The sequence below is a fragment of the Schistocerca gregaria genome, chromosome 7 (genome assembly GCF_023897955.1).
Source record: "Schistocerca gregaria isolate iqSchGreg1 chromosome 7, iqSchGreg1.2, whole genome shotgun sequence".
NCBI classification, from domain to species: Eukaryota; Metazoa; Arthropoda; class Insecta; order Orthoptera; family Acrididae; genus Schistocerca; species Schistocerca gregaria.
Window position 1 is genome coordinate 2,704,170 of NC_064926.1, and position 72,089 is coordinate 2,776,258.

Sequence of the window (72,089 nt, forward strand, 5' to 3'; positions counted from 1 at the left end):
GATCCCAAACGGTCTACGCTTTGATCGGTCCCTGGAAGACCAGAAGTAGTTTCCGATGCACATATGGAGGCATTCTGTAACCTGTGGACTATCAGAGTGTTGATGAAACACAGAAATTGCTTCGGGATTGAATACAAGTGTCACAATGCGCAATTTCCTCCATGTTAGTAATGTCTCAAACAGTCTACGCTTTGATCGTTCCCTGGAAGACCAGTGGTAGTTTCCAATGCACATCTGGGGGCATTCTGTAATTTGTGGACTAACTGAGTGTTGATGGAACACAGAAATTGCATCGGGATTGAATACAACTGTAACCATGCGCACATTCATCCACGGGAGTAATGTCTCGAACAGTCAATGATTTGATCGTTCCCTGGAAGACCAGTAGTAGTTTCCGATGTACATCTGGTGGCATTCTGAAATTTGTGGACAATCAGAGAGTTGATGAAACACAGAAATTGCATCGGGATTGAATACAGCAGTCACAATGCGCACTTTCCTCCATGGGAGTAATGTCTCAAACAGTCTACGCTTTGATCGTTCCCTGGAAGACCAGAAGTAGTTTCCGATGCACATCTGGTGGCATTCTGTAATCTGTGGAGTATCAGAGTGTGGATGAAACACAGATATTGCATCGGGATTGAATACAACAGTCACCATGCGCACCTTCCTCAAAGGGAGTAATGTCTCAAAGAGTTTACGGTTTGATCGTTCCCTGGAAGACCAGTAGTAGTTTCCGATGCACATATGGAGGCATTCTGTAACCTGTGGACTATCAGAGTGTTGATGAAACACAGAAAATGCATCGGGATTGAATACAAGTGTCACCATGCGCAATTTCCTTCATGTTAGTAACGTCTCAAACAGTCTACGCTTTGATCCTTCCCTGGATGACCAGAAGTAGTTTCCGTTGCACATCTGGAGGCATTCTGTAATCTGTGGACTATCAGAGTGTTGATGGAACACAGAAATTGCATCAGTATTGAATACAACAGTCACCATGCGCACTCTTCTCCACGGGAGTAATGTCTCAAACAGTCTACGGTTTGATTGGTCCCTGGAAGACCAGTAGTAGTTTGAGATGCACATCTGGTGGCATTCTGCAATCTGTGGGCTATCAGAGTGTTGATGGAATACAGAAATTGCATCGGGATTGAAAACAACAGTCACCATGCGCACTTTCCTCCACGGGAGTAAGATCCCAAACGGTATACGCTATGATCGTTCCCTGGAAGACCAGTAGTAGTTTCCGATGTACATCTGGTGGCATTCTGCAATCTGTGGGCTATCAGAGTGTTGATGAAACACAGAAATTGCATCGGGATTGAATACAACATTCACCATGCGCACTTTCCTCCATGGGGGTAACGTATCAAACAGTCTACGCTTTGATCGTTCCCTGGAAGACCAGTAGTAGTTTCCGATGCACATCTGGAGGCATTCTGTAATCTGTGGACTATCAGAGTGTTGATGAAACACAGAAATTGCATTGGGATTGAATACAACAGTCACCATGCGCACTTTCCTCCGTAGGAGTAATGTCACAAACAGTATACACTTTGATCGTTCCCAGAAAGACCAATGGCAGTTTCCAATGCACATCTGGAGGCATTCTGTAATCTGTGGACTAAGTGATTGTTAATGAAACGCAGAAATTGCATCCGGATTGAATACAACATTCACCATGCGCACTTTCCTCCATGGGGGTAATGTATCAAACAGTCTACGCTTTGATCGTTCCCTGGAAGACCAGTAGTAGTTTCCGATGCACATCTGGAGGCATTCTGTAATCTGTGGACTATCAGAGTGTTGATGAAACACAGAAATTGCATTGGGATTGAATACAACAGTCACCATGCGCACTTTCCTCCGTAGGAGTAATGTCACAAACAGCATACGCTTTGATCGTTCCCAGAAAGACCAGTAGCAGTTTCCAATGCACATCTGGAGGCATTCTGTAATCTGTGGACTAAGTGATTGTTGATGAAACACAGAAATTGCATCGGGATTGTATACAACAGACACCATGCGCACTTTCCTCCACGGGAGTAATGTCTCAAACAGTGTACACTTTGATCGTTCCCAGGATGACCAGTAGTACATTCCGATGCACATCAGGTGGCATTCTGTAATCTGTGAACAATCAGAGTGTTGATGAAACACAGAAATTGCATCGGGATTGAATACAACAGTCACCATGCGCACTTTCCTCCACGGGAGTAATGTCTCAAACAGTCTACGCTGTGATCGTTCCCTGGAAGACCAGTAGTAGTTTCCGATGCACATCTGGAGGCATTCTGAAATTTGTGAACTAACTGAGTCTTCATGAATCATAGAAATTGCATTTGGACTGTATACAACAGTCACCATGCGCACTTTCCTCCACGGGAGTAATGTCTCAAACAGTCTACACTTTGATCGTTCCCTGGAAGACCAGTAGTAGTTTCCGATGCACGTCTGGTGGTATTCTGTAATCTGTGGACTATCAGAGTGTTGATGAAACACAGATATTGCATCGGGAATGAATACAACAAGTCACCATGCGCACTTTCCTCTATGGGAGTAATGCATCAAACAGTTTACGCTTTGATCGTTCCCTGAAAGAGCAGTAGTAGTTTCCGATGTACATCTGGTGGCATTCTGTAATTTGTGGACAATCAGAGAGTTGATGAAACACAGAAATTGCATCGTGATTGAATACAACAGTCACAATGCGCACTTTCCTCCATGGAAATAATCTCTCAAATAGACTACGCTTTGATCATTCCCAGGGAGACCAGTAGTACTTTCCGATGCACATCTGGTGGCATTCTGCAATCTGTGGGCTATCAGAGTGTTGATGGAACACAGAAATTGCATCGGGATTGAATACAACAGTCACCATGCGCACTTTCCTCTACGGGAGTAAGATCCCAAACGATCTACGCTTTGATCGTCCCCTGGAAGACCAGTAGTAGTTTCCGATGCACATATGGAGGCAACATGTAACCTGTGGACTATCAGAGTGTTGACGAAACACAGAAATTGCATCGGGATTGAATGCAAGTGTCACAATGCGCAATTTCCTCCTTGTTAGTAATGTCTCAAACAGTTTACGCTTTGATCGTTCCCTGGAAGACCAGTGGTAGTTTCCAATGCACATCTGGTGGCATTCTGTTATCTGTGGACTATCATAGTGATGATGAAACACAGAAATTGCATCGGGATTGAATACAACAGTAACCATGCGCACATACCTCCACGGGAGTAATGTCTCGAACAGTCAATGATTTGATCGTTCCCTGGAAGACCAGTAGTAGTTTCCGATGCACATCTGGTGGCATTCTGCAATCTGTGGGCTATCTGAGTTTTGGTGGAACACAGAATTTGCATCGGGATTGAATACAACAGTCACCACGCGCACTATACTCCATGGGAGTAAGATCCCAAACGGTCTACGCATTGATCGTTCCCTGGAAGACCAGTAGTAGTTTCCGATGCACGTATGGAGGCATTCTGTAACCTGTGGACTATCAGAGTGTTGATGAAACACAGAAATTGCATCCGGATTGAATGCAAGTGTCACAATGCGCAATTTCCTCCATGTTAGTAATGTCTCAAACAGTCTACGCTTTGATCGTTCCCTGAGGCACCAGTGGTAGTTTCCAATGCACATCTGGAGGCATTCTCTAATCTGTGGACTAACTGAGTGTTGATGGAACACAGAAATTGCATCGGGATTGAATACAACAGTAACCATGCGCACATTCCTCCACGGGAGTAATGTCTCGAACAGTCAATGATTTGATCGTTCCCTGGAAGACCAGTAGTAGTTTCCGATGTACATCTGGTGGCATTCTGTAATTTGTGGACAATCAGAGAGTTGATGAAACACAGAAATTGCATCGGGATTGAATACAACAGTCACCATGCGCACTTTCCTCCATGGGAGTAATGTCTCAAACAGTCTACGCTTTGATCGTTCCCTGGAAGATCAGAAGTAGTTTCCGTTGCACATCTGGAGGCATTCTGTAATCTGTGGACTAACTGAGTGTTGATGGAACTCAGAAATTGCATCGGGATTGAATACAACAGTCACCATGCCCACCTTCCTCAAAGGGAGTAATGTCTCAAAGAGTTTACGGTTTTATCGTTCCCTGGAAGACCAGTAGTAGTTTCCGATGCACATATGGAGGCATTCTGTAACCTGTGGACTATCAGAGTGTTGATGAAACACAGAAATTGCATCGGGATTGAATACAAGTGTCACCATGCGCAATTTCCTTCATGTTAGTAACGTCTTAAACAGTCTACGCTTTGATAGTTCCCTAAAAAGACCAGAAGTAGTTTCCGTTGCACATCTGGAGGCATTCTGTAATCTGTGGACTAACTGAGTGTTGATGGAACACAGAAATTGCGTCGGGATTGACTGCAACAGTAACCATGCGCACATTCCTCCACGATAGTAATGTCTCGAACAGTCAATGATTTGATCGTTCCCTGGAAGACCAGTAGTAGTTTCCGATGCACATCTGGTGGCATTCTGCAATCTGTGGGCTATCTGAGTTTTGGTGGAACACAGATATTGCATCGGGATTGAATACAACAGTAACCATGCGCACATTCCTCCACGGGAGTAATGTCTCGAACAGTCAATGATTTGATCGTTCCCTGGAAGACCAGTAGTAGTTTCCGATGCACATCTGGTGGCATTCTGCAATCTGTGGGCTATCAGAGTGTTGATGGGACACAGAAATTGCATCGGGATTGAATACAACAGTCACCATGCGCACTTTCCTCCACGGGAGTTAATCCCAAACGGTCTACGCTATGATCGTTCCCTGGAAGACCAGTAGTAGTGTCCGATGTATATCTGGTGGCATTCTGTAATTTGTGGACAATCAGAGTGTTGATGAAACACAGAAATTGCATCGGGATTGAATACAACAGTCACAATGCGCACTTTCCTCCATGGGAGTAATGTCTCAAACAGTCTAAGCTTTGATAGTTCCCTAAAAAGACCAGAAGTAGTTTCCGTTGCACATCTGGAGGCATTCTGTAATCTGTGGACTAACTGAGTGTTGATGGAACACAGAAATTGCGTCGGGATTGACTGCAACAGTAACCATGCGCACATTCCTCCACGATAGTAATGTCTCGAACAGTCAATGATTTGATCGTTCCCTGGAAGACCAGTAATAGATTCCGATGCACATCTGGTGGCATTCTGCAATCTGTGGGCTATCAGAGTGTTGATGGAACACAGAAATTGCATCGGGATTGAATACAACAGTCACCATGCGCACTTTCCTCCACGGGAGTAAGATCGCAAACGGTCAACGCTTTGATCGTTCCCTGGAAGACCAGTAGTAGTTTCCGATGCACGTCTGGTGGTATTCTGTAATCTGTGGACTATCAGAGTGTTGATGAAACACAGATATTGCATCGGGATTGAATACAACAGTCACCATACGCACTTTCCTCCACGGGGCTAATGTCTCAAACAGTCTACGGTTTGATTGTTTCCTGGAAGACCAGTAGTAGTTTCCGATGCACATTTGGTGGCATTCTGTAATCTGTGGAGTATCAGAGTGTGGATGAAACACAGATATTGCATCGGGATTGAATACAACAGTTCCATGCGCACCTTCCTCAAAGGGAGTAATGTCTCAAAGAGTTTACGGTTTGATCGTTCCCTGGAAGACCAGTAGTAGTTTCCGATGCACATCTGGTGGCATTCTGCAATCTGTGGGCTATCAGAGTGTTGATGGGACACAGAAATTGCATTGGGATTGTATACAACAGTCACCATGCGCACTTTCCTCCACGGGAGTATTGTCTCAAACAGTCTACGCTTTGATCGTTCACTGGAAGACCAGAAGTAATTTGCAATGCACATCTGGAGGCATTCTGTAATCTGTGGGCTATCAGAGTGTAGATGAAACACAGAAATTGCATCGGGATTGAATACAACAAGTCACCATGCGCACTTTCCTCTATGGGAGTAATGTCTCAAACAGTTTACGCTTTGATCGTTCCCTGAAAGACCAGTAGTAGTTTCCGATGCACATCTGGAGGCATTCTGTAATCTGTGGACTAACAGGGTGTTGATGAGACACAGAAATTGCATCGGGATTGAGTACAACAGTCACCATGCGCACTTTCCTCCGTAGGAATAATGTCACAAAAAGTCTACGCTTTGATCGTTCCCAGGAAGACCGGTAGTAGTTTCCAACGCACATCTGGAGGCATTCTGTAATCTGTGGACTAACTGAGTGTTGATGAAACACGGAAATTGCATCGGGATTGAATACAACAGTCACCATGCGCACTTTCCTCCATGGAAGTAATGTCTCAAATAGACTACGCTTTGATCATTCCCAGGGAGACCAGTAGTACTTTCCGATGCACATCTGGTGGCATTCTGCAATCTGTGGGCTATCAGAGTGTTGATGGAACACAGAAATTGCATCGGGATTGCATACAACAGTCACCATGCGCACTTTCCTCTACGGGAGTAAGATCCCAAACGGTCTACGCTTTGATCGTTCCCTGGAAGACCAGTAGTAGTTTCCGATGCACATATGGAGGCATTATGTAACCTGTGGACTATCAGAGTGTTGACGAAACACAGAAATTGCATCGGGATTGAATACAAGTGTCACAATGCGCAATTTCCTCCTTGTTAGTAATGTCTCAAACAGTCTACGCTTTGATCGTTCCCTCGAAGACCAGTGGTAGTTTCCAATGCACATCTGGAGGCATTCTGTAATCTGTGGACTAACTGAGTGTTGATGGAACACAGAAATTGCATCGGGATTGAATACAACAGTAACCATGCGCACATTCCTCCACGGGAGTAATGTCTCGAACAGTCAATGATTTGATCGTTCCCTGGAAGACCAGTAGTAGTTTCCGATGTACATCTGGTGGCATTCTGTAATTTGTGGACAATCAGAGAGTTGATGAAACACAGAAATTGCATCAGGATTGAATACAACAGTCACAATGCGCACTTTCCTCCATGGGAGTAATGTCTCAAACAGTCTACGCTTTGATCGTTCCCTGGAAGACCAGAAGTAGTTTCCGTTGCACATCTGGAGGCATTCTGTAATCTGTGGACTAACTGAGTGTTGATGGAACTCAGAAATTGCATCGGGATTGAATACAACAGTAACCATGCACACATTGCTCCACGATAGTAATATCTCGAACAGACAATGATTTGATCGTTCCCTGGAAGACCAGTAGTATTTTCCGATCCACATCTGGTGGCATTCTGCAATCTGTGGGCTATCAGAGTGTTGATGGAACACTGAAATTGCATCGGGATTGAATACAACAGTCACCATGTGCACTTTCCTCCACGGGATTAAGATCCCAAACGGTCTACGCTTTGATCGTTCCCTGGAAGACCAGTAGTAGTTTCCGATGCACGTCTGGTGGGTATTCTGTAATCTGTGGACTATCAGAGTGTTGATGAAACACAGATATTGCATCGGGATTGAATATAACAGTCACCATGCACACTCTCCTTCACGGGAGTAATGTCTCAAACAGTCTACGGTTTGATTGGTCCCTGGAAGTCCAGTAGTAGTTTCCGATGCACATCTGGTGGCATTCTGTAATCTGTGGAGTATCAGAGTGTGGATGAAACACAGATATTGCATCGGGATTGAATACAACAGTCACCATGCGCAATTTCCTTTACGGGAGTAATGTCTGAAACAGTCCAGGCTGTGATCGTTCCCTGGAAGACCAGTAGTAGTTTCCGATGCACTTCTGGAGGCATTCTGAAATTTGTGGACTAACTGAGTCTTCATGAATCACAGAAATTGCATTGGGATTGTATACAACAGTCACCATGCGCACTTTCCTCCATGGGAGTAATGTCTCAAACAGTCTACGCTTTGATCGTTCCCTGGAAGACCAGAAGTAGTTTCCGTTGCACATCTGGAGGCATTCTGTAATCTGTGGACTAACTGAGTGTTGATGGAACACAGAAATTGCATCGGGATTGAGTGCAACAGTAACCATGCGCACATTCCTCCACGATAGTAATGTCTCGAACAGTCAATGATTTGATCGTTCCCTGGAAGACCAGTAGTAGATTCCGATGCACATCTGGTGGCATTCTGCAATCTGTGGGCTATCAGAGTGTTGATTTAACACAGAAATTGCATCGGGATTGAATACAACAGTCACCATGCGCACTTTCCTCCACGGGAGTAAGATCCCAAACGGTCAACGCTTTGATCGTTCCCTGGAAGACCAGTAGTAGTTTCCGATGCACGTCTGGTGGTATTCTGTAATCTGTGGACTATCAGAGTGTTGATGAAACACAGATATTGCATCGGGATTGAATACAACAGTCACCATGCGCAATTTCCTTTACGGGAGTAATGTCTGAAACAGTCCAGGCTGTGATCGTTCCCTGGAAGACCAGTAGTAGTTTCCGATGCACATCTGGAGGCATTCTGAAATTTGTGGACTAACTGAGTCTTCATGAATCACAGAAATTGCATTGGGATTGTATACAACAGTCACCATGTGCACTTTCCTCCACGGGAGTATTGTCTCAAACAGTCTACGCTTTGATCGTTCCCTGGAAGACCAGAAGTAATTTGTGATGCACATCTGGAGGCATTCTGTAATCTGTGGGCTATCAGAGTATAGATGAAACACAGAAATTGCATCGGGTTTGAATACAACAAGTCACCATGCGCACTTTCCTCTATGGGAGTAATGTCTCAAACAGTTTACGCTTTGATCGTTCCCTGAAAGACCAGGAGTAGTTTCCTTTGCACATCTGGAGGCATTCTGTAATCTGTGGACTAACAGGGTGTTGATGAGACACAGAAATTGCATCGGGATTGAGTACAACAGTCATCATGCGCACTTTCCTCCATAGGAATAATGTCACAAAAAGTCTACGCTTTTATCGTTCCCAGGAAGTCCGGTAGTAGTTTCCAATGCACATCTGGTGGCATTCTCCAATCTGTGGGCTATCAGAGTGTTGATGGCACACAGAAATTGCAACGGGATTGAATACAACAGTCACCATGCTCACTTTCCTCCACGGGAGTAAGATCCCAAACGGTCTACGCTATGATCGTTCCCTGGAAGACCAGTAGTAGTTTCCGATGTACATCTGGTATCATTCTGTAATTTGTGGACACTCAGAGTGTTGATGAAACACAGAAATTGCATCGGGATTGAATACAACATTCACAATGCGCACTTTCCTCCATGGGAGTAATGTCTCAAACAGTCTACGCTTTGATCGTTCCCTGGAAGACCAGAAGTAGTTTCCGTTGCCCACCTGGTGGCATTCTGTAATCTGTGGACTATCAGAGTGTTGATGGAACACAGAAATTGCATCGGGATTGAATACAACAGTAACCATGCGCACATAACTCCACGGGAGTAAAGTCTCGAACAGTCAATGATTTGATCGTTCCCTGGAAGACCAGTAGTAGTTTCCGATGCACATCTGGTGGCATTCTGCAATCTGTGGGTTGTCAGAGTTTTGATGGAACACAGAAATTGCATCGGGATTGAATACAACAGTCACCATGCGCACTTTACTCCATGGGAGTAAGATCCCAATCGGTCTACGCTTTGATCGTTCCCTGGAAGACCAGTAGTAATTTCCGTTGCACATATGGAGGCATTCTGTAACCTGTGGACTATCAGAGTGTTGATGAAACACAGAAATTGCATCGGGATTGAATACAAGTGTCACAATGCGCAATTTCCTCCATGTTAGTAATGTCTCAAACAGTCTACGCTTTGATCGTTCCCTGGAAGACCAGTGGTAGTTTCCAATGCACATCTGGAGGCATTCTGTAATCTGTGGACTAACTGAGTGTTGATGGAACACAGAAATTGCATCGGGATTGAATACAACAGTAACCATGCGCACATTCCTCCACGGGAGTAATGTCTCGAACAGTCAATGATTTGATCGTTCCCTGGAAGACCAGTAGTAGTTTCCGATGTACATCTGGTGGCATTCTGTAATTTATGGACAATCAGAGAGTTGATGAAACACAGAAATTGCATCGGGATTGAATACAGCAGTCACATTGCGCACTTTCCTCCATGGGAGTAATATCCCAAAGGGTCTACGCCTTGATCGTTCCCTGGAAGACCAGTAGTAGTTTCCGATGCACATCTGGAGGCATTCTGTAATCTGTGGACTATCAGAGTGTTGATGAAACACTGAAATTGCATCGGGATTGAATACAAGTGTCACCATGCGCAATTTCCTCCATGTTAGTAATGTCTCAAACAGTCTACGCTTTGATCGTTCCCTGGTAGACCAGTGGTAGTTTCCAATGCACATCTGGAGGCATTCTGTAATCCGTGGACCATCAGAGTGATGATGAAACACAGAAATTGCATCGGGATTGAATACAACAGTAACCATGCGCACATTCCTCCACGGGAGTAATGTCTCGAACAGTCAATGATTTGATCGTTCCCTGGAAGACCAGTAGTAGTTTCCGATGCACATCTGGTGGCATTCTGCAATCTGTGGGCTATCAGAGTGTTGATGATACACAGAAATTGCATCGGGATTGAATACAACAGTCAATATGCGCACTTTCCTCCACGGGAGTAAGATCCCAAACGGTCTACGCTATGATCGTTCCCTGGAAGACCAGTAGTAGTTTCCGATGTACATCTGGTGGCATTCTGTAATTTGTGAACAATCAGAGAGTTGATGAAACACAGAAATTGCATCGGGATTGAATACAGCAGTCACAAAGCGCACTTTCCTCCATGGGAGTAATGTCTCAAACAGTCTACGCTTTGATCGTTCCCTGGAAGACCAGAAGTAGTTTCCGATGTACATCTGGTGGCATTCTGTAATTTATGGACAATCAGAGAGTTGATGAAACACAGAAATTGCATCGGGATTGAATACAGCAGTCACATTGCGCACTTTCCTCCATGGGAGTAATATCCCAAAGGGTCTACGCCTTGATCGTTCCCTGGAAGACCAGTAGTAGTTTCCGATGCACATCTGGAGGCATTCTGTAATCTGTGGACTATCAGAGTGTTGATGAAACACAGAAATTGCTTCGGGATGGAATACAAGTGTCACCATGCGCAATTTCCTTCATGTTAGTAACGTCTCAAACAGTCTACGCTTTGATCCTTCCCTGGATGATCAGAAGTAGTTTCCGTTGCACATCTGGAGGCATTCTGTAATCTGTGGACTACCAGAGTGTTGATGGAACACAGAAATAGCATCGGTATTGAATACAACAGTAACCATGCGCACATTCCTCCACGGGAGTAAGGTCTCGAACAGTCAATGACTTGATCGTTCCCTGGAAACCAGTAGTAGTTTCCGATGCACATCTGGTGGCATTCTGCAATCTGTGGGCTATCAGAGTGTTGATGGAATACAGAAATTGCATCGGGATTGAATACAACAGTCACCATGCGCACTTTCCTCCACAGGAGTAAGATCCCAAACGGTCTACGCTTTGATCGGTCCCTGGAAGACCAGTAGTACTTTCCGATGCACATATGGAGGCATTCTGTAACCTGTGGACTATCAGAGTGTTGATGAAACACAGATATTGCATCGGGATTGAATACAACAGTCACCATGCGCACCTTCCTCAAAGGGAGTAATGTCTCAAAGAGTTTACGGTTTGATCGTTCCCTGGAAGACCAGTAGTAGTTTCCGATGCACATCTGGAGGCATTCTGTAATCTGTGGACTATCAGAGTGTTGATGGAACACAGAAATTGCATCGGTATTGAATACAACAGTAACCAGGCGCACATTCCTCCACGGGAGTAATGTCTCGAACAGTCAATGACTTGATCGTTCCCTGGAAACCAGTAGTAGTTTCCGATGCACATCTGGTGGCATTCTGCAATCTGTGGGCTATCAGAGTGTTGATGGAATACAGAAATTGCATCGGGATTGAATACAACAGTCACCATGCGCATTTTCCTCCACAGGAGTAAGATCCCAAACGGTCTACGCTTTGATCGGTCCCTGGAAGGCCAGTAGTACTTTCCGATGCACATATGGAGGCATTCTGTAACCTGTGGACTATCAGAGTGTTGATGAAACACTGAAATTGCATCGGGATTGAATACAAGTGTCACCATGCGCAATTTCCTCCATGTTAGTAATGTCTCAAACAGTCTACGCTTTGATCGTTCCCTGGTAGACCAGTGGTAGTTTCCAATGCACATCTGGAGGCATTCTGTAATCCGTGGACCATCAGAGTGATGATGAAACACAGAAATTGCATCGGGATTGAATACAACAGTAACCATGCGCACATTCCTCCACGGGAGTAATGTCTCGAACAGTCAATGATTTGATCGTTCCCTGGAAGACCAGTAGTAGTTTCCGATGCACATCTGGTGGCATTCTGCAATCTGTGGGCTATCAGAGTGTTGATGGGACACAGAAATTGCATCGGGATTGAATACAACAGTCAATATGCGCACTTTCCTCCACGGGAGTAAGATCCCAAACGGTCTACGCTATGATCGTTCCCTGGAAGACCAGTAGTAGTTTCCGATGTACATCTGGTGGCATTCTGTAATTTGTGAACAATCAGAGAGTTGATGAAACACAGAAATTGCATCGGGATTGAATACAGCAGTCACAATGCGCACTTTCCTCCATGGGAGTAATGTCTCAAACAGTCTACGCTTTGATCGTTCCCTGGAAGACCAGAAGTAGTTTCCGTTGCACATCTGGAGGCATTCTGTAATCTGTGGACTAACTGAGTGTTGATGGAACACAGAAATTGCATCGGGATTGAATACAACAGTAACCATGCGCACATTCCTTTACGGGAGTAATGTCTCGAACAGTCAATGATTTGATCGTTCCCTGGAAGACCAGTAGTAGTTTCCGATGCACATCTGGTGGCATTCTGCAATCTGTGGGCTATCGGAGTGTTGATGGAACACAGAAATTGCATCGGGATTGAATACAACAGTCACCATGCGCACTTTCCTCCACGGGAGTAAGATCCCAAACGGTCTACGCTTTGATCGTTCCCTGGAAGACCAGTAGTAGTTTCCGATGCACGTCTGGTGGTATTCTGTAATCTGTGGACTATCAGAGTGTTGATGAAACACAGATATTGCATCGGGATTGAATACAACAGTCACCATGCGCACCTTCCTCAAAGGGAGTAATGTCTCAAAGAGTTTACGGTTTAGTCGTTCCCTGGAAGACCAGTAGTAGTTTCCGATGCACATATGGAGGCATTCTGTAACCTGTGGACTATCAGAGTGTTGATGAAACACAGAAATTGCTTCGGGATGGAATACAAGTGTCACCATGCGCAATTTCCTTCATGTTAGTAACGTCTCAAACAGTCTACGCTTTGATCCTTCCCTGGATGACCAGAAGTAGTTTCCGTTGCACATCTGGAGGCATTCTGTAATCTGTGGACTACCAGAGTGTTGATGGAACACAGAAATAGCATCGGTATTGAATACAACAGTAACCATGCGCACATTCCTCCACGGGAGTAAGGTCTCGAACAGTCAATGACTTGATCGTTCCCTGGAAACCAGTAGTAGTTTCCGATGCACATCTGGTGGCATTCTGCAATCTGTGGGCTATCAGAGTGTTGATGGAATACAGAAATTGCATCGGGATTGAATACAACAGTCACCATGCGCACTTTCCTCCACGGGAGTAAGATCCCAAACGGTCTACGCTTTGATCGGTCCCTGGAAGACCAGTAGTACTTTCCGATGCACATATGGAGGCATTCTGTAACCTGTGGACTATCAGAGTGTTGATGAAACACTGAAATTGCATCGGGATTGAATACAAGTGTCACCATGCGCAATTTCCTCCATTTTAGTAATGTCTCAAACAGTCTACGCTTTGATCGTTCCCTGGAAGACCAGTGGTAGTTTCCAATGCACATCTGGAGGCATTCTGTAATCTGTGGACCATCAGAGTGTTGATGGAACACAGAAATTGCATCGGGATTGAATACAACAGTAACCATGCGCACATATCTCCACGGGAGTGATGTCTCGATCAGTCAATGATTTGATCGTTCCCTGGAAGACCAGTAGTAGTTTCCGATGCACATCTGGTGGCATTCTGCAATCTGTGGGCTATCAGAGTTTTGGTGGAACACAGAAATTGCATCGGGATTGAATACAAAAGTCACCACGCGCACTCTTCTCCACGGGAGTAATGTCTCAAACAGTCTACGGTTTGATTGTTCCCTGGAAGACCAGTAGTAGTTTCCGATGCACATCTGGTGGCATTCTGTAATCTGTGGAGTATCAGAGTGTGGATGAAACACAGATATTGCATCGGGATTGAATACAACAGTCACCATGAGCACCTTCCTCAAAGGGAGAAATGTCTCAAAGAGTTTACGGTTTGATCGTTCCCTGGAAGACCAGTAGTAGTTTCCGATGCACATATGGAGGCATTCTGTAACCTGTGGACTATCAGAGTGTTGATGAAACACAGAAATTGCATCGGGATTGAATACAACAGTCACAATGCGCACTTTCCTCCATGGGAGTAATGTCTCAAACAGTCTACGGTTTGATCGTTCCCTGGAAGACCAGAAGTAGTTTCCGTTGCACATCTGGAGGCATTCTGTAATCTGTGGACTAACTGAGTGTTGATGGAACTCAGAAATTGCATCGGGATTGAATACAACAGTTACCATGCGCACTTTCCTCCACGGGAGTAAGATCCCAAACGGTCTACGCTTTGATCGGTCCCTGGAAGACCAGTAGTAGTTTCCGATGCACGTCTGGTGGTATTCTGTAATCTGTGGACTATCAGAGTGTTGATGAAACACAGATATTGCATCGGGATTGAATACAACAGTCACCATGCGCACTCTTCTCCACGGGAGTAATGTCTCAAACAGTCTACGGTTTGATTGTTCCCTGGAAGACCAGTAGTAGTTTCCGATGCACATCTGGTGGCATTCTGTAATCTGTGGAGTATCAGAGTGTGGATGAAACACAGATATTGCATCGGGATTGAATACAACAGTCACCATGAGCACCTTCCTCAAAGGGAGAAATGTCTCAAAGAGTTTACGGTTTGATCGTTCCCTGGAAGACCAGTAGTAGTTTCCGATGCACATATGGAGGCATTCTGTAACCTGTGGACTATCAGAGTGTTGATGAAACACTGAAATTGCATCGGGATTGAATACAAGTGTCACCATGCGCAATTTCCTTCATGTTAGTAACGTCTCAAACAGTCTACGCTTTGAACCTTCCCTGGATGACCAGAAGTAGTTTCCGTTGCACATCTGGAGGCATTCTGTAATCTGTGGACTATCAGAGTGTTGATGGAACACAGAAATTGCATCGGTATTGAATACAACAGTAACCATGCGCACATTCCTCCACGGGAGTAATGTCTCGAACAGTCAATGATTTGATCGTTCCCTGGAAGACCAGTAGTAGTTTCCGATGCACATCTGGTGGCATTCTGCAATCTGTGGGCTATCAGAGTGTTGATGGGACACAGAAATTGCATCGGGATTGAATACAACAGTCACCATGCGCACTGTCCTCAACGGGAGTAAGATCCCAAACGGTCTACGCTATGATCGTTCCCTGAAAGACCAGTAGTAGTTTCCGATGTACATCTAGTGGCATTCTGTAATTTGTGGACAATCAGAGTGTTGATGAAACACAGAAATTGCATCGGGATTGAATACAACAGTCACAATGCGCACTTTCCTCCATGGGAGTAATGTCTCAAACAGTCTACGCTTTGATCGTTCCCTGGAAGACCAGAAGTAGTTTCCGTTGCACATCTGGAGGCATTCTGTAATCTGTGGACTAACTGAGTGTTGATGGAACACAGAAATTGCATCGGGATTGAATACAACAGTAACCATGCGCACATTCCTCCACGATAGTAATGTCTCGAACAGTCAATGATTTGATCGTTCCCTGGAAGACCAGTAGTAGATTCCGATGCACATCTGGTGGCATTCTGCAATCTGTGGGCTATCAGAGTGTTGATGGAACACAGAAATTGCATCGGGATTGAATACAACAGTCACCATGCGCACTTTCCTCCACGGGAGTAAGATCCCAAACGGTCTACGCTTTGATCGTTCCCTGGAAGACCAGTAGTAGTTTCCGATGCACGTCTGGTGGTATTCTGTAATCTGTGGACTATCGGAGTGTTGATGAAACACAGATATTGCAGCGGGATTGAATACAACAGTCACCATGCGCACTTTCCTCCACGGGAGTAATGTCTCAAACAGTCTACGGTTTGATTGTTCCCTGGAAGACCAGTAGTAGTTTCCGATGCACATCTGGTGGCATTCTGTAATCTGTGGAGTATCAGAGTGTGGATGAAACACAGATATTGCATCGGGATTGAATACAACAGTCACCATGCGCACCTTCCTCAAAGCGACTAATGTCTCAAAGAGTTTACGCTTTGATCGTTCCCTGGAAACCAGTAGTAGTTTCCGATGCACATCTGGTGGCATTCTGCAATCTGTGGGCTATCAGAGTATTGATGGGACACAGAAATTGCATCGGGATTGAATACAACAGTCACCATGCGCACTTTCCTCCACGGGAGTAAGATCCCAAACGGTCTACGCTATGATCGTTCCCTGGAAGACCAGTAGTAGTTTCCGATGTACATCTGGTGGCATTCTGTAATTTGTGGACAATCAGAGTGTTGATGAAACACAGAAATTGCATCGGGATTGAATACAACAGTCACAATGCGCACTTTCCTCCATGGGAGTAATGTCTCAAACAGTCTACGCTTTGATCGTTCCCTGGAAGACCAGAAGTAGTTTCCGTTGCACTTCTGGTGGCATTCTGTAATCTGTGGACTATCAGAGTGTTGATGGAACACAGAAATTGCATCGGGATTGAATACAACAGTAACCATGCGCACATACCTCCACGGGAGTAATGTCTCGAACAGTCAATGATTTAATCGTTAACTGGAAGACCAGTAGTAGTTTCCGATGCACATCTGGTGGCATTCTGCAATCTGTGGGCTATCCGAGTTTTGGTGGAACACAGAAATTGCATCGGGATTGAATACAACAGTCACCACGCGCACTTTACTCCACGGGAGTAAGATCCCAAACGGTCTACGCTTTGATCGTTCCCTGGAAGACCAGTGGTAGTTTCCAATGCACATCTGGTGGCATTCTGTAATCTGTGGACTATCAGAGTGATGATGAAACACAGAAATTGCATCGGGATTGAATACAACAGTAACCATGCGCACATTCCTCCACGGGAGTAATGTCTCGAAGAGTCAATGATTTGATCGTTCCCTGGAAGACCAGTAGTAGTTTCCGATGCACATCTGGTGGCATTCTGCAATCTGTGGGCTATCAGAGTGTTGATGGGACACAGAAATTGCATCGGGATTGAATACAACAGTCACCATGCGCACTTTCCTCCACGGGAGTAAGATCCCAAACGGTCTACGCTATGATCGTTCCCTGGAAGACCAGTAGTAGTTTCCGATGTACATCTGGTGGCATTCTGTAATTTGTGGACAATCAGAGTGTTGATGAAACACAGAAATTGCATCGGGATTGAATACAACAGTCACAATGCGCACTTTCCTCCCTGGGAGTAATGTCTCAAACAGTCTACGCTTTGATCGTTCCCTGGAAGACCAGAAGTAGTTTCCGTTGCACATCTGGAGGCATTCTGTAATCTGTGGACTAACTGAGTGTTGATGGAACACAGAAATTGCATCGGGATTGAATACAACAGTAACCATGCGCACATTCCTCCACGATAGTAATGTCTCGAACAGTCAATGATTTGATCGTTCCCTGGAAGACCAGTAGTAGATTCCGATGCACATCTGGTGGCATTCTGCAATCTGTGGGCTATCAGAGTGTTGATGGAACACAGAAATTGCATCGGGATTGAATACAACAGTCACCATGCGCACTTTCCTCCACGGGAGTAAGATCCCAAACGGTCTACGCTTTGATCGTTCCCTGGAAGACCAGTAGTAGTTTCCGATGCACGTCTGGTGGTATTCTGTAATCTGTGGACTATCGGAGTGTTGATGAAACACAGATATTGCAGCGGGATTGAATACAACAGTCACCATGCGCACTTTCCTCCACGGGAGTAATGTCTCAAACAGTCTACGGTTTGATTGTTCCCTGGAAGACCAGTAGTAGTTTCCGATGCACATCTGGTGGCATTCTGTAATCTGTGGAGTATCAGAGTGTGGATGAAACACAGATATTGCATCGGGATTGAATACAACAGTCACCATGCGCACCTTCCTCAAAGCGACTAATGTCTCAAAGAGTTTACGCTTTGATCGTTCCCTGGAAACCAGTAGTAGTTTCCGATGCACATCTGGTGGCATTCTGCAATCTGTGGGCTATCAGAGTATTGATGGGACACAGAAATTGCATCGGGATTGAATACAACAGTCACCATGCGCACTTTCCTCCACGGGAGTAAGATCCCAAACGGTCTACGCTATGATCGTTCCCTGGAAGACCAGTAGTAGTTTCCGATGTACATCTGGTGGCATTCTGTAATTTGTGGACAATCAGAGTGTTGATGAAACACAGAAATTGCATCGGGATTGAATACAACAGTCACAATGCGCACTTTCCTCCATGGGAGTAATGTCTCAAACAGTCTACGCTTTGATCGTTCCCTGGAAGACCAGAAGTAGTTTCCGTTGCACTTCTGGTGGCATTCTGTAATCTGTGGACTATCAGAGTGTTGATGGAACACAGAAATTGCATCGGGATTGAATACAACAGTAACCATGCGCACATACCTCCACGGGAGTAATGTCTCGAACAGTCAATGATTTAATCGTTAACTGGAAGACCAGTAGTAGTTTCCGATGCACATCTGGTGGCATTCTGCAATCTGTGGGCTATCCGAGTTTTGGTGGAACACAGAAATTGCATCGGGATTGAATACAACAGTCACCACGCGCACTTTACTCCACGGGAGTAAGATCCCAAACGGTCTACGCTTTGATCGTTCCCTGGATGACCAGAAGTAGTTTCCGTTGCACATCTGGAGGCATTCTGTAATCTGTGGACTATCAGAGTGTTGATGGAACACAGAAATTGCATCGGTATTGAATACAACAGTAACCATGCGCACATTCCTCCACGATAGTAATGTCTCGAACAGTCAATGATTTGATCGTTCCCTGGAAGACCAGTAGTAGTTTCCGATGCACATCTGGTGGCATTCTGCAATCTGTGGGCTATCAGAGTGTTGATGGGACACAGAAATTGCATCGGGATTGAATACAACAGTCACCATGCGCACTGTCCTCCACGGGAGTAAGATCCCAAACGGTCTACGCTATGATCGTTCCCTGGAAGACCAGTAGTAGTTTCCGATGTACATCTGGTGGCATTCTGTAATTTGTGGACAATCAGAGTGTTGATGAAACACAGAAATTGCATCGGGATTGAATACAACAGTCACAATGCGCACTTTCCTCCATGGGAGTAATGTCTCAAACAGTCTACGCTTTGATCGTTCCCTGGAAGACCAGAAGTAGTTTCCGTTGCACATCTGGAGGCATTCTGTAATCTGTGGACTAACTGAGTGTTGATGGAACACAGAAATTGCATCGGGATTGAATACAACAGTAACCATGCGCACATTCCTCCACGATAGTAATGTCTCAAACAGTCAATGATTTGATCGTTCCCTGGAAGACCAGTAGTTGATTCCGATGCACATCTGGTGGCATTCTGCAATCTGTGGGCTATCAGAGTGTTGATGGAACACAGAAATTGCATCGGGATTGAATACAACAGTCACCATGCGCACTTTCCTCCACGGGAGTAAGATCCCAAACGGTCTACGCTTTGATCGTTCCCTGGAAGACCAGTAGTAGTTTCCGATGCACGTCTGGTGGTATTCTGTAATCTGTGGACTATCGGAGTGTTGATGAAACACAGATATTGCAGCGGGATTGAATACAACAGTCACCATGCGCACTTTCCTCCACGGGAGTAATGTCTCAAACAGTCTACGGTTTGATTGTTCCCTGGAAGACCAGTAGTAGTTTCCGATGCACATCTGGTGGCATTCTGTAATCTGTGGAGTATCAGAGTGTGGATGAAACACAGATATTGCATCGGGATTGAATACAACAGTCACCATGTGCACCTTCCTCAAAGCGACTAATGTCTCAAAGAGTTTACGCTTTGATCGTTCCCTGGAAACCAGTAGTAGTTTCCGATGCACATCTGGTGGCATTCTGCAATCTGTGGGCTATCAGAGTATTGATGGGACACAGAAATTGCATCGGGATTGAATACAACAGTCACCATGCGCACTTTCCTCCACGGGAGTAAGATCCCAAACGGTCTACGCTATGATCGTTCCCTGGAAGACCAGTAGTAGTTTCCGATGTACATCTGGTGGCATTCTGTAATTTGTGGACAATCAGAGTGTTGATGAAACACAGAAATTGCATCGGGATTGAATACAACAGTCACAATGCGCACTTTCCTCCATGGGAGTAATGTCTCAAACAGTCTACGCTTTGATCGTTCCCTGGAAGACCAGAAGTAGTTTCCGTTGCACTTCTGGTGGCATTCTGTAATCTGTGGACTATCAGAGTGTTGATGGAACACAGAAATTGCATCGGGATTGAATACAACAGTAACCATGCGCACATACCTCCACGGGAGTAATGTCTCGAACAGTCAATGATTTAATCGTTAACTGGAAGACCAGTAGTAGTTTCCGATGCACATCTGGTGGCATTCTGCAATCTGTGGGCTATCCGTGTTTTGGTGGAACACAGAAATTGCATCGGGATTGAATACAACAGTCACCACGCGCACTTTACTCCACGGGAGTAAGATCCCAAACGGTCTACGCTTTGATCGTTCCCTGGAAGACCAGTGGTAGTTTCCAATGCACATCTGGTGGCATTCTGTAATCTGTGGACTATCAGAGTGATGATGAAACACAGAAATTGCATCGGGATTGAATACAACAGTAACCATGCGCACATTCCTCCACGGGAGTAATGTCTCGAAGAGTCAATGATTTGATCGTTCCCTGGAAGACCAGTAGTAGTTTCCGATGCACATCTGGTGGCATTCTGCAATCTGTGGGCTATCAGAGTGTTGATGGGACACAGAAATTGCATCGGGATTGAATACAACAGTCACCATGCGCACTTTCCTCCACGGGAGTAAGATCCCAAACGGTCTACGCTATGATCGTTCCATGGAAGACCAGTAGTAGTTTCCGATGTACATCTGGTGGCATTCTGTAATTTGTGGACAATCAGAGTGTTGATGAAACACAGAAGTTGCATCGGGATTGAATACAACAGTCACAATTTGCACTTTCCTCCATGGGAGTAATGTCTCAAACAGTCTACGCTTTGATCGTTCCCTGGAAGACCAGAAGTAGTTTCCGTTGCACATCTGGTGGCATTCTGTAATCTGTGGACTATCAGAGTGTTGATGGAACACAGAAATTGCATCGGGATTGAATACAACAGTAACCATGCGCACATTCCTCCACGATAGTAATGTCTCGAACAGTCAATGATTTGATCGTTCCCTGGAAGACCAGTAGTAGATTCCGATGCACATCTGGTGGCATTCTGCAATCTGTGGGCTATCACAGTGTTGATGGAACACAGAAATTGCATCGGGATTGAATACAACAGTCACCATGCGCACTTTCCTCCACGGGAGTAAGATCCCAAACGGTCTACGCTTTGATCGTTCCATGGAAGACCAGTAGTAGATTCCGATGCACATCTGGTGGCATTCTGCAATCTGTGGAGTATCAGAGTGTGGATGAAACACAGATATTGCATCGGGATTGAATACAACAGTCACCATGCGCACCTTCCTCAAAGCGACTAATGTCTCAAAGAGTTTACGCTTTGATCGTTCCCTGGAAACCAGTAGTAGTTTCCGATGCACATCTGGTGGCATTCTGCAATCTGTGGGCTATCAGAGTGTTGATGGGACACAGAAATTGCATCGGGATTGAATACAACAGTCACCATGCGCACTTTCCTCCACGGGAGTAAGATCCCAAACGGTCTACGCTATGATCGTTCCCTGGAAGACCAGTAGTAGTTTCCGATGTACATCTGGTGGCATTCTGTAATTTGTGGACAATCAGAGTGTTGATGAAACACAGAAATTGCATCGGGATTGAATACAACAGTCACAATGCGCACTTTCCTCCATGGGAGTAATGTCTCAAACAGTCTACGCTTTGATCGTTCCCTGGAAGACCAGAAGTAGTTTCCGTTGCACTTCTGGTCGCATTCTGTAATCTGTGGACTATCAGAGTGTTGATGGAACACAGAAATTGCATCGGGATTGAATACAACAGTAACCATGCGCACATACCTCCACGGGAGTAATGTCTCGAACAGTCAATGATTTAATCGTTAACTGGAAGACCAGTAGTTGTTTCCGATGCACATCTGGTGGCATTCTGCAATCTGTGGGCTATCCGAGTTTTGGTGGAACACAGAAATTGCATCGGGATTGAATACAACAGTCACCACGCGCACTTTACTCCACGGGAGTAAGATCCCAAACGGTCTACGCTTTGATCGTTCCCTGGAAGACCAGTGGTAGTTTCCAATGCACACCTGGTGGCATTCTGTAATCTGTGGACTATCAGAGTGATGATGAAACACAGAAATTGCATCGGGATTGAATACAACAGTAACCATGCGCATATTCCTCCACGGGAGTAATGTCTCGAAGAGTCAATGATTTGATCGTTCCCTGGAAGACCAGTAGTAGTTTCCGATGCACATCTGGTGGCATTCTGCAATCTGTGGGCTATCAGAGTGTTGATGGGACACAGAAATTGCATCGGGATTGAATACAACAGTCACCATGCGCACTTTCCTCCACGGGAGTAAGATCCCAAACGGTCTACGCTATGATCGTTCCCTGGAAGACCAGTAGTAGTTTCCGATGTACATCTGGTGGCATTCTGTAATTTGTGGACAATCAGAGTGTTGATGAAACACAGAAATTGCATCGGGATTGAATACAACAGTCACAATGAGCACTTTCCTCCATGGGAGTAATGTCTCAAACAGTCTACGCTTTGATCGTTCCCTGGAAGACCAGAAGTAGTTTCCGTTGCACATCTGGTGGCATTCTGTAATCTGTGGACTATCAGACTGTTGATGGAACACAGAAATTGCATCGGGATTGAATACAACAGTAACCATGCGCACATACCTCCACGGGAGTAATGTCTCGATCAGTCAATGATTTGATCGTTCCCTGGAAGACCAGTAGTAGTTTCCGATGCACATCTGGTGGCATTCTGCAATCTGTGGGCTATCAGAGTGTTGATGGGACACAGAAATTGCATCGGGATTGAATACAACAGTCACCATGCGCACTTTCCTCCACGGGAGTAAGATCCCAAACGGTCTACGCTATGATCGTTCCCTGGAAGACCAGTAGTAGTTTCCGATGTACATCTGGTGGCATTCTGTAATTTGTGGACAATCAGAGTGTTGATGAAACACAGAAATTGCATCGGGATTGAATACAACAGTCACAATGCGCACTTTCCTCCATGGGAGTAATGTCTCAAACAGTCTACGCTTTGATCGTTCCCTGGAAGACCAGAAGTAGTTTCCGATGCACTTCTGGTGGCATTCTGTAATCTGTGGACTATCAGAGTGTTGATGGAACACAGAAATTGCATCGGGATTGAATACAACAGTAACCATGCGCACATACCTCCACGGAAGTAATGTCTCGAACAGTCAATGATTTAATCGTTAACTGGAAGACCAGTAGTTGTTTCCGATGCACATCTGGTGGCATTCTGCAATCTGTGGGCTATCCGAGTTTTGGTGGAACACAGAAATTGCATCGCGATTGAATACAACAGTCACCACGCGCACTTTACTCCACGGGAGTAAGATCCCAAACGGTCTACGCTTTGATCGTTCCCTGGAAGACCAGTGGTAGTTTCCAATGCACATCTGGTGGCATTCTGTAATCTGTGGACTATCAGAGTGATGATGAAACACAGAAATTGCATCGGGATTGAATACAACAGTAACCATGCGCACATTCCTCCACGGGAGTAAAGTCTCGAAGAGTCAATGATTTGATCGTTCCCTGGAAGACCAGTAGTAGTTTCCGATGCACATCTGGTGGCATTCTGCAATCTGTGGGCTATCAGAGTGTTGATGGGACACAGAAATTGCATCGGGATTGAATACAACAGTCACCATGCGCACTTTCCTCCACGGGAGTAAGATCCCAAACGGTCTACGCTATGATCGTTCCCTGGAAGACCAGTAGTAGTTTCCGATGAACATCTGGTGGCATTCTGTAATTTGTGGACAATCAGAGTGTTGATGAAACACAGAAATTGCATCGGGATTGAATACAACAGTCACAATGCGCACTTTCCTCCATGGGAGTAATGTCTCAAACAGTCTACGCTTTGATCGTTCCCTGGAAGACCAGAAGTAGTTTCCGTTGCACATCTGGTGGCATTCTGTAATCTGTGGACTATCAGAGTGTTGATGGAACACAGAAATTGCATCGGGATTGAATACAACAGTAACCATGCGCACATACCTCCACGGGAGTAATGTCTCGATCAGTCAATGATTTGATCGTTCCCTGGAAGACCAGTAGTAGTTTCCGATGCACATCTGGTGGCATTCTGCAATCTGTGGGCTATCAGAGTTTTGGTGGAACACAGAAATTGCATCGGGATTGAATACAACAGTCACCACGCGCACTTTACTCCATGGGAGTAAGATCCCAAACGGTCTACGCTTTGATCGTTCCCTGGAAGACTAGTAGTAGTTTCCGATGCACATATGGAGGCATTCTGTAACCTGTGGACTATCAGAGTGTTGATGAAACACAGAAATTGCATCCGGATTGAATACAAGTGTCACAATGCGCAATTTCCTCCATGTTAGTAATGTCTCAAACAGTCTACGCTTTGATCGTTCCCTGGAAGACCAGTGGTAGTTTCCAATGCACATCTGGAGGCATTCTGTAATCTGTGGACTAACTGAGTGTTGATGGAACACAGAAATTGCATCGAGATTGAATACAACAGTAACCATGCGCACATTCCTCCACGGGAGTAATGTCTCGAACAGTCAATGATTTGATCGTTCCCTGGAAGACCAGTAGTAGTTTCCGATGTACATCTGGTGGCATTCTGTAATTTGTGGACAATCAGAGAGTTGATGAAACACAGAAATTGCATCGGGATTGAATACAACAGTCACAATGCGCACTTTCCTCCATGGGAGTAATGTCTCAAACAGTCTACGGTTTGATCGTTCCCTGGAAGACCAGAAGTAGTTTCCGTTGCACATCTGGAGGCATTCTGTAATCTGTGGACTAACTGAGTGTTGATGGAACTCAGAAATTGCATCGGGATTGAATACAACAGTTACCATGCGCACTTTCCTCCACGGGAGTAAGATCCCAAACGGTCTACGCTTTGATCGGTCCCTGGAAGACCAGTAGTAGTTTCCGATGCACGTCTGGTGGTATTCTGTAATCTGTGGACTATCAGAGTGTTGATGAAACACAGATATTGCATCGGGATTGAATACAACAGTCACCATGCGCACTCTTCTCCACGGGAGAAATGTCTCAAACAGTCTACGGTTTGATTGTTCCCTGGAAGACCAGTAGTAGTTTCCGATGCACATCTGGTGGCATTCTGTAATCTGTGGAGTATCAGAGTGTGGATGAAACACAGATATTGCATCGGGATTGAATACAACAGTCACCATGAGCACCTTCCTCAAAGGGAGAAATGTCTCAAAGAGTTTACGGTTTGATCGTTCCCTGGAAGACCAGTAGTAGTTTCCGATGCACATATGGAGGCATTCTGTAACCTGTGGACTATCAGAGTGTTGATGAAACACAGTAATTGCATCGGGATTGAATACAAGTGTCACCATGCGCAATTTCCTTCATGTTAGTAACGTCTCAAACAGTCTACGCTTTGAACCTTCCCTGGATGACCAGAAGTAGTTTCCGTTGCACATCTGGAGGCATTCTGAAATCTGTGGACTATCAGAGTGTTGATGGAACACAGAAATTGCATCGGTATTGAATACAACAGTAACCATGCGCACATTCCTCCACGGGAGTAATGTCTCGAACGGTCAATGATTTGATCGTTCCCTGGAAGACCAGTAGTAGTTTCCGATGCACATCTGGTGGCATTCTGCAATCTGTGGGCTATCAGAGTGTTGATGGGACACAGAAATTGCATCGGGATTGAATACAACAGTCACCATGCGCACTGTCCTCCACGGGAGTAAGATCCCAAACGGTCTACGCTATGATCGTTCCCTGGAAGACCAGTAGTAGTTTCCGATGTACATCTGGTGGCATTCTGTAATTTGTGGACAATCAGAGTGTTGATGAAACACAGAAATTGCATCGGGATTGAATACAACAGTCACAATGCGCACTTTCCTCCATGGGAGTAATGTCTCAAACAGTCCACGCTTTGATCGTTCCCTGGAAGACCAGAAGTAGTTTCCGTTGCACATATGGAGGCATTCTGTAATCTGTGGACTAACTGAGTGTTGATGGAACACAGAAATTGCATCGGGATTGAATACAACAGTAACCATGCGCACATTCCTCCACGATAGTAATGTTTCGAACAGTCAATGATTTGATCGTTCCCTGGAAGACCAGTAGGAGATTCCGATGCACATCTGGTGGCATTCTGCAATCTGTGGGCTATCAGAGTGTTGATGGAACACAGAAATTGCATCGGGATTGAATACAACAGTCACCATGCGCACTTTCCTCCACGGGAGTAAGATCCCAAACGGTCTACGCTTTGATCGTTCCCTGGAAGACCAGTAGTAGTTTCCGATGAACGTCTGGTGGTATTCTGTAATCTGTGGACTATCGGAGTGTTGATGAAACACAGATATTGCAGCGGGATTGAATACAACAGTCACCATGCGCACTTTCCTCCACGGGAGTAATGTCTCAAACAGTCTACGGTTTGATTGTTCCCTGGAAGACCAGTAGTAGTTTCCGATTCTCATCAGGTGGCATTCTGTAATCTGTGGAGTATCAGAGTGTGGATGAAACACAGATATTGCATCGGGATTGAATACAACAGTCACCATGCGCACCTTCCTCAAAGCGAGTAATGTCTCAAAGAGTTTACGCTTTGATCGTTCCCTGGAAGACCAGTAGTAGTTTCCGATGCACATCTGGTGGCATTCTGCAATCTGTGGGCTATCAGAGTGTTGATGGGACACAGAAATTGCATCGGGATTGAAAACAACAGTCACCATGCGCACTTTCCTCCACGGGAGTAAGATCCCAAACGGTCTACGCTATGATCGTTCCCTGGAAGACCAGTAGTAGTTTCAGATGCACATCTGGTGGCATTCTGTAATCTGTGGACTATCAGAGTGTTGATGAAACACAGAAATTGCATCGGGATTGAATACAACACTCACCATGCGCACTTTCCTCCATGGGAGTAATGTCTCAAACAGTCTACGCTTTGATCGTTCCCTGGAAGACCAGTAGTAGTTTCCGATGCACATCTGGAGGCATTCTGTAATATGTGGACCTTCAAAGTGTTGATGAAACCCATATATATTGCATTGGGATTGAATACAACAGTCACCATGCTCACTTTCCTTCATTTTAGTAATGTTTAAAACAGTCTACGCTTTGATCGTTCCCTGGAAGACCAGTGGTACTTTCCAAAGCATATCTGGAGGCAATCTGTAATCTGTGGACTATCAGAGTGTTGATGAAACACAGAAACTGCATCGGGATTGAATACAACAGTAACCATGCGCACCTTCCTCCATGGGATTAATGTTTCAAAGAGTTTACGCTTTGATCATTACCTGGAAGACCAGTAGTAGTTTCAGATGCACATCTGGAGGCATTCTGTAATCTGTGGATTATCAGAGTGTTGATGAAACACAGAAATTGCATCGGGATTGAAAACAACAGTCAGCATGCGCACCTTCCTCCATGGGAGTAATGTCTCAAAGAGTTTACGCTTTGATCGTTCCCTAGAAGACCAGTAGTAGTTTCCGATGCACATCTGGTGGCATTCTGCAATCTGTGGGCTATCAGAGTGTTGATGGGACACAGAAATTGCATCGGGATTGAATACAACAGTAACCATGCGCACATACCTCCACGGGAATAATGTCTCGATCAGTCAATGATTTGATCGTTCCCTGGAAGACCAGTAGTAGTTTCCGATGCACATCTGGTTTCATTCTGCAATCTGTGGGCTATCAGAGTTTTGGTAGAACACAGAAATTGCATCGGGATTGAATACAACAGTCACCACGCCCACTTTACTCCATGGGAGTAAGATCCCAAACGGTCTACGCTTTGATCGTTCGCTGGAAGACCAGTGGTAGTTTCCAATGCACATCTGGAGGCATTCTGTAATCTGTGGACTAACTGAGTGTTGATGGAACACAGAAATTGCATCGGGATTGAATACAACAGTATCCATTCGCACAATCCTTAACGGGAGTAATGTCTCGAACAGTCAATGATTTGATCGTTCCCTGGAAGACCAGTAGTAGTTTCCGATGTACATCTGGTGGCATTCTGTAATTTGTGGACAATCAGAGAGTTGATGAAACACAGAAATTGCATCGGGATTGAATACAGCAGTCACAATGCGCACTTTCCTCCACGGGAGTAATGTCTCAAACAGTCTACGCTTTGATCGTTCCCTGGAAGACCAGAAGTAGTTTTCGTTGCACATCTGGAGGCATTCTGTAATCTGTGGACTAACTGAGTGTTGATGGAACTCAGAAATTGCATCGGGATTGAATACAACAGTCACCATGCGCACTTTCCTCCACGGGAGTAAGATCCCAAACGGTCTACGCTTTGATCGTTCCCTGGAAGACCAGTAGTAGTTTCCGATGCACGTCTGGTGGTATTCTGTAATCTGTGGACTATCAGGGTGTTGATGAAACACAGATATTGCATCGGGATTGAATACAACAGTCACCATGCGCACTCTCCTCCACGGGAGTAATGTCTCAAACAGTCTGCGGTTTGATTGTTCCCTGGAAGACCAGTAGTAGTTTCCGATGTACATCTGGTGGCATTCTGCAACCTGTGGACTATCAGAGTGTTGATGAAACACAGAAATTGCATCGGGATTAAATACAACTCTCACCATGCGCAATCTCCTTCATGTTAGTAACGTCTCAAACAGTCTACGCTTTGATCCTTCCCTGGAAGACCAGTGGTAGTTTCCAATGCACATCTGGAGGCATTCTGTAATCTGTGGACTATCAGAGTGATAATGAAACACAGAAATTGCATCGGGATTGAATACAACAGTCACCATGCGCACTTTCCTCCACAGGAGTAATGTCTCAAACAGTCTACGCTTTGATCATTCCCTGGAAGACCAGTAGTAGTTTCCGATGCACATCTGGTGGCATTCTGTAATCTGTGGACTATCAGAGTGTTGATGAAACACAGAAATTGCATCGGGATTGAATACAACACTCACCATGCGCACTTTCCTCCATGGGAGTAATGTCTCAAACAGTCTACGTTTTGATCGTTCCCTGGAAGACCAGTAGTAGTTTCCGATGCACATCTGGAGGCATTCTGTAATCTGTGGACCTTCATAGTGTTGATGAAACCCATATATATTGCATCGGGATTGAATACAACAGTCACCATGCGCACTTTCCTTCATTTTAGTAATGTTTAAAACAGTCTACGCTTTGATCGTTCCCTGGAAGACCAGTGGTAGTTTCCAATGCATATCTGGAGGCAATCTGTAATCTGTGGACTATCAGAGTGTTGATGAAACACAGAAACTGCATCGGGATTGAATACAACAGTAACCATGCGCACCTTCCTCCATGGGAGTATTGTTTCAAAGAGTTTACGCTTTGATCATTCCCTGGAAGACCAGTAGTAGTTTCAGATGCACATCTGGAGGCATTCTGGAGTCTGTGGGTTATCAGAGTGTTGATGAAACACAGCAATTGGATCGGGATTGAAAACAACAGTCAGCATGCGCACCTTCCTCCATGGGAGTAATGTCTCAAAGAGTTTACGCTTTGATCGTTCCCTAGAAGACCAGTAGTAGTTTCCGATACACATCTAGAGGCATTCTGTAATCTGTGGACTACCAGAGTGTTGATGAAACACAGAATTTGCATCGGGATTGAATACAATAGTCACATTGCGCACTTTCCTCCATGTTGGTAATGTCTCAAACAATCTACAATTTGATGGTTCCCTGGAAGACCAGTTGTAGTTTCCAATGCACATCTGGAGGCATTATGAAATCTGTGGACTATCAGAGTGTTGATGAAACACAGAAATTGCATCGTGATTGAATACAACAGTCAGCATGCGCACTTTCCTCCATGGGAGGTATGTCTCAAACAGTCTACGCTTTGATCGTTCCCTGGAAGACCAGTAGTACTTTCCGATGCACATCTGGTGGCATTCTGTAATCTGTGGACTATCCGAGTGTTGATGAAACACAGGAATTGCATCGGGATTGAAGACAACAATCACCATGCGCACTTTCTTCCACAGGAGTAATGTCTCAAACAGTCTACGCTTTGATCGTTCCCTGGAAGACCAGTAGTAGTTTCCGATGCACATCTGAAGGCATTCTGTAATCTGTGGACCTTCAAAGTGTTGATGAAACACAGATATTGCATTGGGATTGATTACAACAGTCACCATGCGCCCTTTCCTCCATATGAGTAATGTCTCTAAGAGTCTACGCTTTGAACGTTCCCTGGAAGACCAGTAGTAGTTTCTAATGCACATCTGGTGGCATTCTGTAATCTGTGGACTATCAGAGTGTTGATGAAACACAGAAATTGCATCGGGATTGAATACAAAAACCTCCATGCCCACTTTCCTCCACGGGAGGTAAGTCTCAAACAGTCTACGCTTTGATCGTTCCCTGGAAGACCAGTAGTAGTATCCGATGCACATCTGGTGGCATTCTGTAATCTGTTTACTATCAGAGTGTGGATGAAACACAGAAATGGCATCGGGATTCAATACAACAATCGCCATGCGCTCTTTCCTCCACACGAGTAATGTCTCAAACAGTATACGTTTTGATCGTTCCCTGGAAGACCAGTAGTAGTTTCCGATGCACATCTGGAGGCATTCTGTAATCTGTGGACCTTCAAAGTGTTGATGAAACACAAATATTGCATCGGGATTGAATACAACAGTCACCATGCGCACTTTCATCCATATGAGTAATGTCTCAAAGAGTCTACGCTTTGAACGTTCCCTGGAATACCAGTAAGTAGTTTCCAATGCACATCTGGTGGCATTCTGTAATCTGTGGATTATCAGAGTGTTGATGAAACAAAGAAATTGCATCTGGATTGAATACAACAGTCCCCATGCGCACTTTCCTCCACAGGAGGTATGTGTCGAACTGTCTACGCTTTGATCGTTCCCTGGAAGACCAGTATTAGTTTCCGATGCACATCTGGTGGCATTCTGTAATCTGTGGACTATCAGAGTGTTGATGAAACACAGGAATTGCATCGGGATTGAATACAACAAACACCATGCGCACTTTCCTCCACAGGAGTAATGTCTCAAACAGTCTACTCTTTGATCTTTCCCTGGAAGACCAGTAGTAGTTTCCGATGCACATCTGGAGGCATTCTGTAATCTGTGAACCTTCAAAGTGTTGATGAAACACAGATATTGCATTGGGATTGAATACAACAGTAACCATGCGCACTATCCTCCATATGAGTAATGTCTCTAAGTGTCTATGCTTTGAACGTTCCCTGGAAGACCAGTAGTAGTTTCCGATGCACATCTGGTGGCTTCTGTAATCTGTGGACTATCAGAGTGTTGATGAAACACAGAAATTGCATCGGGATTGGATACAGCAGTTACTATGCGCACTTTCCTCCATGGGAGTAATTCTCAAACAGACTACGCTTTGATCGTTCCCTGGAATACCAGTAGTAGTTTCCGATGCACATCTGGTGGCATTCTGTAATCTGTGGACTATATGAGTGTTGATGAAACACAGAAATTCCATCGGGATTGAATACAAAAATCTCCATGCCCACTTTCCTCCACGGAAGGTATGTCTCAAACAGTCTACGCTTTGATCGTTCCCTGGAAGACCAGTAGTAGTATCCGATGCACATCTGGTGGCATTGTGTATCTGTTTACTATCAGAGTGTGGATGAAACACAGAAATGGCATCGGGATTCAATACAACAATCGTCATGCGCACTTTCCTCCATGGGAGTAATGTCTCAAAGAGTTTACGCCTTGATCGTTCCCTAGAAGACCAGTAGTAGTTTCCGATACACATCTAGAGGCATTCTGTAATCTGTGGACTACAAGAGTGTTGATGAAACACAGAATTTGCATCGGGATTGAATACAACAGTCACCATGCGCACTTTCCTCCATGTTGGTAATGTCTCAAACAATCTACAATTTGATGGTTCCCTGGAAGACCAGTTGTAGTTTCCAATGCACATTTGGAGGCATTCTGTAATCTGTGGACTATCAGAGTGTTGATGAAACACAGAAATTGCATCGGGATTGGATACAGCAGTTACTATGCGCACTTTCCTCCATGGGAGTAATTCTCAAACAGTCTACGCTTTGATCGTTCCCTGGAAGACCAGTAGTAGTTTCCGATGCACATCTGGAGGCATTCTGTAATCTGTGGACCTTCAAAGTGTTGATGAAACACAGATATTGCATTGGGATTGAATACAACAGTCACCATGCGCACTTTCCTCCATATGAGTAATGTCTCTAAGAGTCTATGCTTTGAACGTTCCATGGAAGACCAGTAGTAGTTTCCGATGCACATTTGGAGGCTTCTGTAATCTGTGGACAATCAGAGTGTTGATGAAACACAGAAATTGCTTCGGGATTGGGTACAGCAGTTACTATGCGCACTTTCCTCCATGGGAGTAATTCTCAAACAGACTACGCTTTGATCGTTCTCTGGAATACCAGTAGTAGTTTCTGATGCACATCTGGTGGCATTCTGTAATCTGTGGACTATCAGAGTGTTGATGAAACACAGAAATTGCATCGGGATTGAATACAAAAACCTCCATGCCCACTTTCCTCCACGGGAGGTAAGTCTCAAACAGTCTACGCTTTGATCGTTCCCTGGAAGACCAGTAGTAGTATCCGATGTACATCTGGTGGCATTCTGTAATCTGTTTACTATCAGAGTGTGGATGAAACACAGAAATGGCATCGGGATTCAATACAACAATCGCCATGCGCTCTTTCCTCCACACGAGTAATGTCTCAAACAGTCTACGCTTTGATCGTTCCCTGGAAGACCAGTAGTAGTTTCCGATGCACATCTGGAGGCATTCTGTAATCTGTGGACCTTCAAAGTGTTGATGAAACACAGATATTGCATCGGGATTGAACACAACAGTCACCATGCGCACTTTCATCCATATGTGTAATGTCTCAAAGAGTCTACGCTTTGAACGTTCCCTGGAAGACCAGTAGTAGTTTCCGATGCACATATGGAGATATTCTGTAATCTGCGGACTATCAGAGTGTTGATGAAACACAGAAATTGCTTCGGGATTGAATACAACAGTCACCATCCGCACTTTCCTATATGGGAGTATGTCTCAAACATTCTACGCTTTGATCTTCCCTGGAAGACCAGTAGTACTTTCCGATGCACATCTGGAGGCATTCTGTAATCTGTGGACTATCAGAGTGTTGATGAAACACAGAAATTGCATCGGGATTGGATACAGCAGTTATCATGCGCACTTTCCTCCATGGGAGTAATTCTCAACCAGGCTACTCTTTGATCGTTCCCTGGAATACCAGTAAGTAGTTTCCAATGCACATCTGGTGGCATTCTGTAATCTGTGGACTATCAGAGTGTTGATGAAACAAAGAAATTGCATCTGGATTGAATACAACAGTCCCCATGCGCACTTTCCTCCATGGGAGTAATTCTCAAACAGACTACGCTTTGATCGTTCCCTGGAATACCAGTAGTAGTTTCCGATGCACATCTGGTGGCATTCTGTAATCTGTGGACTATATGAGTGTTGATGAAACACAGAAATTGCATCGGGATTGAATACAAAAATCTCCATGCCCACTTTCCTCCACGGGAGGTATGTCTCAAACAGTCTACGCTTTGATCGTTCCCTGGAAGACCAGTAGTAGTATCCAATGCACATCTGGTGGCATTGTGTATCTGTTTACTATCAGAGTGTGGATGAAACACAGAAATGGCATCGGGATTCAATACAACAATCGCCATGCGCACTTTCCTCCACAGGAGTAATGTCTCAAACAGTCTACGCTTTGATCGTTCCCTGGAAGACCAGTAGTAGTTTCCGATGCACATCTGGAGGCATTCTGTAATCTGTGGACCGTCAAAGTGTTGATGAAACACAGATATTGCATCGGAATTGAATACAACAGTCACCATGCGCACTTTCATCCATATGAGTAATGTCTCAAAGAGTCTACGCTTTGAACTTTCCCTGGAAGACCAGTAGTAGTTTCCGATTCACATCTGGAGATATTCTGTAAACTGCGGACTATCAGAGTGTTGATAAAACACAGAAATTGCTTCGGGATTGAATACAACAGTCACCATGCGCACTTTCCTCCAAGGGAGTATGTCTCAAACATTCTACGCTTTGATCTTCCCTGGAAAACCAGAAGTAGTTTCCGATGCTCATCTGGAGGCATTCTGTAATCTGTGGACTATCAGAGTGTTGATGAAACACAGAAATTGCATCTGGATTGAATACTACAGTCTCCATGCGCACTCTCCTCAATAGGAGGTATGTCTCGAACTGTCTACGCTTTGATCGTTCCCTGGAAGACCAGTAGTAGTTTCCGATGCACATCTGGGGGCATTCTGTAATCTGTGGACTATCAGAGTGTTGATGAAACACAAAACTTGCTTCGTGATTGAATACAACAGTCACCATGCGCACTTTCCTCCACAGGAGTAATGTCTGAAACAGTCTACGCATTGATCGTTCCCTGGAAGACCATTAGTAGTTTCCGATGCACATCTGGAGGCATTCTGTAATCTGTGGACCTTCAAAGTGTTGATGAAACACAGATATTGCATCGGGATTGAATACAACAGTCACCATGCGCACTTTCCTCCACAGGAGTAATGTCTCAAACAGTCTACGCTTTGATCGCTCCCTAGAAGACCAGTAGTAGTTTCCGATACACATCTGCAGGCATTCTGTAATCTGTGGACTACCAGAGTGTTGATGAAACACAGAAATTGCATCGGGATTGAATACAACAGTCACCATGCGCACTTTCCTCAATGTTGGTAATGTCTCAAACAATCTACAATTTGATCGTTCCCTGGAAGACCAGTTGTAGCTTCCAATGCACATCTGGAGGCATTATGTGATCTGTGGACTATCAGAGTGTTGATGAAACACAGAAATTGCATCGTGATTAAATACAACAGTCACCATGCGCACTTTCCTCCACGGGAGGTATGTCTGAAACAGTCTACGCTTTGATCGTTCCCTGGAAGACCAGTAGTAGTTTCCGATGCACATCTGGAGGCATTCTGTAATCTGTGGACCTTCAAAGTGTTGATGAAACACAGATATTGCATTTTGATTGAACACATCAGTTACCATGTGCACTTTCCTCCATATGAGTAATGTCTCTAAGAGTCTATGCTTTGAACGTTCCCTGGTAGACCAGTTGTAGTTTCCGATGCACATCTGGAGGCATCTGTAATCTGTGGACTATCAGAGTGTTGATGAAACACAGAAATTGCATCGGGATTGGATACAGCAGTTACTATGCGCACTTTCCCCCATGGGAGTAATTCTCAAACAGACTACGTTTTGATCGTTCCCTGGAATACCAGTAGTAGTTTCCGATGCACATCTGGTGGCATTCTGTAATCTGTGGATTATCAGAGTGTTGATGAAACACAGAAATTGCATCTGGATTGAATACAACAGTCCCCATGCGCACTTTCCTCCACAGGAGGTATGTCTCGAACTGTCTACGCTTTGATCGTTCCCTGGAAGACCAGTAGTAGTTTCCGATGGACATCTGGTGGCATTCTGTAATCTGTAGACTATCGGAGTGTTGAAGAAACACAGAAATTGCATCGGGATTGAATACAACAATCACCATGCACACTTTCCTCCACAGGAGTAATGTCTCAAACAGTCTACGCTTTGATCGTTCCCTGGAAGACGATTAGTATTTTCCGATGCACATCTGGAGGCTTTCTGTAATCTGTGGACCTTCAATGTGTTGATGTAACACAGATATTGCATCGGGATTGAATACAACAGTCACCATGCGCATTTTCCTCCATATGAGTAATGTCTCGAAGAGTCTACGCTTTGAACGTTCCCTGGAAGACCAGTAGTAGTTTCCGATGCACATCTGGAGATATTCTGTAATCTGTGGACTATCAGAGTGTTGCTGAAACACAGAAATTGCTTACGGGATTGAATACAACAGCCACCATGCGCACTTTCCTCCATGGGAGTGTGTCTGAAACAGTCTACGCTTTGATCATTCCCTGGAAGACCAGTACTAGTTTCCGATGCACATCTGGTGGCATTCTGTAATCTGTGGACTACCAGAGTGTTGATGAAACACAGAAATTGCATCGGGATTGAATACAACAGTCACCATGCGCACCATCCTAAAAGGGAGTAATGTCTCAAAGAGTTTACGGTTTGATCGTTCCCTGTAAGTCCAGTAGTAGTTTCCGATGCACATCTGGAGGCATTCTGTAATCTGTGGACATTCAAAGTGTTGATGAAACCCATATATTGCATCGGGATTGAATACAACAGTCACCATGCGCACTTTCCTTCATTTTAGTAATGTTTAAAACAGTCTACGCTTTGATCGTTCCCTGGCAGACCAGTGGTAGTTTCCAATACACATCTGGAGGCAATCTGTAATCTGTGGACTATCAGAGTGTTGATGAAACACAGACACTGCATCGGAATTGAATACAACAGTAACTGTGCGCACCTTCCTCCATGGGAGTAATGTTTCAAAGAGTTTACGCTTTGATCGTTCCCTGGAAGACCAGTAGTAGTTTCCGATGCACATCTGGAGGCATTCTGTAATCTGTGGACTATCAGAGTGTTGAAGAGACACAGAAATTGCATCGGGATTGAAAACAACAGTCACCATGCGCACCTTCCTCCATGGGAGTATTGTCTCAAAGAGTTTACGCTTTGATCGCTCCCTAGAAGACCAGTAGTAGTTTCCGATACACATCTGCAGGCATTCTGTAATCTGTGGACTACCAGAGTGTTGATGAAACACAGAAATTGCATCGGGATTGAATACAACAGTCACCATGCGCACTTTCCTCAATGTTGGTAATGTCTCAAACAGTCTACAATTTGATCGTTCCCTGGAAGACCAGTTGTAGTTTCCAATGCACATCTGGAGGCATTATGTGATCTGTGGACTATCAGAGTGTTGATGAAACACAGAAATTGCATCGTGATTAAATACAACAGTCACCATGCGCACTTTCCTCCACGGGATGTATGTCTGAAACAGTCTACGCTTTGATCGTTCCCTGGAAGACCAGTAGTAGTTTCCGATGCACATCTGGTGGCATTCTGTAATCTGTGGACTATCAGAGTGTTGATGAAACACAGGAATTGCATCGGGATTGAATACAACAATCACCATGCGCAGTTTCCTCCACAGGAGTAATGTCTCAAACAGGCTACGCTTTGATCGTTCCCTGGAAGACCAGTAGTAGTTTCCGATGCACATCTGGAGGCATTCTGTAATCTGTGGACCTTCAAAGTGTTGATGAAACACAGATATTGCAATTTGATTGAACACATCAGTTACCATGTGCACTTACCTCCATATGAGTAATGTCTCTAAGAGTCTATGCTTTGAACGTTCCCTGGTAGACCAGTAGTAGTTTCCGATGCACATCTGGAGGCTTCTGTAATCTGTGGACTATCAGAGTGTTGATGAAACACAGAAATAGCATCGGGATTGGATACAGCAGTTATCATGCGCACTTTCCTCCATGGGAGTAATTCTCAAACAGTGTACTCTTTGCTCGTTCCCTGGAATACCAGTAGTAGTTTCCGATGCACATCTGGTGGCATTCTGTAATCTGTGGACTATCAGAGTGTTGATGAAACACAGAAATTGCATCTGGATTGAATACAACAGTCTCCATGCGCACTTTCCTCAATAGGAGGTATGTCTCGAACTGTCTACGCTTTGATCGTTCCCTGGAAGACCAGTAGTAGTTTCCGATGCACATCTGGGGGCATTCTGTAATCTGTGGACTATCAGAGTGTTGATGAAACACAAAACTTGCTTCGTGATTGAATACAACAGTCACCATGCGCACTTTCCTCCACAGGAGTAATGTCTCAAACAGTCTACGCATTGATCGTTCCCTGGAAGACCATTAGTAGTTTCCGATGCACATCTGGAGGCATTCTGTAATCTGTGGACCTTCAAAGTGTTGATGAAACACAGATATTGCATCGGGATTGAATACAACAGTCACCATGCGCATTTTCCTCCACAGGAGTAATGTCTCAAACAGTCTACGCTTTGATCGCTCCCTAGAAGACCAGTAGTAGTTTCCGATACACATCTGCAGGCATTCTGTAATCTGTGGACTACCAGAGTGTTGATGAAACACAGAAATTGCATCGGGATTGAATACAACAGTCACCATGCGCACTTTCCTCAATGTTGGTAATGTCTCAAACAGTCTACAATTTGATCGTTCCCTGGAAGACCAGTTGTAGTTTCCAATGCACATCTGGAGGCATTATGTGATCTGTGGACTATCAGAGTGTTGATGAAACACAGAAATTGCATCGTGATTAAATACAACAGTCACCATGCGCACTTTCCTCCACGGGAGGTATGTCTGAAACAGTCTACGCTTTGATCGTTCCCTGGAAGACCAGTAGTAGTTTCCGATGCACATCTGGTGGCATTCTGTAATCTGTGGACTATCAGAGTGTTGATGAAACACAGGAATTGCATCTGGATTGAATACAACAATCACCATGCGCAGTTTCCTCCACAGGAGTAATGTCTCAAACAGTCTACGCTTTGATCGTTCCCTGGAAGACCAGTAGTAGTTTCCGATGCACATCTGGAGGCATTCTGTAATCTGTGGACCTTCAAAGTGTTGATGAAACACAGATATTGCATTTTGATTGAACACATCATTTACCATGTGCACTTTCCTCCATATGAGTAATGTCTCTACGAGTCTATGCTTTGAACGTTCCCTGGTAGACCAGTTGTAGTTTCCGATGCACATCTGGAGGCTTCTGTAATCTGTGGACTATCAGAGTGTTGATGAAACACAGAAATTGCATCGGGATTGGATATAGCAGTTACTATGCGCACTTTCCCCCATGGGAGTAATTCTCAAACAGACTACGTTTTGATCGTTCCCTGGAATACCAGTAGTAGTTTCCGATGCACATCTGGTGGCATTCTGTAATCTGTGGATTATCAGAGTGTTGATGAAACACAGAAATTGCATCTGGATTGAATACAACAGTCCCCATGCGCACTTTCCTCCACAGGAGGTATGTCTCGAACTGTCTACGCTTTGATCGTTCCCTGGAAGACCAGTAGTAGTTTCCGATGGACATCTGGTGGCATTCTGTAATCTGTAGACTATCAGAGTGTTGAAGAAACACAGAAATTGCATCGGGATTGAATACAACAATCACCATGCGCACTTTCCTCCACAGGAGTAATGTCTCAAACAGTCTACGCTTTGATCGTTCCCTGGAAGACGATTAGTATTTTCCGATGCACATCTGGAGGCATTCTGTAATCTGTGGACCTTCAATGTGTTGATGTAACACAGATATTGCATCGGGATTGAATACAACAGTCACCATGCGCATTTTCCTCCATATGAGTAATGTCTCTAAGAGTCTACGCTTTGAACGTTCCCTGGAAGACCAGTAGTAGTTTCCGATGCACATCTGGAGATATTCTGTAATCTGTGGACTATCAGAGTGTTGCTGAAACACAGAAATTGCTTACGGGATTGAATACAACAGCCACCATGCGCACTTTCCTCCATGGGAGTGTGTCTGAAACAGTCTACGCTTTGATCGTCCCTGGAATACCAGTAGTAGTTTCCGATGCACATCTGGAGGCATTCTGTAATCTGTGGACTATTAGAGTGTTGATGAAACACAGAAATTGCATCGGGATTTGATACAGCAGTTATCATGCGAACTTTTCTCCATGGGAGTAATTCTCAAACAGTCTACGCTTTGATCGTTCCCTGGAATACCAGTAGTAGTTTCCGATGCACATCTGGTTTCATTCTGTAATCTGTGGACTATCAGAGTGTTGATGAAACACAGATATTGCATCGGGATTGAATACAACAATCACCATCCGCACTTTCCTTGATGGGAGTAATGTCTGAAACAGTCTACGATTTGATCGTTTAGTATAAGACTAGTAGAATTTTCCGATGCACATTAGGTGGCATTCTGTATTCTGCGGACTATCACAGTGTTGATGAAACACAGAAATTGCATCGGGATTGAATACAACAGTCACCATGCACACTTTCCTCCACGGGAGTAATGTCTCAAACTGTCTACGCTTTGATCGTTCCCTGTAAGACCAGTGGTAGTTTCCAATGCACATCTGGAGGCATTATGTAATCTGTGAACTATCAGAGTGTTGATGAAACACAGAATTTGCATCGTGATTGAATACAACAGTCACCATGCACACTTTCCTCCACGGGAGTGAGGTCTGAAACAGTCCACGCTTTGATCGTTCAGTGGAGGACCAGTAGTAGTTTCCGATGCACATCTGGTGGCATTCTCTTATCTGTGGACTATCAGAGTGTTGATGAAACACAGAAATTGATTCGGGACTGAATACAAAAGTCAACATGCCCACTTTCCTCCACGGGAGTAATGTCTCAAACAGTCTACGCTTTGATCATTCCCTGGAAGACCAGTAGTAGTTTCCGATGCACATCTGGTGGCATTCTGTAATCTGTGGACTATCAGAGTGTTGATGAAACACAGAAACTGCATCGGGATTGAATACAACAGTAACTGTGCGCACCTTCCTCCATGGGAGTAATGTTTCAAAGAGTTTACGCTTTGATCGTTCCCTGGAAGACCAGTAGTAGTTTCCGATGCACATCTGGAGGCATTCTGTAATCCGTGGAGTATCAGAGTGTGGATGAAACACAGATATTGCATCGGGATTGAATACAACAGTCACCATGCGCACCATCCTAAAAGGGAGTAATGTCTCAAAGAGTTTACGGTTTGATCGTTCCCTGTAAGTCCAGTAGTAGTTTCCGATGCACATATGGAGGCATTCTGTATCCTGTGGACTATCAGAGTGTTGATGAAACACAGAAATTGCATCGGGATTGAATACAAGTGTCACCATGCGCAATTTCCTCCATGTTAGTAATGTCTCATACAGTCTACGCTTTGATCGTTCCCTGGAAGACCAGTGGTAGTTTCCAATGCACATCTGGAGGCATTCTGTAATCTGTGGACTATCAGAGTGATGATGAAACACAGAAATTGCATCGGGATTGAATACAACAGTCACCATGCGCACTTTCCTCCACAGGAGTAATGTCTCAAACAGTCTACGCTTTGATCATTCCCTGGAAGACCAGTAGTAGTTTCCGATGCACATCTGGTGGCATTCTGTAATCTGTGGACTATCAGAGTGTTGATGAAACACAGAAATTGCATCGGGATTGAATACAACACTCACGATGCGCTCTTTCCCCCATGGGAGTAATGTGTCAGACAGTCTACGCTTTGATCGTTCCCTGGAAGACCAGTTGTAGTTTCCGATGCACATCTGGAGGCATTCTGTAATCTGTGGACATTCAAAGTGTTGATGAAACCCATATATTGCATCGGGATTGAATACAACAGTCACCATGCGCACTTTCCTTCATTTTAGTAATGTTTAAAACAGTCTACGCTTTGATCGTTCCCTGGCAGACCAGTGGTAGTTTCCAATGCACATCTGGAGGCAATCTGTAATCTGTGGACTATCAGAGTGTTGATGAAACACAGACACTGCATCGGAATTGAATACAACAGTAACTGTGCGCACCTTCCTCCATGGGAGTAATGTTTCAAAGAGTTTACGCTTTGATCGTTCCCTGGAAGACCAGTAGTAGTTTCCGATGCACATCTGGAGGCATTCTGTAATCTGTGGACTATCAGAGTGTTGAAGAGACACAGAAATTGCATCGGGATTGAAAACAACAGTCACCATGCGCACCTTCCTCCATGGGAGTATTGTCTCAAAGAGTTTACGCTTTGATCGCTCCCTAGAAGACCAGTAGTAGTTTCCGATACACATCTGCAGGCATTCTGTAATCTGTGGACTACCAGAGTGTTGATGAAACACAGAAATTGCAGCGGGATTGAATACAACAGTCACCATGCGCACTTTCCTCAATGTTGGTAATGTCTCACACAGTCTACAATTTGATCGTTCCCTGGAAGACCAGTTGTAGTTTCCAATGCACATCTGGAGGCATTATGTGATCTGTGGACTATCAGAGTGTTGATGAAACACAGAAATTGCATCGTGATTAAATACAACAGTCACCATGCGCTCTTTCCTCCACGGGATGTATGTCTGAAACAGTCTACGCTTTGATCGTTCCCTGGAAGTCCAGTAGTAGTTTCCGATGCACATCTGGTGGCATTCTGTAATCTGTGGACTATAAGAGTGTTGATGAAACACAGGAATTGCATCGGGATTGAATACAACAATCACCATGCGCAGTTTCCTCCACAGGAGTAATGTCTCAAACAGTCTACGCTTTTATCGTTCCCTGGAAGACCAGTAGTAGTTTCCGATGCACATCTGGAGGCATTCTGTAATCTGTGGACCTTCAAAGTGTTGATGAAACACAGATATTGCAATTTGATTGAACACATCAGTTACCATGTGCACTTTCCTCCATATGAGTAATGTCTCTAAGAGTCTATGCTTTGAACGTTCCCTGGTAGACCAGTAGTTGTTTCCGATGCACATCTGGAGGCTTCTGTAATCTGTGGACTATCAGAGTGTTGATGAAACACAGATATTGCATCGGGATTGGATACAGCAGTTACTATGCGCACTTTCCCCCATGGGAGTAATTCTCAAACAGACTACGTTTTGATCGTTCCCTGGAATACCAGTAGTAGTTTCCGATGCACATCTGGTGGCATTCTGTAATCTGTGGATTATCAGAGTGTTGATGAAACACAGAAATTGCATCTGGATTGAATACAACAATCACCATGCGCAGTTTCCTCCACAGGAGTAATGTCTCAAACAGTCTACGCTTTTATCGTTCCCTGGAAGACCAGTAGTAGTTTCCGATGGACATCTGGTGGCATTCTGTAATCTGTAGACTATCAGAGTGTTGAAGAAACACCGAAATTGCATCGGGATTGAATACAACAATCACCATGCGCACTTTCCTCCACAGGAGTAATGTCTCAAACAGTCTACGCTTTGATCGTTCCCTGGAAGACGATTAGTATTTTCCGATGCACATCTGGAGGCATTCTGTAATCTGTGGACCTTCAATGTGTTGATGTAACACAGATATTGCATCGGGATTGAATACAACAGTCACCATGCGCATTTTCCTCCATATGAGTAATGTCTCTAAGAGTCTACGCTTTGAACGTTCCCTGGCAGACCAGTAGTAGTTTCCGATGCACATCTGGAGATATTCTGTAATCTGTGGACTATCAGAGTGTTGCTGAAACACAGAAATTGCTTACGGGATTGAATACAACAGCCACCATGCGCACTTTCCCCAATGGGAGTGTGTCTGAAACAGTCTACGCTTTGATCGTCCCTGGAATACCAGTAGTAGTTTCCGATGCACATCTGGAGGCATTCTGTAATCTGTGGACTATTAGAGTGTTGATGAAACACAGAAATTGCATCGGGATTTGATACAGCAGTTATCATGCGAACTTTTCTCCATGGGAGTAATTCTCAAACAGTCTACGCTTTGATCGTTCCCTGGAATACCAGTAGTAGTTTCCGATGCACATCTGGTTTCATTCTGTAATCTGTGGACTATCAGAGTGTTGATGAAACACAGAAATTGCATCGGGATTGAATACAACAATCACCATCCGCACTTTCCTTGATGGGAGTAATGTCTGAAACAGTCTACGATTTGATCGTTTAGTATAAGACCAGTAGATTTTTCCGATGCACATCAGGTGGCATTCTGTATTCTGCGGACTATCACAGTGTTGATGAAACACAGAAATTGCATCGGGATTGAATACAACAGTCACCATGCACACTTTCCTCCACGGGAGTAATGTCTCAAACTGTCTACGCTTTGATCGTTCCCTGGAAGACCAGTGGTAGTTTCCAATGCACATCTGGAGGCATTATGTAATCTGTGAACTATCAGAGTGTTGATGAAACACAGAATTTGCATCGTGATTGAATACAACAGTCACCATGCACACTTTCCTCCACGGGAGTGAGGTCTGAAACAGTCCACGCTTTGATCGTTCAGTGGAGGACCAGTAGTAGTTTCCGATGCACATCTGGTGGCATTCTCTTATCTGTGGACTATCAGAGTGTTGATGAAACACAGAAATTGATTCGGGACTGAATACAAAAGTCAACATGCCCACTTTCCTCCACGGGAGTAATGTCTCAAACAGTCTACGCTTTGATCATTCCCTGGAAGACCAGTAGTAGTTTCCGATGCACATCTGGTGGCATTCTGTAATCTGTGGACTATCAGAGTGTTGATGAAACACAGAAACTGCATCGGGATTGAATACAACAGTAACTGTGCGCACCTTCCTCCATGGGAGTAATGTTTCAAAGAGTTTACGCTTTGATCGTTCCCTGGAAGACCAGTAGTAGTTTCCGATGCACATCTGGAGGCATTCTGTAATCTGTGGACTATCAGAGTGTTGAAGAAACACAGAAATTGCATCGGGATTGAAAACAACAGTCACCATGCGCACCTTCCTCCATGGGAGTAATGTCTCAAAGAGTTTACGCTTTGATCGTTCCCTAGAAGACCAGTAGTAGTTTCCGATACACATCTGCAGGCATTCTGTAATCTGTGGACTACCAGAGTGTTGATGAAACACAGAAATTGCATCGGGATTGAATACAACAGTCACCATGCGCACTTTCCTCATTGTTGGTAATGTCTAAAACTGTCTACAATTTGATCGTTCCCTGGAAGACCAGTTGTAGTTTCCAATGCACATCTGGAGGCATTATGTAATCTGTGGACTATCAGAGTGTTGATGAAACACAGAAATTGCATCGTGATTAAATACAACAGTCACCATGCGCACTTTCCTCCACGGGCGGTATGTCTCAAACAGTCTACGCTTTGATCGTTCCCTGGAAGGCCAGTAGTAGTTTCCGATGCACATCTGGTGGCATTCTGTAATCTGTGGACTATCAGAGTGTTGATGAAACACAGGAATTGCATCGGGATTGAATACAACAATCACCATGCGCAGTTTCCTCCACAGGAGTAATGCCTCAAACAGTCTACGCTTTGATCGTTCCCTGGAAGACCAGTAGTAGTTTCCGATGCACATCTGGAGGCATTCTGTAATCTGTTTACCTTGAAAGTGTTGATGAAACACAGAAATTGCATCGGGATTGAATACAACAATCACCATCCGCACTTTCTTCTACGGGAGTAGTGTCTCAAGCTATCTACGCTTTGATCGTTCCCTGGAAGACCAGTGGTAGTTTCCAATGCACATCTGGAGGCATTATGTAATCTGTGAACTATCAGAGTGTTGATGAAACACAGAATTTGCATCGTGATTGTATACAACAGTGACCATGCGCACTTTCCTCCATGGGAGTAAGGTCTGAAACAGTCCACGCTTTGATCGTTCAGTGGAAGACCAGTAGTAGTTCCCGATGCACATCTGGTGGCATTCTGTAATCCGTGGAGTATCAGAGTGTGGATGAAACACAGATATTGCATCGGGATTGAATACAACAGTCACCATGCGCACCATCCTAAAAGGGAGTAATGTCTCAAAGAGTTTACGGTTTGATCGTTCCCTGTAAGTCCAGTAGTAGTTTCCGATGCACATATGGAGGCATTCTGTAACCTGTGGACTATCAGAGTGTTGATGAAACACAGAAATTGCATCGGGATTGAATACAAGTGTCACCATGCGCAATTTCCTCCATGTTAGTAATGTCTCATACAGTCTACGCTTTGATCGTTCCCTGGAAGACCAGTGGTAGTTTCCAATGCACATCTGGAGGCATTCTGTAATCTGTGGACTATCAGAGTGATGATGAAACACAGAAATTGCATCGGGATTGAATACAACAGTCACCATGCGCACTTTCCTCCACAGGAGTAATGTCTCAAACAGTCTACGCTTTGATCATTCCCTGGAAGACCAGTAGTAGTTTCCGATGCACATCTGGTGGCATTCTGTAATCTGTGGACTATCAGAGTGTTGATGAAACACAGAAATTGCATCGGGATTGAATACAACACTCACGATGCGCTCTTTCCCCCATGGGAGTAATGTGTCAGACAGTCTACGCTTTGATCGTTCCCTGGAAGACCAGTTGTAGTTTCCGATGCACATCTGGAGGCATTCTGTAATCTGTGGACATTCAAAGTGTTGATGAAACCCATATATTGCATCGGGATTGAATACAACAGTCACCATGCGCACTTTCCTTCATTTTAGTAATGTTTAAAACAGTCTACGCTTTGATCGTTCCCAGGCAGACCAGTGGTAGTTTCCAATGCACATCTGGAGGCAATCTGTAATCTGTGGACTATCAGAGTGTTGATGAAACACAGACACTGCATCGGGATTGAATACAACAGTAACTGTGCGCACCTTCCTCCATGGGAGTAATGTTTCAAAGAGTTTACGCTTTGATCGTTCCCTGGAAGACCAGTAGTAGTTTCCGATGCACATCTGGAGGCATTCTGTAATCTGTGGACTATCAGAGTGTTGAAGAGACACAGAAATTGCATCGGGATTGGAAACAACAGTCACCATGCGCACCTTCCTCCATGGGAGTATTGTCTCAAAGAGTTTACGCTTTGATCGCTCCCTAGTAGACAAGTAGTAGTTTCCGATACACATCTGCAGGCATTCTGTAATCTGTGGACTACCAGAGTGTTGATGAAACACAGAAATTGCATCGGGATTGAATACAACAGTCACCATGCGCACTTTCCTCAATGTTGGTAATGTCTCAAACAGTCTACAATTTGATCGTTCCCTGGATGGCCAGTTGTAGTTTCCAATGCACATCTGGAGGCATTATGTGATCTGTGGACTATCAGAGTGTTGATGAAACACAGAAATTGCATCGTGATTAAATACAACAGTCACCATGCGCACTTTCCTCCACGGGAGGTATGTCTGAAACAGTCTACGCTTTGATCGTTCCCTGGAAGACCAGTAGTAGTTTCCGATGCACATCTGGTGGCATTCTGTAATCTGTGGACTATCAGAGTGTTGATGAAACACAGGAATTGCATCGGGATTGAATACAACAATCACCATGCGCAGTTTCCTCCACAGGAGTAATGTCTCAAACAGTCTACGCTTTGATCGTTTCCTGGAAGACCAGTAGTAGTTTCCGATGCCCATCTGGAGGCATTCTGTAATCTGTGGACCTTCAAAGTGTTGATGAAACACAGATATTGCATTTTGATTGAACACAACAGTTACCATGCGCACTTTCCTCCATATGAGTAATGTCTCTAAGAGTCTATGCTGTGAACGTTCCCTGGTAGACCAGTAGTAGTTTCCGATGCACATCTGGAGGCTTCTGTAATCTGTGGACTATCAGAGTGTTGATGAAACACAGAAATTGCATCGGGATTGGATACAGCAGTTACTATGCGCACTTTCCCCCATGGGAGTAATTCTCAAACAGACTACGCTTTGATCGTTCCCTGGAATACCAGTAGTAGTTTCCGATGCACATCTGGTGGCTTTCTGTAATCTGTGGACAATCAGAGTGTTGATGAAACACAGAAATTGCATCTGGATTGAATACAACAGTCCCCATGCGCACTTTCCACCACAGGCGGTATGTCTTGAACTGTCTACGCTTTGATCGTTCCCTGGAAGACCAGTAGTAGTTCCCGATGCACATCTGGGTGCATTCTGTAATCTGTAGACTATCAGAGTGTTGAAGAAACACAGAAATTGCATCGGGATTGAATACAACAATCACCATGCGCACTTTCCTCCACAGGAGTAATGTCTCAAACAGTCTACGCTTTGATCGTTCCCTGGAAGACGATTAGAATTTTCCGATGCACATCTGGAGGCATTCTGTAATCTGTGGACCTTCAATGTGTTGATGAAACACAGATATTGCATCGGGATTGAATACAACAGTCACCATGCGCATTTTCCTCCATATGAGTAATGTCTCCAAGAGTCTACGCTTTGAACGTTCCCTGGAAGACCAGTACTAGTTTCCGATGCACATCTGGAGATATTCTGTAATCTGTGGACTATCAGAGTGTTGGTGAAACACAGAAATTGCTTACGGGATTGAATACAACAGCCACCATGCGCACTTTCCCCTTGGGAGTGTGTCTGAAACAGTCCACGCTTTGATCGTCCCTGGAAGACCAGTAGTAGTTTCCGATGCACATCGGGTGGCATTCTGTATTCTGCGGACTATCACAGTGTTGATGAAACACAGAAATTGCATCGGGATTGAATACAACAGTCACCATGCACACTTTCCTCCACGGGAGTAATGTCTCAAACTGTCTACGCTTTGATCGTTCCCTGGAAGACCAGTAGTAGTTTCCGATACACATCTGCAGGCATTCTGTAATCTGTGGACTACCAGAGTGTTGATGAAACACAGAAATTGCATCGGGATTGAATACAACAGTCACCATGCGCACTTTCCTCATTGTTGGTAATGTCTCAAACAGTCTACAATTTGATCGTTCCCTGGAAGACCAGTTGTAGTTTCCAATGCACATCTGGAGGCATTATGTAATCTGTGGACTATCAGAGTGTTGATGAATCACAGAAATTGCATCGTGATTAAATACAACAGTCACCATGCGCACTTTCCTCCACGGGCGGTATGTCTCAAACAGTCTACGCTTTGATCGTTCCCTGGAAGACCAGTAGTAGTTTCCGATGCACATCTGGTGGCATTCTGTAATCTGTGGACTATCAGAGTGTTGATGAAACACAGGAATTGCATCGGGATTGAATACAACAATCACCGTGCGCAGTTTCCTCCACAGGAGTAATGCCTCAAACAGTCTACGCTTTGATCGTTCCCTGGAAGACCAGTAGTAGTTTCCGATGCACATCTGGAGGCATTCTGTAATCTGTTTACCTTGAAAGTGTTGATGAAACACAGAAATTGCATCGGGATTGAATACAACAATCACCATCCGCACTTTCTTCTACGGGAGTAATGTCTCAAGCTATCTACGCTTTGATTGTTCCCTGGAAGACCAGTGGCAGTTTCCAATGCACATCTGGAGGCATTATGTAATCTGTGAACTATCAGAGTGTTGATGAAACACAGAATTTGCATCGTGATTGTATACAACAGTCACCATGCGCACTTTCCTCCATGGGAGTAAGGTCTGAAACAGTCCACGCTTTGATCGTTCAGTGGATGACCAGTAGTAGTTCCCGATGCACATCTGGTGGCATTCTGTAATCCGTGGAGTATCAGAGTGTGGATGAAACACAGATATTGCATCGGGATTGAATACAACAGTCACCATGCGCACCATCCTAAAAGGGAGTAATGTCTCAAAGAGTTTACGGTTTGATCGTTCCCTGTAAGTCCAGTAGTAGTTTCCGATGCACATATGGAGGCATTCTGTAACCTGTGGACTATCAGAGTGTTGATGAAACACAGAAATTGCATCGGGATTGAATACAAGTGTCACCATGCGCAATTTCCTCCATGTTAGTAATGTCTCATACAGTCTACGCTTTGATCGTTCCCTGGAAGACCAGTGGTAGTTTCCAATGCACATCTGGAGGCATTCTGTAATCTGTGGACTATCAGAGTGATGATGAAACACAGAAATTGCATCGGGATTGAATACAACAGTCACCATGCGCACTTTCCTCCACAGGAGTAATGTCTCAAACAGTCTACGCTTTGATCATTCCCTGGAAGACCAGTAGTAGTTTCCGATGCACATCTGGTGGCATTCTGTAATCTGTGGACTATCAGAGTGTTGATGAAACACAGAAATTGCATCGGGATTGAATAAAACACTCACGATGCGCTCTTTCCCCCATGGGAGTAATGTGTCAGACAGTCTACGCTTTGATCGTTCCCTGGAAGACCAGTTGTAGTTTCCGATGCACATCTGGAGGCATTCTGTAATCTGTGGACATTCAAAGTGTTGATGAAACCCATATATTGCATCGGGATTGAATACAACAGTCACCATGCGCACTTTCCTTCATTTTAGTAATGTTTAAAACAGTCTACGCTTTGATCGTTCCCTGGCAGACCAGTGGTAGTTTCCAATGCACATCTGGAGGCAATCTGTAATCTGTGGGCTATCAGAGTGTTGATGAAACACAGACACTGCATCGGGATTGAATACAACAGTAACTGTGCGCACCTTCCTCCATGGGAGTAATGTTTCAAAGAGTTTACGCTTTGATCGTTCCCTGGAAGACCAGTAGTAGTTTCCGATGCACATCTGGAGGCATTCTGTAATCTGTGGACTATCAGAGTGTTGAAGAGACTCAGAAATTGCATCGGGATTGAAAACAACAGTCACCATACGCACCTTCCTCCATGGGAGTATTGTCTCAAAGAGTTTACGCTTTGATCGCTCCCTAGAAGACAAGTAGTAGTTTCCGATACACATCTGCAGGCATTCTGTAATCTGTGGACTACCAGAGTGTTGATGAAACACAGAAATTGCATTGGGATTGAATACAACAGTCACCATGCGCACTTTCCTCAATGTTGGTAATGTCTCAAACAGTCTACAATTTGATCGTTCCCTGGATGACCAGTTGTAGTTTCCAATGCACATCTGGAGGCATTATGTGATCTGTGGACTATCAGAGTATTGATGAAACACAGAAATTGCATCGTGATTAAATACAACAGTCACCATGCGCACTTTCCTCCACGGGAGGTATGTCTGAAACAGTCTACGCTTTGATCGTTCCCTGGAAGACCAGTAGTAGTTTCCGATGCCCATCTGGAGGCATTCTGTAATCTGTGGACCTTCAAAGTGTTGATGAAACACAGATATTGCATTTTGATTGAACACAACAGTTACCATGCGCACTTTCCTCCATATGAGTAATGTCTCTAAGAGTCTATGCTTTGAACGTTCCCTGGTAGACCAGTAGTAGTTTCCGATGCACATCTGGAGGCTTCTGTAATCTGTGGACTATCAGAGTGTTGATGAAACACAGAAATTGCATCGGGATTGGATACAGCAGTTACTATGCGCACTTTCCCCCATGGGAGTAATTCTCAAACAGACTACGCTTTGATCGTTCCCTGGAAGACGATTAGAATTTTCCGATGCACATCTGGAGGCATTCTGTAATCTGTGGACCCTCAATGTGTTGATGAAACACAGATATTGCATCGGGATTGAATACAACAGTCACCATGCGCATTTTCCTCCATACGAGTAATGTCTCCAAGAGTCTACGCTTTGAACGTTCCCTGGAAGACCAGTACTAGTTTCCGATGCACATCTGGAGATATTCTGTAATCTGTGGACTATCAGAGTGTTGGTGAAACACAGAAATTGCTTACGGGATTGAATACAACAGCCACCATGCGCACTTTCCTCCTTGGGAGTGTGTCTGAAACAGTCCACGCTTTGATCGTCCCTGGAAGACCAGTAGTAGTTTCCGATGCACATCTGGGGCATTCTGTAATCTGTGGACTATTAGAGTGTTGATGAAACACAGAAATTGCATCGGGATTTGATACAGCAGTTCTCATGCGAACTTTTCTCCATGGGAGTAATTCTCAAACAGTCTACGCTTTGATCGTTCCCTGGAATACCAGTAGTAGTTTCCGATGCACATCTGGTTTCATTCTGTAATCTGTGGACTATCAGAGTGTTGATGAAACAGAGAAATTGCATCGGGATTGAATACAACAATCACCATCCGCACTTTCCTTGATGGGAGTAATGTCTGAAACAGTCTACGATTTGATCGTTTAGTATAAGACCAGTAGTATTTTCCGATGCACATCGGGTGGCATTCTGTATTCTGCGGACTATCACAGTGTTGATGAAACACAGAAATTGCATCGGGATTGAATACAACAGTCACCATGCACACTTTCCTCCACAGGAGTAATGTCTCAAACTGTCTACGCTTTGATCGTTCCCTGGAAGACCAGTGGTAGTTTCCAATGCACATCTGGAGGCATTATGTAATCTGTGAACTATCAGAGTGTTGATGAAACACAGAATTTGCATCGTGATTGAATACAACAGTCACCATGCACACTTTCCTCCACGGGAGTGAGGTCTGAAACAGTCCACGCTTTGATCGTTCAGTGGAGGACCAGTAGTAGTTTCCGATGCACATCTGGTGGCATTCTCTTATCTGTGGACTATCAGAGTGTTGATGAAACACAGAAATTGATTCGGGACTGAATACAAAAGTCAACATGCCCACTTTCCTCCACGGGAGTAATGTCTCAAACAGTCTACGCTTTGATCATTCCCTGGAAGACCAGTAGTAGTTTCCGATGCACATCTGGTGGCATTCTGTAATCTGTGGACTATCAGAGTGTTGATGAAACACAGAAATTGCATCGGGATTGAATACAACAGTCACCATGCGCACTTTCCTCAATGTTGGTAATGTCACAAACAGTCTACAATTTGATCGTTCCCTGGAAGACCAGTTGTAGTTTCCAATGCACATCTGGAGGCATTTTATAAACTGTGGACTATCAGAGTGTTGATGAAACACAGAAATTGCATCGTGATTAAATACAACAGTCACCATGCGCACCTTCCTCCACGGGAGGTATGTCTCAAACAGTCTACGCTTTGATCGTTCCCTGGAAGACCAGTAGTAGTTTCCGATGCACATCTGGAGGCATTCTGTAATCTGTTTACCTTCAAAGTGTTGATGAAACACAGATATTGCATTTTGATTGAACACAACAGTCACCATGCGCACTTTCCTCCATATGAGTAATGTCTCTAAGAGTCTATGCTTTTAACGTTGCCTGGTAGACCAGTAGTAGTTTCCGATGTACATCTGGAGGCTTCTGTAATCTGTGGACTATCAGAGTGTTGATGAAACACAGAAATTGCATCGGGATTGGATACAGCATTTACTAATCGCACTTTCCTCCATGGGAGTAATTCTCAAACAGACTACGCTTTGATCGTTCCCTGGAATACCAGTAGTAGTTTCCGATGCACATCTGGTGGCATTCTGTAATCTGTGGACTATCAGAGTGTTGATGAAACACAGAAATTGCATCTGGATTGAATACAACAGTCCCCATTCGCACTTTCCTCCACAGGAGGTATGTCTCGAACTGTCTACGATTTGATCGTTCCCTGGAAGACCAGTAGTAGTTTCCGATGCACATCTGGGGGCATTCTGTAATCTGTGGACTATCAGAGTGTTGAAGAAACACAGAAATTGCATCGGGATTGAATACAACAATCACCATGCGCACTTTCCTCCACAGGAGTAATGTCTCAAAGAGTCTACGCTTTGATCGTTCCCTGGAAGACGATCAGTAGTTTCCGATGCACATCTGGAGGCATTCTGTAATCTGTGGACCTTCAAAGTGTTGATGAAACACAGAAATTGCATCGGGATGGAATACAACAATCACCATCCGCACTTTCTTCCACGGGAGTAATGTCTCAAACTATCTACGCTTTGATCGTTCCCTGGAAGACCAGTGGTAGTTTCCAATGCACATCTGGAGGCATTATGTAATCTGTGAACTATCAGAGTGTTGATGAAACACAGAATTTGCATCGTGATTGTATACAACAGTCACCTTGCGCACTTTCCTCCATGGGAGTAAGGTCTGAAACAGTCCACGCTTTGATCGTTCAGTGGAAGACCAGTAGTAGTTTCCGATGCACATCTGGTGGCATTCTGTAATCCGTGGAGTATCAGAGTGTGAATGAAACACAGATATAGCATCGGGATTGAATACAACAGTCACCATGCGCACCATCCTAAAAGGGAGTAATGTCTCAAAGAGTTTACGGTTTGATCGTTCCCTGGAAGTCCAGTAGTAGTTTCCGATGCACATATGGAGGCATTCTGTAACCTGTGGACTATCAGAGTGTTGATGAAACACAGAAATTGCATCGGGATTGAATACAAGTGTCACCATGCGCAATTTCCTCCATGTTAGTAATGTCTCATACAGTCTACGCTTTGATCGTTCCCTGGAAGACCAGTGGTTGTTTCCAATGCACATCTGGAGGCATTCTGTATCTGTGGACTATCAGAGTGATGATGAAACACAGAAATTGGATCGGGATTGAATACAACAGTCACCATGCGCACTTTCCTCCACAGGAGTAATGTCTCAAACAGTCTACGCTTTGATCATTCCCTGGAAGACCAGTTGTAGTTTCCGATGCACATCTGGAGGCATTCTGTAATCTGTGGACCATCAAAGTGTTGATGAAACCCATATATTGCATCGGGATTGAATACAACAGTCACCATGCGCACTTTCCTTCATTTTAGTAATGTTTAAAACAGTCTACGCTTTGATCGTTCCCTGGAAGAGCAGTGGTAGTTTCCAATGCACATCTGGAGGCAATCTGTAATCTGTGGACTATCAGAGTGTTGATGAAACACAGAAACTGCATCGGGAATGAATACAACAGTAACTGTGCGCACCTTCCTCCATGGGAGTAATGTTTCAAAGAGTTTACGCTTTGATCGTTCCCTGGAAGACCAGTAGTAGTTTCCGATGCACATCTGGAGGCATTCTGTAATCTGTGGACTATCAGAGTGTTGAAGAAACACAGAAATTGAATCGGGATTGAAAACAACAGTCACCATGCGCACCTTCCTCCATGGGAGTAATGGCTCAAAGAGTTTACGCTTTGATCGTTCCCTGGAAGACCAGTAGTAGTTTCCGATACACATCTGCAGGCATTCTGTAATCTGTGGACTACCAGAGTGTTGATGAAACACAGAAATTGCATCTGGATGGAATACAACAGTCACCATGCGCACTTTCCTCAATGTTGGTAATGTCTCAAACAGTCTACAATTTGATCGTTCCCTGGAAGACCAGTTGTAGTTTCCAATGCACATCTGGAGGCTTCTGTAATCTGTGGACTATCAGAGTGTTGATGAAACACAGAAATTGCATCGGGATTGGATACAGCAGTTACTATGCGCACTTTCCCCCATGGGAGTAATTCTCAAACAGACTACGCTTTGATCGTTCCCTGGAATACCAGTAGTAGTTTCCGATGCACATCTGGTGGCATTCTGTAATCTGTGGACTATCAGAGTGTTGATGAAACACAGAAATTGCATCTGGATTGAATACAACAGTCACCATGCGCACTTTCCTCCACAGGAGGTATGTCTCGAACTGTCTACGCTTCGATCGTTCCCTCGAAGACCAGTAGTAGTTTCCGATGCACATCTGGGGGCATTCTGTAATCTGTAGACTATCAGAGTGTTGAAGAAACACAGAAATTACATCGGGATTGAATACAACAGTCACCATGCGCACTTTCCTCCACAGGAGTAATGTCTCAAACAGTCTACGCTTTGATCGTTCCCTGGAAGACGATTAGTAGTTTCCGATGCACATCTGGAGGCATTCTGTAATCTGTGGACCTTCAATGTGTTGATGAAACACAGATATTGCATCGGGATTGAATACAACAGTCACCATGCGCATTTTCCTCCATATGAGTAATGTCTCTAAGAGTCTACGCTTTGAACGTTCCTGGAAGACCAGTAGTAGTTTCCGATGCACATCTGGATGCATTCTGTAATCTGTGGACTATCAGAGTGTTGCTGAAACACAGAAATTGCTCACGGGATTGAATACAACAGTCACCATGCGCACTTTCCTCCATGGGAGTGTGTCTGAAACAGTCTACGCTTTGATCGTCCCTGGAAGACCAGTAGTAGTTTCCGATGCACATCTGGAGGCATTCTGTAATCTGTGGACTATTAGAGTGTTGATGAAACACAGAAATTGCATCGGGATTTGATACAGCAGTTATCATGCGCACTTTTCTCCATGGGAGTAATTCTCAAACAGTCTACGCTTTGATCGTTCCCTGGAATACCAGTAGTAGTTTCCGATGCACATCTGGTTTCATTCTGTAATCTGTGGACTATCAGAGTGTTGATGAAACACAGAATTTGCATCGTGATTGAATACAACAGTCACCATGCACACTTTCCTCCACGGGAGTGAGGTCTGAAACAGTCCACGCTTTGATCGTTCAGTGGAGGACCAGTAGTAGTTTCCGATGCACATCTGGTGGCATTCTCTTATCTGTGGACTATCAGAGTGTTGATGAAACACAGAAATTGATTCGGGACTGAATACAAAAGTCAACATGCCCACTTTCCTCCACGGGAGTAATGTCTCAAACAGTCTACGCTTTGATCATTCCCTGGAAGACCAGTAGTAGTTTCCGATGCACATCTGGTTGCATTCTGTAATCTGTGGACTATCAGAGTGTTGATGAAACACAGAAACTGCATCGGGATTGAATACAACAGTAACTGTGCGCACCTTCCTCCATGGGAGTAATGTTTCAAAGAGTTTACGCTTTGATCGTTCCCTGGAAGACCAGTAGTAGTTTCCGATGAACATCTGGAGGCATTCTGTAATCTGTGGACTATCAGAGTGTTGCAGAAACACAGAAATTGCATCGGGATTGAAAACAACAGTCACCATGCGCACCTTCCTCCATGGGAGTAATGTCTCAAAGAGTTTACGCTTTGATCGTTCCCTGGAAGACCAGTAGTAGTTTCCGATACACATCTGCAGGCATTCTGTAATCTGTGGACTACCAGAGTGTTGATGAAACACAGAAATTGCATCGGGATTTAATACAACAGTCACCATGCGCACTTTCCTCAATGTTGGTAATGTCTCAAACAGTCTACAATTTGATCGTTCCCTGGAAGACCAGTTGTAGTTTCCAATGCACATCTGGAGGCATTATGTAATCTGTGGACTATCAGAGTGTTGTTGAAACACAGAAATTGCATCGTGATTAAATACAACAGTCACCATGCGCACCTTCCTCCACGGGAGGTATGTCTCAAGCAGTCTACGCTTTGATCGTTCCCTGGAAGACCAGTAGTAGTTTCCGATGCACATCTGGTGGCATTCTGTAATCTGTGGACTATCAGAGTGTTGATGAAACACAGGAATTGCATCGGGATTGAATACAACAATCACCATGCGCAGTTTCCTCCACAGGAGTAATGTCTCAAACAGTCTACGCTTTGATCGTTCCCTGGAAGACCAGTAGTAGTTTCCGATGCACATCTGGAGGCACTCTGTAATCTGTTTACCTTCAAAGTGTTGATGAAACACAGATATTGCATTTTGATTGAACACAAGAGTTACCATGCGCACTTTCGTCCATATGAGTAATGTCTCTAAGAGTCTATGCTTTGAACGTTCCCTGGTAGACCAGTAGTAGTTTCCGATGTACATCTGGAGGCTTCTGTAATCTGTGGACTATCAGAGTGTTGATGAAACACAGAAATTGCATCGGGATTGGATACAGCAGTTACTATGCGCACTTTCCTCCATGGGAGTAATTCTCAAACAGACTACGCTTTGATCGTTCCCTGGAATACCAGTAGTAGTTTCCGATGCACATCTGGTTTCATTCTGTAATCTGTGGACTATCAGAGTGTTGATGAAACACAGAAATTGCATCTGGATTGAATACAACAGTCCCCATTCGCACTTTCCTCCACAGGAGGTATGTCTCGAACTGTCTACGCTTTGATCGTTCCCTGGAAGACCAGTAGTAGTTTCCGATGCACATCTGGGGGCATTCTGTAATCTGTGGACTATCAGAGTGTTGAAGAAACACAGAAATTGCATCGGGATTGAATACAACAATCACCATGCGCACTTTCCTCCACAGGTGTAATGTCTCAAAGAGTCTACGCTTTGATCGTTCCCTGGAAGACGATCAGTAGTTTCCGATGCACATCTGGAGGCATTCTGTAATGTGTGGACCTTCAAAGTGTTGATGAAACACAGATATTGCATCGGGATTGAATACAACAGTCACCATGCGCACTTTCCTCCATATGAGTAATGTCTCTAAGAGTCTACGCTTTGAACGTTCCCTGGAAGACCAGTAGTAGTTTCCGATGCACATCTGGAGGCATTCTGTAATCTGTGGACTATCAGAGTGTTGATGAAACACAGAAATTGCATCGGGATTTGATACAGCAGTTATCATGCGCACTTTTCTCCATGGGAGTAATTCTCAAACAGTCTACGCTTTGATCGTTCCCTGGAATACCAGTAGTAGTTTCCGATGCACATCTGTTGGCATTCTTTAATCTGTGGACTATCAGAGTGTTGATGAAACACAGAAATTGCATCGGGATTGAATAGAACAATCACCATCCGCACATTCCTTGATGGGAGTAATGTCTGAAACAGTCTACGATTTGATCGTTTAGTATAAGACCAGTAGTATTTTCCGATGCACATCAGGTGGCATTCTGTATTCTGCGGACTATCACAGTGTTGATGAAACACAGAAATTGCATCGGGATTGAATACAACATTCACCATGCACACTTTCCTCCACAGGAGTAATGTCTCAAACAGTCTACGCTTTGATCGTTCCCTGGAAGACCAGTGGTAGTTTCCAATGCACATCTGGAGGCATTATGTAAACTGTGAACTATCAGAGTGTTGATGAAACACAGAATTTGCATCGTGATTGAATACAACAGTCACCATGCACACTTTCCTCCACGGGAGTGAGGCCTGAAACAGTCCACGCTTTGATCGTTCAGTGGAAGACCAGTAGTAGTTTCCGATGCACATCTGGTGGCATTCCCTTATCTGTGGACTATCAGAGTGTTGATGAAACACAGAAATTGATTCGGGACTGAATACAAAAGTCAACATGCCCACTTTCCTCCACGGGAGGTATGTCTCAAGCAGTCTACGCTTTGATCGTTCCCTGGAAGACCAGTAGTAGTAACCGATGCACATCTGGTGGCATTCTGTAATCTGTGGACTATCAGAGTGTTGATGAAATACAGAAATGGCATCGGGATTGAATACAACAATCACCATGCACACTTTCCTCCACAGGAGTAATGTCTCAAACAGTCTACGCTTTGATCGTTCCCTGGAAGACCAGTAGTAGTTCCCGATGCACATCTGGAGGCATTCTGTAATCTGTGGACCTTCAAAGTGTTGATGAAACACAGATCTTGCATCTGGATTGAATACAATAGTCACCATGCGCACTTACCTCCATGGGAGTAATGTCTGAAACAGTCCACGCTTTAATCGTTACCTGGAAGACCAGTAGTAGTTTCCGATGCACATCTGGTGGCATTCTGTAATCTGTGGACCTTCAAAGTGTTGATGAAACACAGATATTGCATTGGGATTGAATACAACAGTCACCATGCGCGCTTCCCTCTTTATGAGTAATGTCTCTAAGAGTCTACGCTTTGAACGATCCCTGGAAGACCAGTAGTAGTTTCCGATGCACATCTGGAGATATTCTGTAATCTGTGGACTATCAGAGATTTGAGGAAACACAGAAATTGCTTCGGGATTGAATACAACATTCACCATGCGCACTTTTCTCCATGGGAGTATGTCTCAAACAGTCTACGATTTGATCGTCCCTGGAAGACCAGTAGTTGTTTCCGATGCACATCTGGAGGCTTCTGTAATCTGTGGACTATCAGAGAGTTGATGAAACACAGAAATTGCTTCGGGATTGAATACAACAGTCACCATGCGTACAATCCTCCATGGGAGTAATTCTCAAAGTCTACGCTTTGATCGATCCCATGAATACCAGTAGTAGTTTCCGATGCACATCTGGTGGCATTCTGTAACCTGTGGACTATCAGAGTGTTGATGAAATACAGAAATTGCATCGGGATGGAATACAACAGTAACCATGCGCACTTTCCTCCATGTTGGTAATGTCTTAAACAGTCTACACTTTGATCGTTCCCTGGAAGACCAGTAGAAGTTTCCGATGCACATCTGGTGGCATTCTGTAATCTGTGGACTATATGAGTGTTGATGAAACACAAAAATTTCATCGGGATTCAATACAAAAATCACCATGCCCACATTCCTCCACGGGAGGTATGTCTCAAACAGTCTACGCTTTGATCGTTCTCTGGAAGACCAGTAGTAGTATCCGATGCACATCTGGTGGCATTCTGTAATCTGTGGACTATCAGAGTGTGGATGAAACACAGAAATGGCATCGGGATTGAATACAACAATCACCATGCGCACTTTTTTCCACAGGAGTAATGTCTCAAACAGTCTACGCTTTGATCGTTCCCTGGAAGACCAGTAGTAGTTTCCGATGCACATCTGAGGCATTCTGTAATCTGTGGACTATCAGAATGTTGATGAAATACAGAAATGGCATCGGGATTGAATACAACAATCACCATGCACACCTTCCTCCACAGGAGTAATGTCTCGAACAGTCTACGATTTGATCGTTCCCTGGAAGACGAGTAGTAGTTTCCGATGCACATCTGGAGGCATTCTGTAATCTGTGGACCTTCAAAGTGTTGATGAAACACAAATATTGCATCGGGATTGAATACAATGGTCACCATGCCCACATTCCTCCATGGGAGTAATGTCTCAATCAGTCTACAATTTGATCGTTCCCTGGATGACCAGTAGTAGTTTCCGATGCACATCTGGTGTCATTCTGTAATCTGTGGACTATATGAGTGTTGTTGAAACACTGAAATTGCATCGGGATTGAATACAAAAATCACCATGACCACTTTCCTCCACGGGAGGTATGTCTCAATCAGTCTACGCTTTGATCGTTCCCTGAAAGACCAGTAGTAGTTTCCGATGCACATCTGGTGGCATTCTGTAATCTTTGGACTATATGAGTGTTGATGAAACACAGAAATTGCATCGGGATTGAATACAAAAATCACCATGCCCACCTTCCTCCACGGGAGGTATGACCCAAACAGTCTACGCTTTGATCGTTCTCTGGAAGACCAGTAGTAGTATCCGATGCACATCAGGTGGCATTCTGTAATCTGTGGACTATCAGAGTGTGGATGAAACACAGAAATGACATCGGGATTGAATACAACAATCACCATGCGCACTTTCCTCAACAGGAGTAATGTCTCAAACAGTCTACGATTTGATCGTTCCCTGAAAAGACCAGTAGTAGTTTCCTATGCACATCTGGAGGCATTCTGTAATCTGTGGATTATCAGATTGTTGATGAAACACAGAAATTGCATCGGGATTGAATACAACAGTCACCATGCGCACTTTCCTCCACGGGAGGTATGTATCGAACAGTCTACGCTTTGATCGTTCCCTGGGAGACCAGTAGTAGTTTCCGATGCACATCTGGAGGCATTCTGTAATCTGTGGACCTTCAAAGTTTTGATGAAACACAGATATTGCATCGGGATTGAATACAACTGTCACCATGCGCACTTTCCTCCATATGAGTAATGTCTCTAAGAGTCTACGCTTTGAACGTTCCCTGGAAGACCAGTAGTAGTTTCCGATGCACATCTGGAGGCATTCTGTAATCTGTGGACTATCAGAGTGTTGATGAAACACAGAAATTGCATCGGGATTTGATACAGCAGTTATCATGCGCACTTTTCTCCATGGGAGTAATTCTCAAACAGTCTACGCTTTGATCGTTCCCTGGAATACCAGTAGTAGTTTCCGCTGCACATCTGGTGGCATTCTGTAATCTGTGGACTATCAGAGTGTTGATGAAACACAGAAATTGCATCGGGATTGAATACAACAATCACCATCCGCACTTTCCTTGATGGGAGTAATGTCTGAAACAGTCTACGCTTTGATCGTTTCCTATAAGACCAGTAGTATTTTCCGATGCACATCTGGTGGCCTTCTGTATTGTGCGGACTATCACAGTGTTGATGAAACACAGAGATTGCATCGGGATTAAATACAACAGTCACCATGCGCACTTTCCTCCACGGGAGTAATGTCTCAAACTGTCTACGCTTTGATCGTTCCCTGGAAGACCAGTGGTAGTTTCCAATGCACATCTGGAGGCATTATGTAATCTGTGAACTATCAGAGTGTTGATGAAACACAGAATTTGCATCGTGATTGAATACAACAGTCACTATGCGCACTTTCCTCCACGGGAGTGAGGTCTGAAACAGTCCACGCTTTGATCGTTCAGTGGAAGACCAGTAGTGGTTTGCGATGCACATCTGGTGGCATTCTGTAATCTGTGGATTATATGAGTGTTGATGAAACACAGAAATTTCATCGGGATTCAATACAAAAATCACCATGCTCACTTTCCTCCACGGGAGGTATGTCTCAAAGAGTCTACGCTTTGATCGTTCTCTGGAAGACCAGTAGTAGTATCCGATGCGCATCTGGTGGCATTCTGTAATCTGTGGACCTTCAAAGTGTTGATGAAACACAGATATTGCATTGGGATTGAATAAAACAGTCGCCATGCGCGCTTTCCTACTTATGAGTAATGTCTCTAAGCGTCTACGCTTTGAACGTTCCCTGGAAGACCAGTAGTAGTTTCCGATGCACATCTGAGGCATTCTGTAATCTGTGGACTATCAGAATGTTGATGAAATACAGAAATGGCATCGGGATTGAATACAACAATCACCATGCACACCTTCCTCCACAGGAGTAATGTCTCGAACAGTCTACGTTTTGATCGTTCCCTGGAAGACCAGTAGTAGTTTCCGATGCACATCTGGAGGCATTCTGTAATCTGTGGACCTTCAAAGTGTTGATGAAACACAAATATTGCATCGGGATTGAATACAATGGTCACCATGCGCACATTCCACCATGGGAGTAATGTCTCAAACAGTCTACAATTTGATCGTTCCCTGGATGACCAGTAGTAGTTTCCGATGCACATCTGGTGTCATTCTGTAAATTGTGGACTATATGAGTGTTGATGAAACACAGAAATTGCATCGGGATTGAATACAAAAATCACCATGACCACTTTCCTCCACGGGAGGTATGTCTCAATCAGTCTACGCTTTGATCGTTCCCTGGAAGACCAGTAGTAGTTTCCGATGCACATCCGGTGGCATTCTTTAATCTTTGGACTATATGAGTGTTGATGAAACACAGAAATTGCATCGGGATTGAATACAAAAATCACCATGCCCACTTTCCTCCACGGGAGGTATGTCCCAAACACTCTACGCTTTGATCGTTCTCTGGAAGACCAGTAGTAGTATCCGATGCACATCTGGTGGCATTCTGTAATCTGTGGACTATCAGAGTGTGGATGAAACACAGAAATGACATCGGGATTGAATACAACAATCACCATGCGCACTTTCCTCAACAGGAGTAATGTCTCAAACAGTCTACGATTTGATCGTTCCCTGAAAAGGCCAGTAGTAGTTTCCGATGCACATCTGGAGGCATTCTGTAATCTGTGGATTATCAGATTGTTGATGAAACACAGAAATTGCATCGGGATTGAATACAACAGTCACCATGCGCACTTTCCTCCACGGGAGGTATGTCTCGAACAGTCTACGCTTTGATCGTTCCCTGGGAGACCAGTAGTAGTTTCCGATGCACATCTGGAGGCATTCTGTAATCTGTGGACCTTCAAAGTATTGATGAAACTCAGATATTGCATCGGGATTGAATACAACTGTCACCATGCGCACTTTCCTCCATATGAGTAATGTCTCTAAGAGTCTACGCTTTGAACGTTCCCTGGAAGACCAGTAGTAGTTTCCGATGCACATCTGGAGGCATTCTGTAATCTGTGGACTATCAGAGTGTTGATGAAACACAGAAATTGCATCGGGATTTGATACAGCAGTTATCATGCGCACTTTTCTCCATGGGAGTAATTCTCAAACAGTCTACGCTTTGATCGTTCCCTGGAATACCAGTAGTAGTTTCCGATGCACATCTGGTGGCATTCTGTAATCTGTGGACTATCAGAGTGTTGATGAAACACAGAAATTGCATCGGGATTGAATACAACAATCACCATCCGCACTTTCCTTGATGGGAGTAATGTCTGAAACAGTCTACGCTTTGATCGTTTCCTATAAGACCAGTAGTATTTTCCGATGCACATCTGGTGGCCTTCTGTATTGTGCGGACTATCACAGTGTTGATGAAACACAGAAATTGCATCGGGATTGAATACAACAGTCACCATGCGCACTTTCCTCCAAGGGAGTAATGTCTCAAACTGTCTACGCTTTGATCGTTCCCTGGAAGACCAGTGGTAGTTTCCAATGCACATCTGGAGGCATTATGTAATCTGTGAACTATCAGAGTGTTGATGAAACACAGAATTTGCATCGTGATTGAATACAACAGTCACCATGCGCACTTGCCTCCACGGGAGTGAGGTCTGAAACAGTCCACGCTTTGATCGTTCAGTGGAAGACCAGTAGTAGTTTGCGATGCACATCTGGTGGCATTCTGTAATCTGTGGACTATATGAGTGTTGATGAAACACAGAAATTTCATCGGGATTCAATACAAAAATCACCATGCCCACTTTCCTCCACGGGAGGTATGTCTCAAACAGTCTACGCTTTGATCGTTCTCTGGAAGACAAGTAGTACAATACGATGCGCATCTGGTGGCATTCTGTAATCTGTGGACCTTCAAAGTGTTCATGAAAAACAGATATTGCATTGGGATTGAATACAACAGTCGCCATGCGCGCTTTCCTCCTTATGAGTAATGTCTCTAAGCGTCTACGCCTTGAACGTTCCCTGGAAGACCAGTAGTAGTTTCCGATGCACATCTGGAGATATTCTGTAGTCTGTGGACTATCAGAGTGTTGATGAAATACAGAAATTGCATCGGGATTGAATACAACAATCACCATGCGCACTTTCCTCCACAGGAGTAATGTCTCAAACAGTCTACGATTTGATCGTCCCTGGAAGACCAGTAGTTGTTACCGATGCACATCTGGAGGCTTCTGTAATCTGTGGACTATCAGAGTGTTGATGAAACACAGAAATTGCATCGGGATTGGATACAGCAGCTACTATGCGCACTTTCCTCCATGGGAGTAATTCTCAAACAGTCTACGCTTTGATCGATCCCATGAATACCAGTAGTAGTTTCCGATGCACATCTGGTGGCATTCTGTAATCTGTGGACTATCAGAGTGTTGATGAAATACAGAAATTGCATCGGGATGGAATACAACAGTCACCATGCGCACTTTCCTCCATGTTGGTAATGTCTTAAACAGTCTACACATTGATCGTTCCCTGGAAGACCAGTAGAAGTTTCCGATGCACATCTGGTGGCAGTCTGTAATCTGTGGACTATATGAGTGTTGATGAAACACAGAAATGGCATCGGGATTGGATACAGCAGTTATCATGCGCACTTTCCTCCATATGAGTAATTCTCGAACAGTCTACGCTTTGATCGTTCCCTCGAATACCAGTAGTAGTTTCCGATGCACATCTGGTGGCATTCTGTAATCTGTGGACTATCAGCGTGTTGATGAAACACAGAAATTGCATCGGGATTGAATACAACAGTCCCCATGCGCACTTTCCTCCACGGGAGATATATCTCGAACTGTCTACGCTTAGATCGTTCAGTGGAAGACCAGTAGTAGTTTCCGATGCACATCTGGTGGCATTCTGTAATCTGTGGACCATATGAGTGTTGATTAAACACAGAAATTGCATCGGGATTGAACACAAAAATCACCATGCCCACTTTCCTCCACGGGAGGTATGTCTCAAACAGTCTACGCTTTGATCGTTCTCTGGGAGACCAGTAGTAGTATCCGATGCACATCTGGTTTCATTCTGTTATCTGTGGACTATCAGATTGTTGATGAAACACAGAAATTGCATCGGGATTGAATTCAACAGTCCCCGTGCGCACTTTCGTCCATGGGACTATGTCTCAAACAGTCTACGCCTTGATCGTCTCTGGAAGACTAGTAGTAGTTTCCGATGCACATCTGGAGGTATTCTGTAATCTGTGGACAATCAGAGTGTTGATGAAACACAGAAATTGCACCGGGATTGTATACACCAGTTATCATGCGCACTTTCCTTCATATGAGTAATGTCTCAAACTGTCTACGCTTTGATCGTTCCCTGGAAGACCAGTAGTAGTTCGCGATGCACATCTGGAGATATTCTGTAATCTGTGGACTATCAGAGTGTTGATGAAACACAGAAATTGCATCTGGATTGAATACAACAATCATTATCCGCACTTTCCTCGATTGGAGTAATGTCTGAAACAGTCTACGATTTGATCGTTCCCTATAAGACCAGTAGTATTTTCCGATGCACATCTGGTGGCATTCTGTATTCTGCGGACTATCACAGTGTTGAAGAACACAGAAATTGCATCGGGATTGAATACAACAATCACCATGCCCACTTTCCTCCACGGGAATAATGTCTCAAACTGTCTACGCATTGATCGTTCCCTGGAAGACCAGTGGTAGTTTCCGATGCACATCTGGTGGCATTCTGAAATCTGTGGACTATATGAGTGTTGACGAAACACAGAAATTGCATCGGGATTGAATACAAAAATCACCATGCCCTCTTACCTTAACGGGAGGTATGTCTCAAACAGTCAACGCTTTGATCGTTCATTTGAAGACCAGTAGTAGTATCCGATGCATATCTGGTGGCATTCTGTAATCTGTGGACTATCAGAGTGTGGATGAAACACAGAAATGGCATCGGGATTGAATACTACAATCACCATGCGCACTTTCCTCCACAGGAGTAATGTCTCAAACAGTCTACGCTTTGATCGATCCCTGGAAGACCAGTAGTAGTTTCCGATGCATATCTGGAGGCATTCTGTAATCTGTGGACTATCAGAGTGTTGATGAAACACAGAAATTCATCGGGATTGAATACAACAGTCACCATGCGCACTTTCCTCCACGGGAGGTATGTCTCGAACGGTCTACGCTTTAATCGTTCCCTGGAAGACCAGTAGTAGTTTCCGATGCACATCTGGAGGCATTCTGTAATCTGTGGACCTTCAAAGTGTTGATGAAACACAGATATTGCATCGGGATTGAATACAACAGTCACCATGCGCACTTTCTTCCATATGAGTAATGTCTCTAAGAGTCTACGCTTTGAACGTTCCCTGGAAGACCAGTAGTAGTTTCCGATGCACATCTGGAGATATTCTGTAATCTGTGGACTATCAGAGTGTTGATGAAACACAGCAATTGTATCGGGATTGTATACAGCAGTTATCATGCGCACTTTCCTCAATGGGAGTATTTCTCAAACAGTCTACCCTTTGATCGTACCCTATAAGACCAGTAGTATTTTCCGATGCACATCTGGTGGCATTCTGTATTATGCGGACTATCACAGTGTTGATGAAACACAGAAATTGCATCGGGATTGAATACAACAGACACCATGCGCACTTTCCTCCACGGGAGTAATGTCTCAAACTGTCTACGCTTTGATCGTTCCCTGGAAGACCAATGGTAGTTTCCAATACACATCTGGAGGCATTATGTAATCTGTGAACTATCAGAATGTTGATGAAACACAGAAATTGCATCGTGATTGAATACAACAGTCACCATGCCCACTTTCCTCCATGGTAGTAAGGTCTGAAACAGTCCACGCTTTGATCGTTAATTGGAAGACCAGTAGTATTTTCCGATGCACATCTGGTGGCATTCTGCTACCTGTGGTCCATCAGAGTGTTGATGAAACACAGAAATTGATTCGGGATTGAATACAAAAGTCAACATGCCCACTTTCCTCAACGGGAGGTAAGTCTCGAACAGTCTACGCTTTGATCGTTCCCTGGAAGACCAGTAGTAGTTTCCGATGCACATCTGGTGGCACTCTGTAATCTGTGGACTATCAGAGTGTTGATGAAACACAGATATTGCACCGGGATTGAATACAACAATCACCATCCGCACTTTCCTCGATGGGAGTAATGTCTGAAACAGTCTACGATTTGATCGTTCCCTATAAGACCAGTAGTAGTTTCCGATGCACATCTGGTGGCATTTTGTAATCTGTGGACTATCAGAGTGTTGATGAAACCAAGAAATTGCATCGGTATTGAATACAACAGTCACCATCCGCACGTTCCTCCATGGGAGTAATGTCTGAAACAGGCTATGCTTTGATCGTTCCCTGGAAGACCAGTAATAGTTTCCGATGCACATCTAGTGGCATTCTGTAATCTGTGGACTATCAAAATGTTGATGAAACACAGAAATGGCATCGGGATTGAATACAACATTCACCAACCGCACTTTCCTCCGTGGGAGTAACGTCTCAAACAGTCTACGCTTTGATCGTCCCTGGAAGACCAGTAGTAGTTTCCGATGCACATCTGTAGGCATTCTGAAATCTGTGGACTAACGGAGTGTTGATGAAACACAGAAATTGCATCGGGATTGAATACAACAGTAACCATGCGCACATTCCTCCATGGGAGTATGTCTCAAAACAGACTACGCTTTGATCGTTCCCTGGAATACCTGTAGTAGTTTCCGATGCACATCTGGTGGCATTCTGTTATCTGTGGACTATCAGAGTGTTGATGAAACACAGAAATTGCATCGGGATTGAATTCAACAGTCACCATGCACACTTTCCTCCACGGGAGTATGTCTCAAACTGCCTACGCTTTGATCGTTCCCAGGAAGACCAGTAGTAGTTTCCGATGCACATCTGGTGGCATTTTGTAATCTGTGGACTATCAGAGTGTTGATGAAACAAAGAAATTGCATCGGGATTGAATACAACAGTCACCATCCGCACGTTCCTCCATGGGAGTAGGGGTCTGAAACAGGCGACGCTTTGATCGTTTCCTGGAAGACCAGTAATAGTATCCGATGCACATCTGGTGGCATTCTGGAATCTGCGGACTATCACAGTGTTGATGAAACACAGAAATTGCATCGGGATTGAATACAACAGTCACCATGCGCACTTTCCTCCATGGGAGTAATGTCTCAAGCAGTCTAGGCTTTGATCGTTGCCTGGAAGACCAGTAGTAGTTCCCGACGTACATCTGGTGGCATTCTGTTATTTGTGGACTGTCAGAGTGTTGATGAAACACAGAAATTGCATCGGGATTGAATACAACAGTCACCATCCGCACTATCCTCCATTGGAGTAATGTCTCAAATAGTCTACGCTTTGATCGTTCCCTGGAAGACCAGTAGTAGTTTCCGATGCATATCTGGTGGCATTCCGTATTCTGCGGACTATCACAGTGTTGATGAAACACAGAAATTGCATCGGGATTGAATACAACAGTCACCATGCACACTTTCCTCCACGGGGCTAATGTCTCAAACACTCTACGCTTCCATCGTTCCCTGGAAGACCAGTAGTGTTTCCCGATGCACATCTGGTGGCATTCTGTAATCTGTGCATTATCAGAGTGTAGATAAAACAAAGAATTTGCTTCGGGATTGAATACAACAATCGCCATCCGCACTTCCCTCGATGGGAGTAATGTCTGAAACAGTCTACGATTTGATCGTTCCCTATAAGACCAGTAGTAGTTTCCGATGCACATCTGGTGGCATTTTGTAATCTGTGGACTATCAGAGTGTTGATGAAACCAAGAAATTGCATCGGGATTGAATACAACAGTCACCATCCGCACGTTCCTTGCATGGGAGTAATGTCTGAAACAGGCTATGCTTTGATCGTTCCCTGGAAGACCAGTAATAGTTTCCGATGCACATCTGGTGGCATTCTGTAATCTGTGGACTATCAAAATGTTGATGAAACACAGAAATGGCATCGGGATTGAATACAACATTCACCATCCGCACTTTCCTCCGTGGGGGTAACGTCTCAAACAGTCTACGCTTTGATCGTCCCTGGAAGACCAGTTGTAGTTTCCGATGCACATCTCTAGGCATTCTGAAATCTGTGGACTAACTGAGTGTTGATGAAACACAGAAATTGCATCGGGATTGAATACAACAGTAACCATGCGCACATTCCTCCATTGGAGTATGTCTCAAAACAGTCTACGCTTTGATCGTTCCCTGGAATACCTGTAGTAGCTTCCGAAGCACATCTGGTGGCATTCTGTTATCTGTGGACTATCAGAGTGTTGATGAAACACAGAAATTGCATCGGGTTTGAATTCAACAGTCACCATGCACACTTTCCTCCACGGGAGTATGTCTCAAACTGCCTACGCTTTGATCGTTCCCTGGAAGACCAGTAGTAGTTTCCGATGCACATCTGGTGGCATTCCGTATTCTGCGGACTATCACAGTGTTGATGAAACACAGAAATTGCATCGGGATTGAATACAACAGTCACCATGCACACTTTCCTCCATGGGAGTAATGTCTCAAACAGTCTACGCTTCCATCGTTCCCAGGAAGACCAGTAGTGTTTCCCGATGCACATCTGGTGGCATTCTGTAATCTGTGCATTATCAGAGTGTAGATGAAACAAAGAATTTGCTTCGGGATTGAATACAACAGTCACCATGCGCACTTTCCTAAACGGGAGTAATGCCTCAAACACTATACGCTTTGATCGTTCCCTGGGAGACCAGTAGTAGTTTCCGATGCACATCTGGTGGCATTCTGTAATCTGTGGACTATATGAGTGTTGATGAAACACAGAAATTTCATCGGGATTCAATACAAAAATCACCATGCCCACTTTCCTCCACGGGAGGTATGTCTCAAACTGTCTACGCTTTGATCTTTCCTGGAAGACCAGTAGTACAATACGATGCGCATCTGGTGGCATTCTGTAGTCTGTGGACCTTCAAAGTGTTCATGAAAAACAGATATTGCATTGGGATTGAATACAACAGTCGCCATGCGCGCTTTCCTCCTTATGAGTAATGTCTCTAAGCGTCTACGCTTTGAACGTTCCCTGGAAGACCAGTAGTAGTTTCCGATGCACATCTGGAGATATTCTGTAATCTGTGGACTATCAGAGTGTTGATGAAATACAGAAATTGCATCGGGATTGAATACAACAATCACCATGCGCACTTTCCTCCACAGGAGTAATGTCTCAAACAGTCTACGATTTGATCGTCCCTGGAAGACCAGTAGTTGTTTCCGATGCACATCTGGAGGCTTCTGTAATCTGTGGACTATCAGAGTGTTGATGAAACACAGAAATTGCATCGGGATTGGATACAGCAGCTACTATGCGCACTTTCCTCCATGGGAGTAATTCTCAAACAGTCTACGCTTTGATCGATCCCATGAATACCAGTAGCAGTTTCCGATGCACATCTGGTGGCATTCTGTAATCTGTGGACTATCAGAGTGTTGATGAAATACAGAAATTGCATCGGGATGGAATACAACAGTCACCATGCGCACTTTCCTCCATGTTGGTAATGTCTTAAACAGTCTACACATTGATCGTTCCCTGGAAGACCAGTAGAAGTTTCCGATGCACATCTGGTGGCAGTCTGTAATCTGTGGACTATATGAGTGTTGATGAAACACAGAAATGGCATCGGGATTGGATACAGCAGTTATCATGCGCACTTTCCTCCATATGAGTAATTCTCAAACAGTCTACGCTTTGATCGTTCCCTCGAATACCAGTAGTAGTTTCCGATGCACATCTGGTGGCATTCTGTAATCTGTGGACTATCAGCGTGTTGATGAAACACAGAAATTGCATCGGGATTGAATACAACAGTCCCCATGCGCACTTTCCTCCACG